Below are 72,089 nucleotides of genomic sequence, written 5' to 3' on the forward strand. Positions count from 1 at the left end.
CAGACTAAAGTTCTGGTTTATAGGTTCAAATTGATCATGACAGCTGGTGGGATTAACTAACAAAGCAAAAATTAAAAGACTGGAATTATAAGGAAAGCCTCAGTAAAAACCCATCTGGTTTACCTAAAGGAAAGGAAATCTACTGCTCTAGTCCACGTGTGCCTCGACGTACACAGAAATGTGACTGATACTTCGACAACCTCTGAATTGGTGAGGGTAATGATAGGCAATAAATGCAGTCCTTACAAGTGGTGCCTGTTGTATGAGGCAATAGTTCTGAAGGGATTAACGTTCATGTTACATTGCTTCCATGCCATTCTGCTATGTGGGTGGAGGCAAGGATCTTTATTCCAGGTTTTGGAGCTATACCTGCTGCATACAGTCAGCATAATTATGCCTGATTTGAATGTAGTGAAACTTACTGCTATCATTGCATTAAACTTTGTTGACTAAGAACTGTGTCTTTTCTTTAGATTTTCCAATGTGCTGCATTTTGTACTACTTATCACTAGATAGGCCCAAGTCAAAAAAGGACCGGCATAGTTAAAAATCCTGAAAACAGTATCGTATACTGGTAAATGTAACAAATTGTGCGAGGTACCTGCAGTGGTCATCTAGTGAAGGTTGGGGGGTGGGGGAGGGGTTTTGTCATGATTACTACATGAGGAAAAGAAATCCAGAAAGTTCTGAAGGGAAGAAAAACATTCAAACAATTGGATTTACCACTTTCAGAACATAACTGCTTTAAGAAGATACAGATTGTCAGTCAGCTGTTGAAAATGTAGTTACCAATAGAGAGAGAGAGACAGCAGCTAGCATGAAAGCAGCAAGAGGCAGGTTTATACTTCCAATGAAAAGTGTCATTCAGAAGCTGTTTAAAAATGTGGGCAAATTTTTGGACTGGGAGAATAGAGTAAAGGCAATCCACTTAGACAATTTATAGGTATTTGCGAAGGAGGGTCAAATTTATAGAAACATAGCAAAAGTGTCCAGCAGAAGTGCTAAAGGAAGGGAAAAAAAAATGAAGATTTAAAGGGACCAGGGCTGAATAATTTAGCTGAAATTTCATTGAAAAGGTGGAACTGCGAATTTTATCTAAAAATAGTAAAAATTACAGTGCTTGTTGGTTATGAAAATGAAAGGCAGGAAAACATCTATTTTTATCTGAGAATGAGTCAAAAAACTTGATTGGGGTTGCTAAAGATTGGAATGGCCTGAAAAAGGCTGAAAAACATAATTTGGGCCATTGAAAAAGGTGGAAAATCCCTGAAAAATGGAGGGAAAGCATGCAATACAGAGATACTATATTACAAAGAAACTGTTTTAAACAACTTGAGGGGCCAGTGATACATTTTAAATCTTCATTGAGGAATTTAATACAGAGTTAAGAGTGTGAAATAAAGAAAATACTGGAATGTATTTATGGTATGGAATCTGGCAAGTTCCTCTGTTGTTCTGTCTAAAATACCATTAATGGATACAAGCAAACACAAAGAATAATAAATTTAAAGCACTGTTAAAATATTGCATGTGTAAAACGCTTTTATAGTAATAAAACTAGTTACCATTTTAGAAAGAAGTAGAAAAAAGATAAATTACCTCCGGCAGATTCAAAGTAGAAGAATACATAATCATACATCCTGCAGGTGACAACCCACAAGAATCAAAATTGCCTGAAAATCAAACACTAGGTGCAGGTATAGGACAAGTTAAGGAGCAGCAGAAAAGCAGGTGCATAACCATCTCACCATCTCAGTATGATAGAGCAATCTTCTTTGGAAAAATAATTGAGGCTCATGGTGGAAATTTGTGATCCCAACGACTCAGGTTTCATAAAATTGTTTGTCATTGGACACCCTGTTAAATACAAGCTTGATACCATGTGCTGAGGTTGCTGTCCCAACAGGCCAGCTATCATGGCTGAAGAAGCAGAAATTACAGTCTGCAAAGGTGAGACTATGTGAACTGACTGCAAAGTAAACAGGCATGCTACAAGTTACACAGCATTGTAGGAAGGCAGTTGAAATGTTTACACTGTTCACACATGACAGTCTCCACTTTTGAACTGGACGCTCACCACAATCTCAACTTTCTCAAGACAGTAGAAGTTTGACTAACTTGCAGAGAGCAGCAGGTCTGGAAACAAAAAGCTGTCAATCGCTGATCCAGAAACAAACAGCTATTGACCACCCAGTTAAGGAACAATGGTTAGAAGATTTCATAAGGCTTCCTACACTCTGAACAAAAAAGACAAACAATACAAACTCTTGAGATTACAAATATTGGTGGGAAAGAAATGGTTTATGTGGTTGAAAAAAAAGAGTGACAAGTGAGCCAAAAGAAAATTTGACAAGAACAAAAGATTGACAAAGATGAGCTAGCATTTGCCATTATAACAGTGAAGTATGGTCAGACCAAAGGTTCAGCGAGTTGGCTAAGAACACACGCTTTGTACATTGACAGCATTTGACAATCATAGATGAATTATTTGTGTACTTCAGAAGACTAGATATCCCAAACTCTCTTTGGGAGTATATATATATTGAAAGAAAACATTGAGGCCAGTGAGGCTCTGTCAGATGTAGAACCTGGGCTTGTTAGGAAGTATGGTTACCCGTGACCTCAAAAGATATTGAAGATCTCATATCCAATTTGTGAAATCTACAATTATAGAGCATTGGCTGGTCTGAAAAATACTCCTGTCACCACTGAAGACCAATCAGAAGATAAATATCAGCAACACCTCTGAGAATCAATGACTACCAAGAACAAGAATGAACAGTGCAACCCACATAAACCCATTCAGAAATCTTTAACTGGTGTTGACTTCACCTCACGAAGGGACTATGCTCTGAAAGCTTGTGATTTCAAACAAACCTGTTGTACTATGACCTGGTGTTGTGCAACTTCTGACATTTGTCCAACACAGTCAGATGCCAGCACCTCCACATCATGTTGTTGTTTAGACAGCCAAGCTGTCTGCTAAAGTTGATTCACTTATCATTCATTGTCAGTCATAGAGAGAGTACTGAGTGAGCAGCATTTTTTTTCATGAATCTAACTGAATGTTTTAAAAAACTTCAACCAGTTAAACAACCACAAAGAATGACTATGGGCATCCAGCCTTATCAGCAACTTGAGAGAGATATGCTGTGTACAACTCTATGGGATCCAGGTGAATGTTTATACTTAAGAAAGAAAAAAATGGCCTGGTCTAAACATCTTGGACACTACAATATTCTAACATACTTCTGACCTGGACCATGTAGATGGTAGAAAGACTTTGAAAAGTCAGAAACTGGATCACCAATGCAGAATACCATGCTGCTCACCTAATCCCAAAGATATTGCTCGTGTGGATTTGATGTTGATAACATCATTGAATGATAATACTGTTAGATATCAAAGGGATGTGATTAGGCTCTCGCTTATTGAAGATGGTCAATGTCTGACATTTGTGTAGCCAAAATGTTACATGTTAAGTTTCAGTCCAAGCCAGAATATTGTCCTCATTTTGTGGCATGGCAACATAAACTGCTTTGTTTGTGAAGTTAGGAATGGAAATGAATATTGAGCAATTATCTGTGAACCTGCTCAGTTTTGACCTTATCGTGCAGGAAAGATATTGGTGAAGCAGCTGCAGATCATTGTACTATAGCATCGCTCTAAACATGTCCTGTGATTGGGTTAGGGTGACTGACGTCTAACAACAACAATCTTCCTTTGCACTAGGTATGCTTCAAGTCAGAAACAAGGTTTTCCCTGACCACCATGACCTTCAGTGCTCCTTTGTATGAAAATCTATCAAATGTTGTCTTGCTGTCAAGATCACTTATGCTTGCTTCATCACTGAAAATCATTTCTTTATCTGTGCTCTCATCATTGCTGAGCAGTTCTAAAAAATGCAAACAAAACATTAGTGAGAAGGTTAGTAATGAGAAACTGTTGATGATACCAGTGATGACGATTCCTTTCATCAGGTTACAAATGTTTGAGGGCAGACTAAGAAGATGATAATTGATTGGATGGGATTTGTCCTGTTTCTTTTACACAGGAAGTCTAAGGTCCTTCTCACACTGTTGAATAGATACCAGTTGTAACTCGAATGGAACAGCTTGTTTAGAATGCAGATAACAAAGTGTGGAGCTGGATGAACACAGCAGGCCAGGCAGCAACAGAGGAGCATGAAAGCTAACATTTCGTGTCTGGACACTTTTTCAGAAAACCTGAAACATCAGCTTTCCTGCTCTTCTGATGCTGCCTCGTCTGCTGTGTTCATCCAGCTGCACAACTTGTTATCTCAGACTCCAGCATCAGCAGTTCCTACTATCTCCTTGTTTAAAATGCAGCTAATTCTGGAGTACAAGTTTTCAACTGTACAGCCAGTATGCAATTGTCATCTATAAACTTTGTTGCATGCAATTTCTTGCAATCCAATCAACACTAACACCTATGACAATGGATACTTCATGATGAGGCCAGGATAAATTATCCACTCTGTGCTTCTGGCTAAGGAGAATAGTAATTTTTCAGATTTGCCATCAAGACTTGTCTAGATCTCTGAGCATCCTTCAATTGTTAGCTCTTTAGTTATCTACTGCCACCCCTAACCTGGTATATTGGGTTTGAGGACTTCAGAGCTTTGGCTTGAGTGATTTGTTGTAGGATTATCTCGTTCTGTCCATGCAGACTGTGTCCACTTTGTAACACACGTGTAGTTCTGTGTTACAGTTTCAAGAGGTCTAAACTGCATTTTCTGTGTTAAGTGATACTGTTCTTGGCAGTGCTATTTCTAGAATTAACTTTTATTGTCTTCACTGAGTATGAGTATATTATACAGCTTATTAGAGTGGTAGGTATAATAGTCTATTAAGTTACAGGTTGTGTTTGAACACAATTCTTAATGGCCACATTAATCATGGAGGTCCAGGTTTAATCATTACTACCTACTCTTCATCCATATCACTTCTCTCCTACCATTAGTAATTCCATTGTCTTTTCCTCTAGGATACATTGACCATCTGTTCCACTTGGTCTTTCTACACCCATTTTCCACAGTATAACACCCACCACTTTTCAAACTCCTGTCTATTCCAAAGAAGTGTCAGATCAGATTGAAATGCTAAATCTGATTGTCTCCCCACAGATGCTGCTGGCTTGCTGAGCTTCTCTAGTGCTTTTTTATGATGTGCTATTTCTGCTCTATATCTTACGCAGCACAATGGTATGTGAAGATTAGCCTATGTCTCCACACGGATCAGAGTCAGTATTAAGGAAGATGGCATGCTGGGTGAACTTACAATCTCCTGGATTTTGAATTCAAGTATGTAGTCATGTTAATGAAACTTGACGTTTAAATCTCTGAATTATTGAGCCTCAGTTACAAGTAATATCATTGTATTGTCTATGCAAATTTTACTCACAACTGCCAGTAAAGAGTGACTCACTCCTACTACGTATTTATTCTTTTTTTTGAAAAAAGTCCCCTTTTTGAGCAAAATTCAATAGAAATCCTTCTGCTGAAGAAAAGATGAATTCATCAAAGCTTTACATCTTGTACTCATCAGGACTTTTCACAAACAACATTGTGCAAGCTTGTTGCCGGAGTAAAGTGCACCAAATCCACACTGCAAGCTAAAGTCTGCCCTGATTGGATCATTTCTCGCTATACATAACATACATGCAAGAATGAACCTAAAGTCGTCACTTTTGATTCTCAAAAAATCCCAGTCTAGATTGCCCAGGAAGAGTAAAGCATCTCAAATGTTTGAACAACAGGTAAAACTGTTTGTTTCCTGAATGGTATTCACCACTAACAGGATTCTGCTAACAAGCCAAAAAGACATCCTACCTATTACATAAACGATTGAAGTGGAATATGAAATTCAGCCCTAGTGTGATGCTAGCTATATTGCATGTATGTCACAAAGACTGGTGGGTTGATTTAAACAGCATATCCCTTTGCCTTTTCACAACAATCAAGGTATTGAATGTACCCAAGTCAATACCCCAAGGTACCCAACCTGCCTTCATTTACAAAACTCAAAATGCAGTGTCCAACATTTGATGTGATTCTGCAATTGGGCTGTATTTTCTAAATAATCCTGAATGTGTGAAACATTGTACTGATAATCAATTTAAAATTGTCAGTTGGATTTACAGTGTAGCTAGTACATTGTGCCCTGTTTGAAAGGACATTTACAAATACAGTGTCTATATCAATTCAGCAAAATAGGTGACAGCCATTCTCGGTATCATTTCTCAGGGCAATTCCTTGACCAATTGGAGTCAACCTCGCCAGTTAAATTTAAACATAGCTTGTTTAAATTAACTGTCTTTCAATTAGCCATTGCATTCTCCATGACAATAATTCTCTCAATCAGAGTCTACTTTCCGAATAAAACAGCATTTGCCTCTCATACAGTATAAATGATGTTTTTGCTTGACGTTGGTGTTCTTGCAAATATTATTGCTGACTGCAAGATAAAAAGTTTTGACAAGTATGTCCTTTGTCAGCAGGAATCAAGCTTTGTATGACTAAACAAAATGCCTGTGTGTCCAGGGTTTTTTTGGTTGTTTATATTACAGGTTAATTAGTTTATATAGGAATCTGACTGAAGTTGCCTCATGCCCAGCTCAAAATTTAGTAACTGTGGATCGAGCTAGTTTAAAGTATGCCACTTTTAGCTTTCCTACACACAGGGCATCCTATTTATACCCTGCATAACGCATGTACACACTGCACTCCTCACTGCCTCAGGCCACTACTGAATCACTTACTCATCCAATTCACACTCCCACACAAAGTAGGGTTTTTGTTTAAATGAGAAATCAGCCTGTTAAATCTTCATTGCACTCCCTTCATAACCAGAACATCCTTCCTTACTTAAGAAGAATAAAGACTGCACACAATACTCCAGTTGTGGTCTCTCCAAAGCCCTGTACGTACATTTACAGCAAAACACCTCTGTTCCTATACTCAAATCCTCTTGCTATGAAGGCCAACATACCATTTACTTCCTTTACCATCTACAGCACCTGCATGCTTATTTTCAGCACTTTCAGTGTACAAGGACATGCAGATATCATTGTACCTGCCACTTTCTCAAGCAACCACCTTTAGGATAATAATTTGCCTTCCTGATTTTGCTGCTAAAGTGGATAACCTTACACTTATCCACATTATACTTCATCTGCCATGCATTTGTCAACTCACTCAACATGTCCAAATCACACTGAAGTATCTTTGCATTCTCCTCACAGTTTGCCCTTTTATCCAGCTATGTGTCAAATGCAAATCTGAAGATATTAAAATAACTTTTCACATTTGAACTGCTACTTCTGATCTGTGTGTCAAAAAAAACATAAATTTGCTTTCTTTCAGCTATCATTTCATACTTTCCCATCATCTCATCATTTGCCAGTTAACAAAGTACCCTAGCTGTCCAGGCATGTTCCTCAGTTAATCATTGGCAGACATGCCTTCAACTACCTATATTCTAAGTTCTGGAATTTGCTACCCAAAGATACCTCCTTCTACAGTCCTTTAAGAAACTCCTTATAACATACCACTTTGACCAAACGTATGGTTATATGTTGCACTGTAATTTTTTTGTGGCTCAGTGTGAATTTTTATTTGGCAATACCATACAACAACTTCCTTGGAGTACTGCTGAAGAGATAAACTGACAAAAAAAGGCAGGGTTTTCACAATGAGTCGCAGCTGTAGTGGAAGATGGAGCCTGCTGAGGTATAATAGAACCTAATATTCTTGAAGATACTTGTAGACTGGGAAACAGTAGTCTAATGGTAAAGCCAGTAATCCAGAACCCCAGGCTGACATCCTGGGCAAATAGGTTCAAATCTTATCATGGTGAAATTTGAATTTATAATAAAATTTTGATATAAAGGTATGTTAATGGAAAACATAAAACCACTGTCAATTGTTGTAAAAACAGTCTAAGGACAATGATATTCTTTTAGGGAAGGAAATTTGCCATGCTAACCTGTTCTGGACTACATGTGGCTACAATGATGTGGTTGATTCTTATCCTCTGAGTAATTAGGGACAGGCAATAAATGCCAACCTATCTAGTGATGCCAACATCTCATGAATGTGTGAAGCAGTTAGTTTAAGAAAAGTACGAAAAATATTTTCTCATAAGAAGAAAGTCTTATTTGATGAATTGTTGAAATAATAAAATGATCAATATTACCCCTTTTGTGTGGAATTTGCTAACCTCCACTGGTGATTTTTATCACAGATAGCAATGCTGAAGTAAAGAGAAGCAAAGATGGTGCCAACAGGAGACATTCAAATGCCAAATTTACAATTAAAGACAGACTGCCTAAAGTGGTGTCTCCAATGACGGCAGCCATATGTTAAAAGCTGAATATTTCAGAACTTGGAGCGCTGGGGTTGTTGTGAAATTAGTTGATTCCCTCCTTAGAAAAGTGTTGTGTGCCCTTGACTGGGTCCATTGCTACATCATTGACTAATTCAATTAAACGTTGAGTCATGAAGTGAGTATAATTGAGACAATCTGGCTGCGATGAAGGTTATGTGCCAAAGCCAAGTCACATTCTAAGTTCTCAAATAAAGCTACATAAATTGATAGATTTACCTCAAGATCCTTCACACCTACTTCTCTAAGAACATGTGCACAATCCTTGAGCTAATATGCAACTTCAGCGTCCATACAAATAGAGTCTAAGATATCTTTCTGCCACCTATTTAAACTATTAACTAAAGAGACAGCATAGTGGTTAAAACATTACTGTGCCAAAGTGCTATGACACAGATTGGTAAAATGTGGCTCTTATTCATATTTCCCTGCACCACAAGTTTCAAACATTCGCATATAATTGCCAAGTACCTTTCAGAATTTCTGAATCACATTCAACATGCCCTGTCGGGTTATAGCTCTCAGTAGATGCATTTTAATGATTGGCACTTCCTTACATTGCAACAGTGACTACATTTGAAAAAATATAATTGGGGCGGGCGTCAGTTAGCACCATTGGCTGGGTGGCTGGATTGCAATGCAGAATGATGTCAACAGTATGGGCTCAATTTCCGTACTGACTAACATCGCTATGAAGGCCCCACATTCTCAGTCACACTCCTTGCCCAAGGCACAGTGACCTGAGGTTAAACCCACCAAATGTTGCCTCTCTGTAATGTGTGCATGGTCCTCTAGAAATATGGTGACTCTCAATTGGGAATAATTTAGGGTGTTCCCAAACTGCCCATGTAAGCCTGACCATTTTCTCACCCCCCTCTCAGGTAGTGTTCAGAGGCACAGATGAAGAATCCCTTGCAATTATTGTCAATTGGTTACAAAACAGCATTGTTGAATCTAGGTGGAGCTTGGCAGGCCATCACTTTCATCCAAAGAATGTTCCACAGCATGTGGGAGTTCTAATTATAGGGGAGTAGGCAATATGGAATAACTGAAACAAAAGCACGGCAGAAATGATCAAGAAAAATCTGTTGTGGTTAAGGGAATATTCCAATAGGCTGCAAAACAGGCACTGTCATTCTGTTTAAATGTATTCCTTTTTACTATTTGTTTAAACTTTTATCCTTCCTTTTGCCTTTTAGAAAAAAAGATACTCTTGTTTTACCCAGTAAAGTCTGGCCTTCAGGAGTCACTACTTGCTGTTGGGATAGCTTTATATGTTAAACAGGATTCCAAGGCATAATTAGGACCACAACGATATTTTTACAGACACAAAATTGAAGTCTGCTTGTCAGCCAGGCTATGAACAGGATCCTGGTGGGATTGACAGAAGATTGAATTGACTGAAGGATTTAAAATAGCCACAAGTTGAACACAAACAGATCTGTTGCAACTGAGTGCGATTGAGAATTCTGGGTTGTGAATGATATGGCCCACCACAAGTATCAGATTTCTGATGTCCTGCCCTCCATTTTAACATGTCTCTGGTTTTTGACACTCATGAAGCTGTAGAGCAAGAGGGTAGTCTTTCAGTTCTGCTTTCCTGGGTGGACTGGAATGAATCAGAACCCAACACTGATATATGGGACATCTAAAAAGACAGGGGCTGGGGAGATTTTCTTGCAGAATGTCTTACTTATCCAAGAGGCTTGCAGGCAACGATCAATTGATTACAGGCATCTAGGCGCAGAACCAGCAATTACTTGCTGATTTTAATAAAATGTGTTAAATGCTCGATTAGTGGGGCATTCCATGGAAGTAACCGTGGTGAGCCTCCTCTATCTTAAACTTCAACCCATCATCCACTGCTTTATGAGGGTCAGAAAACAGAGATATGTTAAAATTGAGGGCAGAACATCAACAGCTGGGCGCTACAGCAACCATTGCAAGAGTTTTGTGTTCATCTATCCAGAAGCAGGCAGAGCCCATTTGCACCTACCCCCATGCTGTTGATGGCAGCAGTCAAAATAGGAGTTTAATCAATTGCTTATTTTTTCCAATGTGAGTGGCATGATTGAGTGCATTCTTTGCAAATGGGGCACTTCAGGATTGGCCAGGAGCTTTCATGACGCAAAAAAGAAGATCTCTTCTGTATCGCCTCTGCATAGAATTCTGAAAGCACTTGGAAAGTAGGATAGTGAAGATAATAGAACTACAACAGTAAAGAGGTGATCAAAAGCCCAGTGATATCCAATTGACAGGTTTCAACTCGAATATGATTGCATAAGACCCAGCAAGAAATCAATGCCAGGTTCCTAGGCAGCAGCTGTGAGTTACTTACTGTGCAACAGACAAATGTCTCCTGGGTTCTCTATTTGGCAGAGATTGGGTGGGAAGCAACAGGTAATTTCCTTGAACTGTGAACCTTGACATCCTTTCACAAAACCATTGTGCTTGAGCCGATCGGGAATAATAACATCTATATCAGCTGAAGGAGTGTTTTCAAAAACACAAGTGATTAACATTTCTATAAGCCGTTCAAACTGCAATTTTACATTGCTGAAACCAGCACAGGGATGACCTTCACCACATAAAGTTAAGAAAATGCCGTGGGCTGATCAAGATAACTCAGCCTTGATTGTTGAGCTTCAAAGGTTGTAGGCAGGCAGGACCATTACCTGCTGCCCGAAACATGCCTGTGAAATTTGGAGAGGGCAAAGAATGCACACCACCCTTGTGAAACCCATAACTTTCAGCACCCTTTCTCCCCTAGCACTCTACTCCTCTCACCATTGTATAAATGCTGCCCCCCCCCCCCCTTTACACTTCACATCAGCTCTGATGAAGTAGAAACTAGATGTTAACTTGCTTAGCCTCCATGGATGTTGCCTGACTTGCTGCGATTTCCAGCACTTTTTGTTTTCAGAGTAGATTCCAGAATCTGCAACATTTTGCTCCTAAACTCATTTTTTGTTGGGTGTTGGAGTGGGGTGAGGGACGTGGCAAAGCAGGACTGCGTCATATGTTTCTTTTTAAATCTCAGCAAGTGTTGGCTGGCAGACACCAGAAAGCTCAGTGTGGTTATGTTTCCAGATGTTGTATCTCTGGTGGGAAATTGTTCCTCTTCCCCACGTGTTAGAAATTTAATGGAAGGGCTGAGGCAAATCTGGTACTCGGCATTTACACATTTTCAATTGTATCTGCAGTTTGTCTACCCAATTTACAGCAATTTAATTGTAGAAAAGACAATTAACCCCCAAATAGCAACACCAACCACTGCCAGGCAAATTTATCTCCTTAGGACCCATTTGTCAGCTCAATGGTTTGAACATGGCCATGCTAAGAGTTGTTGTTGCTTATATAGGCTTACACCTCACATCAGATCCCCAACATCTAACAGACATTTGTAATAAATATAGGCTGACAGTTTATGAAGACAGTTTTAGCCTGTGTATGTGGAGCTGATAAAGGGGAGGTGTAGTGGGAGCAAAAATTGAATCATTTTGTGAACATGTTGAATTAGGAATTACATCATTATCAGTACCAAGTCCATTATTTAAATGAGAACACAGGTTGCTCTTAAAAGCAATAGTTCATAGGAGCTGTGCAGTAGTAGTAGTAAACGTGAATCACTAGTCATGTCAACTGGATGTTGTGGTAGCAGAAAGATAATACAATGGAGGGAGTTAGCACAGTAAAGTTTGTCAGCCGCTAAAACATGCCTGTTATGGTGCTTGTCAAGTGAAGTAAGCTATTTTTGTTGTCACCACCTTGTTCAGACCCGCACAAAGTGTGTAATGATGCCTCCAGGTATGACAATTTAAAAGGACCCCATCAAAGCCCTCGTTCATTATGAATAGCATAATTATAGTGGTGGAGCTTCTCTCAGTTACTGAGTAATGCTTACCACCATTCCCACTTTATCTGTTTAATATTACAACATCAACAACCTGCAGTTATATAACATGAAAATACACCTCTTGCACTTTGCATAATGTGGCTACAGCAGAGGCTCAACATCAAAAAGAATTGTTAGGAGGAATGGCCAAAACCTTCGCCAAGGAGAGCAAGTTTAAGCAATGTTATAAAGAAGGAAAGGATGCTGAGAGATGGAAGAATATCAGAATTTAAGCAAAGAAAGTGGGAATATATAACTGCTAAATGCATATTGAAGGAAAAAGAAATAAACTGTGTCAGATATTAGAATAATGGAACTCTGGGGGTGTGGGTGGTGAGGGTGAGGGTGGAATGGTGAGCTGGAATAGCACATGATGGTTACGAGGATATAGTGAATTCATGAAAAAGTTGAAAAACAAGAATACAAGAACTCATAACTTGAAATGCTGAGGTTTTGGCAGCCAGTCTGAGCAAGCAAGATTTGGCATGATACATGAGTAGAGTTATATCAACAGACAAACAAGGAACAAAAGTAGACCACTTGGATCTTTCAGCCTGCTCATGGCTGATCAGCTATGTTACTCTATGTTAGTGTATATCCCCAGAAATCTGTCATCCCCTTAATAATCTATAATCTAACTGCCTTTGCCTTCAAAACATTTAAAGATTCTGCATCCGCTCCATTTGAGGAAGGGAATTCTGAAGATTCTTAACCCACTGAGAGAAAATAAAAGTATTCTCACTTCCTCATGATTTTTGCACCAAAAGTGAAATTTTAGGTCAGGATGTTGAACAATTGAGCATTAGAGAAACTAGGTCTAATGTGGTTTAAGATCTTAAATAAAATGCAATCTTAAGTCTCTATAAAAGATTTCACATCACCATTTAGGAATAATACAGCACATGAGGGGCTTTTATCTTGTCATTCTTCTGCAACCATTTCAGATAACTATTCAATTCCCTTTTAGAACTCTCAATCAAATCTGCTTCTACCACATGTTCTCATGCAGTGCTTTACAGATTCTAACCACTTGTGTTACCTGTTTTTTTTGTCAATCACCTATAAACACTGTCCACTGGATCCTGACCCCTCTGCCAATGGCAGCAGTCTGTCTATCTACTCTGCACTAACACTTCATGATCTTTATTGCCTCTATAAAACCTCCTCTCAACCATCTCTTCTCTATGTACTTGGTTTCTTGGATAATCTGAAGTAGGAGTTGTTCTCCACGAAGCCACAGGCTGCTCCTCTTGTTTTCTGTTAGCTAGGACAAAATGGGATTTCCATCGAGATGTTTATTATCGTGACGGTTAGGCAGCTTTTTAAAAGCGCGTTCTTCCAAATCTCCTGCAGAAGCCACTTGATAAAAGAGGAAAAGGTAAACTACACTGCAGATGCAATTTAAATTTGTTTTCATATTGCCAGCAGTCCCATTAAATAGATTAGCATTGAAAAGAATAAACTCACACCCCAGCTACTTAATTTACACCAGTAAAATTAAGAAACAAAGGACTCTAAGGCCACTTGTTGTCTAATTTAGTTGTATTATAGCACCTTCTCAAATAATTAAATCATAACAAAGGTGTTGCCTGCTTTTTGGCAGGAACATTTGCTCTCTGAAGCTGTCCCGATTTGAAATTAGCAGCAAATGGAAAATAGGAGATCCAGAAGTGGGTCTGTACCCACTTGAAGCAAAACAGAAACTAAAACTGGTCATGAATATCCTTTACAGGGCCATAAGTCATCCATGATAATGCACAGGTTAGAATCCTTTGTTTCAGATATTTACACTCTTGAAGTTGCATTTAGTAATACCTAAGTGGAATACATGAGCAGATTTCATATTGGCACTTGTGTCTTCCTCCTGCATATCCTCAATGCATTGGGAACCCAGTGTTTCAATTACAGTTGGCAGGTTGACACAATATACATTTCCAGTCAGCTTTTAATAGAAGCATCGTAGCAATCTTCAGTGTTGTCACAATCTTTTTTCATGTAAACTTACAGCTTTAAAAAAAGTCCCATTTATCATAAATAATATTTAGAAAAAAAGGAAGATGTGAGAAATTATGTTTGAGACTCTTCTATTTTCTACATTCTGTGAATAAGTTCTTGGAAAAAGATTGCTAACTGGAACACATTTGGATGTGCATGTGCAGGAATTCAAATATTGCTAAATTTTCTCCAACAAGCACTGTTGGTTCCCTATAGAGATGTTTGAATGTACGTGGTGCCCATTGAGGACAAATCTGAAGAAAATGGCACCCAAAGGAAGGTAGCTGTTTTGTGATTTTTAGCACATAATAGGCAAAGTGGAAAAATATATTTAGTAATAGGTCACATTTTTTAAATAAAATCAAGAAGAACAAGACAGGATTTTTCAGAATCAGTTTGCACTGTGCATTTTAAAACAAACCACAACATCATTTTCAAAGTCATTTGGCTGTGCTCTCACGGGTAAACTGTTTCCTCCTTACGGAGATGACGATGAGTTGCTTCACACATTTGCTTTTTTTTCGAATAATACGGCTGCACTTACTTTGTTTACGTACACTGGAAGCACTTTAATAAAAAGCCAAATGGGAATTTAGACTGACAGCGCCATTTGTACATGGGTGTAAAGTTAAGATTTTTCATTCAAGTTGTTTAATCTAAATGTGTTCTACCCAAGCAGACCTTGGGCAGAATCCAATTCTGATTAATCCATTCTAAAGTCACCAGTGAGGCAAGTAGATCAGCACAAAACAACCTGCTGTCTATGTAAATCTATGGGAAGAATGAGTTACGGACACAAATATCTTTGGCAGGGTCAACCTGGATTTTTGTGCTAATGAATATTTAACATTTTATGAACTCGCATCTTATTTATTGATAGACGCTAACAGTGCATAATAAGGGATCAAATGTAATTCTTCTTCAAATGCATACTTGAATTTTGACAATTCACATCATCCTCAAAATGGTAACGTTAGTACTCCTAGGTTTCCAAAAAGAACCTGGTTAATGACTGACAGCTGAATTTAATTATTTTAGGCAAGGAAGTTAGTTAATTCACAAATACTTCATTTGGTATGATGTAGGGAATATAGGTAAATATTTTTCTGAGTGGAGTTGTCATTCTCAATCAGATACTTCTCAAAAGTAACTTACTTCCAATGTGTATGCATTTTTATATTTATTGAGAACAAGGCAAGTTAGTCATATTACTGAAATATATTGTGCTTGAACTGAAAACTGAATATTATTGCCCAAAAAACAGGAAGAATCTCCATTGAAGAGAGAAGGAGCCTGCCTTGGTGATTACCCCAGATCAGCATTAGCTTGAGAAATATTGCGGTCAGTTTGTTATTTGCTCTTGCACTTATCTTCCTTTCCATGCCAAGGTTAGTGCACCATATATGAAAGACTAGATTTGGGAGACTTGTCAATTTTCTGACAAATTCTATTATCAACTTTGGGTCATCTCCTGCACTTTGGCAGTGAATGGAAGTTGCACTATACATAAAATTTTTGATAATCTGGAGTAATTTCATATTAGTATGAGTTTCTTTTGGCAGTAATCACTGTACATTTTTTGACAGAGCCATGTACTTTTGGAAAATAAATAATCTTATACCAGCAAGAAAAGAAACAGAGAAGTATCATCATCTTTCAGTCATGTGTGTCAAAAATACAATTTAAAACGAACATTTAAAACTAAAATAATTCAGCAAAACCTGCACGAGGTATTTAATGAAGGGTATGTGTGGCCTTGCTTTCCCTAGCAGAAGCTTTTCCCAGATGGTCAGAGAAAACTTTTTATTATTTTCTTATATCAGAAAATGCAAAGCATCGCTGTTGGGTAAAGCTCCACATAAAAGGTAATTTCCCTATATCAAAATGAAAAACGGAAGTCAGTAAGGTAATGATTTAATTTATCGTTAGGAATAATTACTACCTAGCTGGAGGCTACAACTGCACTCATTTGAAAGAGAAAGCATTCAGACTGTATTTATCTGTTTAATTGTTCTGAATCATCAACAATTGCCCAATTGTGTATGTAAAACTGCATTAAAAATGCACTTTATCTTGAAAGGTTTACATATATTTTATTGTGGTCACATGAAATGTAGATAAATACTGATATAGTGGAAAGTTGTGAATGCTAAATGCAAGAATGGTTCTGTCGATCACTAAGGACACTTTTGAATTTTACCAAGCCGAAAGAACATCGGTAAAATTGTAACTCTCTCTTTTTAAAAAAAATTGAATCAATTTTTTATTATGTGATGCTGTGGCTGCAGCATTATATATTTATAACGTTTAAGAAATGGACTTTTGCACAGCACTGACACTGGCAGAATCTCTGCTGGATTTAATGTTGCCCACTGTGGTGGGAGTGGGAAGCATGGCAGCTAGGCCCATGCTATCAAAAGAGGCCCTGGGTCAAGCCAATCTCCCCTCAGTCAAGTTGAAGGGCAGATGAAGCTAATGCAGGGCTCCTGGGTGCCAACACCAGATGTCAGTGAGAACAAATTGACACCGATTATCCCAGAGATGGCTGCAGTTTAGTCACACCTCAGAGATTTAATGGGGAGTGGAGGTGAACCACACTCAGAAGATTAACTGTTGGGTATGTCAACAGCCTTGGCTCTGGGGTGGTGATGGCATTGATCTCCTGCAGTAAAGCATTTTATGCCTAATTACCTAACTACCCAACATCAGAAGTGTGGGGTTTAAGGAGAATGGATGGGGATAATTCACTGAAAGCCACCTTCTAGCTCGAGCCCCAGTGTGCACATCCTTATGTGTGAGTTGGATCCAAAGGCCTGTTTCCATGCTATATGACTCCAAGTGCTCCCCAGCTCGTGAGCCCCCTTATGGTCATCCCATAGTATTCCTGGGGTCCTGAGTGCAGCATCACTGACAATGACCACTCCCACTGGTCACCCTCTCATGGGATGTAGGATGCTGCAAGGTTTCCAGCGCTTGGATTTTCAATTATAGGGCAGTCCCAAAATTAGCCTACCCAGGACATGTGGGACATTTTATTCTGTCAAGCCTCTCCCATGGAGTAAACAGCGCTTCCCACTGAATCTCCAGTGGAGGATGAGACCTCCACTGGTTCCACAAAATCCAGTCCATGTCTGTGAACTTATCATCTTTATATGCCCTACAGCTATAAAACCTGGATGATAGTTCAAAGCCCAAAGGGATGCCATTTGACTGGTAGTAAGATGAACTGAAATCATTATAAATCCCTCCAGGATTTTATGTGAGGTCTGTCATCACTCAGTGTGTATACCTGGAGGTGTTAAGTTACCTGCTTGTTGAGCAAGCTGCCTTTTGTCTAAAGCTTGGCCCTTCAGGAGAGATCCATTAGCTGCCTGAACCAGTTTGATATAAATCTCCTGTGTTTTAGCTCAGACAAAATCACAAGTGCAAAGGCACATAGGTTTCACTTAGGTTTCCAGTTGATTGTATCAAACCAAAACTAGTTGCAAAGTACTTAGGAACATAGGAACATTTATCTCCATGAGTCTGCTTCATCATTCTAGATTGTGGCTGATCATACCTCAAATGGCATTTTCTGACACCACCCTATGTTGTTTAATGCCAGGAGAATGTAGAAATTCATTTTCTATAGTAACACATACAATATTCGTGCTTATAATGATTAAAGATAACATGTAAATTTATATGGTGCTTTATTTTGTTGAGATATCTGAAAATATTTGTTTCAACAAATTACTCTTCTGTAGGTAAGCGCCTCTAATGTAAATGTAGTTTCCAAAAATTTAAAAGGCAAGGAAATTACATGTTTTTATTTACTAAACTTTTCTCAATACCTTCAAATTTATAGTTTGATCATTTAGCATTTTTTCCCATGTTAATTAATTTTGCTATTTTTTTCCCATCATTGTTTTTAAAAGAGATGGGAAACACATTTTACCAAATTGATTTTAATTTACATTGTGGACCAAGCTGCATTTAGTGATAAAGGGTAACACTGGCTTTGAAGGTGGCCCTACACGCTAGCAAACCCCATTATGAGCCTCAAATTTCAAAGGAATTGTTTCACTCTTGCCCCATAATTCTGTGGACGAATAACTGCAGTTCACTTTCTGTGCCTGGTTTATAAAGGCCTGGCTCAGCTGGAGCAATAGTTGAGATGTTACAATTGGCTTGGAGGCAGGCCATAATGGGGTGGGGGGTGTAAAGGGTAATATAATTGCATCTGATAGGCTTCCTTGCGGAAAGTGTTGAGAACAGAAAAGTGTTTGGGTGTGATGACTTCCATTGCTGAGTAACCTATCAATAGTCACAGCCTTTTTTAAGAACATCTATTTAGATACTATGTTGACGGTTGTCTTGGATGGAATGACAAACTCTTAGTGCTTTAAAAATAAGAAATAAGAAACAGGTCTGAATGTGGTCCCTGCTGCAGAAATATCTATAGAAATGTAGACAATTGCTGTGTTCAATGGCAGGGGTTTAACTACTTAAAAGAAATCAACTGCAATGGTTTTGATAATATATTTTGCAATTGGATTTCATGTGTATTATACTACAGTAATGCTTGAAAACACACCTAACCCTGATGAGCACTAATATATGTCCGGTTAAAACCCTTTCTTGTACTTTAGATTTTTTTTTCTCAAATTACTGTAGTGTCGCAGCCGCGAAGACTATATTTTTCATTTCTTATAAATAGCCACAAGAAATGTATTAATTATCCTCACGGAATTTAATGCACCAAGTGCTTTAACCTTTCAGGTTTTAAACTCCTGCATAACAAGGCATATCCATGGTAGCAAATGTGATTTATGACACAAATGTTTAATTTGTGTTGTTTAAGACATTACTGAGCTATCTGCATACATTTAAATTCACCCGCAACACTTTTTTTTTCTGACTCCAGACAGTTATTTAATATTCAAGGATGATTTTGTCCACATACATTTTGGTTTGTGTCACCTCAAATTAAATTATTACTGTTTTCTCCCTTTGTAGCAGGCCCTAGGCTGTTATTTACAAGAATCAATGAAACGGTAATGAAAATCCATTTTTCATACTATCAGCTGTGTCTTACCTTTATTTAGTTAGCTTCATCTAACCAAGCTATTTTTTATATACAAATGTCAAGCCATGAAGAAATACAGTGGCACGAAAGAGTTAAAATTTAATGGGGAAAAAAAAATAAGTTTTGCCATTTCATTTAGACAAAGGACTTGTAATTAAGCTTTAGTTTAAGTAAGACCAAATAAATTTGCTAAAATATTACTCATACAAGAAATAATTTTCCATCCTCAGAACCAATACCTTGATAGGCTATACAGTGATCCTGATTTGGATTGTGACCTTTGAAAGCTCTCTCCAGCTTGATTAAAGATGTATTAAATTTGTTTAAATAAACCTTGTTGTAATGGCACATCATTTGTAAGAAGCTATTAGGGCCTGGAAATTGTGCTGCTGTATTTGCATTAAAATGTGCCCTGCTAAAATTGAGGATCACATTGAATGAGCTGCTATGCGAGGGTGACACTTTCATAATTTCTCCGGTGACAAAAGCAGATGAAACTTTATGCTGAGCTGTATGCGGGAGGAGGGGGAACTGCTTAACAACACCAGAGGTTTATAATTCAGTACTACGGGACCATGTTAACAGCTTTGTGTGCTCCTCTGATATCTATCTACTGTACAATATCTATTACATTACTAGAGTTGTGTTTGTATAACATTTCCCAGTAAAATAGACAACAACATTTATGATCCAAGATCCCAGAAATGCAGTATAGATCTATTCACCTCAAACAATTACTATATTTGCAAGATAATCCTAAATAAAATACATAGAGTGCAAAGTTACTTTCCCCCAACCCCCAATTTCTGGTAAGTTTATTTTCCCAATGAGATTTCCAGCGCTCCCATCTGACTCCATATCTTCTAAATTCAGTTGTAACATCACAACTGACTGGGTTGCCTCCGGTTTTAAAATGCTGCCATTGCTCGCGATTTAATCATCTGGAGAAGCTAGCTACTCGTGACCACTTTAGCACAGCCCTGGCTTGCAGTGCTTCCTTCAAGTCAACTATGAACATAAAAACATATGAACTAGAAGTAAAAATAGTATTTTCTGTCATTCAATAGGATAGTGGATGTCCTGGTTCCTCTTCATCCATCATGGCAACATGGTGGCTCAGTGGTTAGCACAGCTGCCTCTCAGTGCCAGGGACCCAGGTTAGATTTCCCCCTGTGTGGAATGTGTTGGTTTTTGCCATTTCTGCTTGGGTTTCCTCTGGGTGCTATTATTTCCTCCCACAGGTTATGAGGATTGGCCATGCTGGATTTGCAGGCCAGCTGGGTTAGCAATAGGAAATGCAGGATTATAGGGTGGGTCTGTGTAGGATGCTTTTTGGAATGTTGGTGTGGACTTAATGGGCCAAATGACCTGCTTCCACAATGTAAGGAATCTAAGGTTCTCCCAATAACCTTTTACCTCCTTTCTTGTCAAGGAAATACTCAAGGACTGTGCTTCCACTGCCATTTGAGGAAGAGAGTTAAAAAAACTCAAGGCTCTCTGAGACAGAGAGAAAATTTCCTAATCCCTATTATGAATGGGTGTTCCTTTGTGCTATAACTGCGATCTCTAGTACTAGACTTTATCTTCTAAGAGGAAATATCCTCTTTATATCTAACCCAACAGAACTCCTCAGGATCTCAAATTAATCATGTCACCTCCTACTCTTCTGAACGCCAGCTGATACAATCCTAGTCTATCAAATCTTTCATCATTTGACAATTTACCAATCCCAGGTATTAGTTGAGTAAAACTACTCTGGGTTGCTTTCAAAATATTTCTATTGTTCCTTAAATAAGGAGGCAAAAACTATATATAATACTGCAGATGTGAGATCACCAGTGTCCTGTACAACAGAAGAATAACCTTCCTCACAATAATTTATAACATTCTGTTACTTTTCCCGATTACTTTCTGTACCTGTGCATGAACCTTTTGCAATTCATACTCAAAGAAATCCAGATCTGTCCGCATGTCAGATCTATGCAGTTTCTCATCATTTAGAGCATACTTCTTTCTCACATATGGACAAATTCTTATTTTTACTCATAAAGCTCCATTTGACAAATCGTTTCCACTTAGCTTACCCCCATATGCAGCTGTCGCCTTCTCACCTCATCTTCTTGATTTACTGTCCCATCTATTTCTGTGTCCTCAGCAAATTTAGCAGCCATATCTTTGAACCCTTCATCCAAGCCATTCATCTAAGTTTTAACAGCTGAGGCTCGAACACTGATTCATACACACACCACTCGTTACATCTTACCAACAAGAAAATTACCCATTGATGCATACTGTCTGTTTCCTGTTGGCTAATCAAGCTTTAGTCCTTGCCAATACATTCTCCCATAAGACCATTAAATATAGGAACAGAAGTAGGTCATTCAGCCCATTAAGTCTGCTCTGCCATTCAATGAGAACATGGTTGATCTGATTATGATAATCTCCACTTTCTTGTCTTTCCTTCCTTGATACTATTATTGATTAAAAATCTGCCTATCTCAGCCCTGAATGTACTTAACAACCCAATCTCTACAACCCTCTGTGACAACGAATTCCATGGATTCTCTGAAAAAGAATCGGAAGGAGCCCTCTGAAAGTCCTTCCCATCTCTGTCTTAAATGTGTGATCCCTTATTCTAGATTAAATCCTCTGGTCCAAGACGCTCCCATAAGAGGAAACAACTTTCCCACATCTACCCTGTCAACCCCTGGGAATCATACATGTTTCAAAATGATTGCATGTTATTTCAATGAGTACAGGACCAATCTACTTAACCTTTCTTCCAAAGATAGTCCCTCTGTTCCTATTATCAGATGCGTAAACTTTCTCCAAAGCCAATATATCGCTCCTCAGATTAGGGGTTCCAAACTGTGTTCCAGCTGTGTTCTAAATACTGCCTTGTACAGTTAAGTGAGTGAAATCCACAGCATGAATGCTGTGTATTGTAATGATGAGTTTCTTTTTTGGGTTTGGACAACAAAAGAAAAAGTATACTGCTTTAAACAAAGGAAACTATAGATAGAATATATTGGAATTTTAAAAATAACTGATTTAACTCATTGTGATTAATATTTACAATGTTGCCTTCTTCAAAAAGATCAGCAGAACATGTGTGTGCATGTCCATACTTATGTGTGTGTGTGTGTGTGTGTGTGTGTGTGTGTGTGTGTGTGTGTGTGTGTGTGTGTCTCCTTTGGTTGTACAATTAAATAGTTTTGTGCACTCAAAAAATTACAGCATGGTATTGATCACAAGATTGGCACGTGGTTACAGACCTACATGTGAACAATACAGCAGAAAACATTTTGCTTGCAAAGTGAAAATACCTCAATCTCTTCCTCACTTCCTCCCTTGCACAGAGGTAACAGAAACACCCGCACCTCCCCCCCCCCACACCATAGCTATTCTCACTCATGATGTCCCTACAAGCTTTGAAAATTGTCCATTGACAATACTTAACAGCCCCCTAGGGAAGGGGTCATAATCTCAGGATAATTTATTATTTAGGACTAAGATGAGAAGAAATTTCTTGAGATTTTCAGAATTTCCTCTGACTAGGGATGTTCAATTAGGAAGCATATCCAAGGTGAAGGTTGAAGATTTTAGGACACTAAAAGAATCTAGGGATATGTAAATAAGTCAGGAAAGTGGAGTTGATGCAGAAATTCAACTGTGATTTTATTAAATAGTGAACAGACCCAAGAGGCCCCAAATAATATTCTTATTTTCTTCAGGCCATAATATTGACATCTCTTTTAAATTTGGGCAGCATGGTGGCGCAGTGGTTAGCTCTACAACCTGCCAGTGACAGAGGCCCAAGTTTGATTCTAGCCTCAGGCAACTGTCTGTGTGGAGTTTGCTCATTCTCCCCATGACTGTGTGGGTTTATTCCAAATGCTCTGGTTTCCTCCCACAGTCCAAAGATGTGCAGGCTAGGTGGATTGGCCATGCTAAATTACCTGTAGTATCTAGGGATGTACAACTAGGTGAGTTAGCAATGGGAAATGTAGGTTTACAGGCATAGGATAGGTCTGGGTGGGATGCTTTTTGGGCAGTCAGTGTGGACTAGATGGGCTGAATGGTCTGCTTCCTCACTGTAGGGAATCTATAATTAGCATTCCTGCTAGATTATCAAGGAATGAGCAGCCTGTTATTTTTTCAAGCGATTACAAATAGTTCTGAAGAAAGGTCGCTGGGCCCAAAATGTTAACTTTGTTTTCTCTCCACAGATGCTGCCAGATCTGCTGAGTTTTTGTAGCATTTTTTGTTTTTGTTCCTGACTGCTAGCATCTGCAGTTCTTTGTGTCTTTTTTTAAATCCTAAATGATATGTCTGGCCTGTTTTTAACGTAAGAAATAAGATTCTAGATTAAATTGATGGCTATGAAATCATTTTACCCTTGCTGTAGTTTGGTCAAGCTGAGTTCAGGTTTTAGATTTTCTGCTGTAAAATGAGTGATTTCTTTGTTGGTCAGGAAATCTGAACTTGAATATACAAAACCTTGGAGTTGAGCCCGACTTTCAATTACACTGCTTCCTGCAGTTACTCTATTTTGGATTGAGCTTTCAGTCTGATGGACTGGAGTCAATTCAGACCAAAGTAAATGGAAACTGTAAACCAAACTTTTTTTTCACCTTATCCTATAACAACCTTTTGATGTTACAAACTCTATATTTATGAACATGGACACTTTGATTTTTATTTAACTCCCAAATGTGATTGAAGAAGACAAAATAAAACGAAGAGTGCCTTGAAAGAGATTACACTGAACCAGATAGTACTCCTCCTGAAATATAGTGTCTAAGAAAGGTATCTCTGGAAGCTCATATTGAAGCAGGCTGTCCCAGCCTGTCTAAATATTCCTTAATTTACTGACACTTGCCCTTTTAGAAGCAGGCATTCGGATGGATAAAACAACGTTGCCACTTTATGCAAAGGACAGTGGTGAAAAGAAATATTCAGTTTGTTTCATGCTTTACTTTTTATTGTCTCTCACATCATTTCAGCTGTGTGCATGACACCAAGTGAATCATTTCAGGGGAATCTGACAGTTACACAATCTCACCATCATGTGATTTTTAAAAAAACAAAATAACAATCTGGGACTAGACCGTGTGATTGAAAGAAGAAGATACCACAAGACGTATGTCCGATTGTGTCGACTCACAGCTATACTATTTTGAAATGCGATTATTAGCCTTTCATTCTGAAATACATCAATGAATCAAATATTCCTGTAATTACCTTTCTCTAAACCCAGTAGCCAGCATTCCATAGCTAAATACATGGCATAAATCCGAGTAGAAACAGGGACAATTCAGTGAATTCTAAACTGATCTTATTTGCATTAGGTGATTAGAATGATCTTGTTGACCTGTACTTCATTTGGCCTATGTATGACTCACAAGTGCATTACTAACCAGGGAAAAAGGTTCGTAGTCACCGATGGCGATGAATATATATCGACTAATAGCTCACATGAACCCTGAAGAAAGACTTTATTTGATCTACTTGTGAATCTCCTGCAGCCCATGCAATCCATAGCTTGTCAATAACACCCTCACAATAACAACAACCTTTGAAGTTATTTAGTTCATAGAAGATGAACAAATATGATCCCTATAGGCATCTGCAACTGTATTTTATATTAGCCTAATTTGTACATCTAGAATAACTATCTAAGGCCCACACATTGAAACAGGACCAAACACTGACTCTTTTCCAGAGGTGGGCCTATACCTTAACCAGTTCACATCACACGTGTACTAGAGTTGACCAGAAGACACACTTAGGCCATATAACAGCACAGGAAACATCTTGTCAGCTTTTATACAATTTGTATGCTGTTAGAGTATATTTACACTTAATTTTTTGCCACTTCAAATGCCTTTAATCATTGTAACAAAGTTCAACAGGTTTTGAAAGAAAATAAAATGATTCCATAACAAATTATTTATCTTTTTGCAGCAATAATCTATTTCACTCATATTATCTTTTTGAATGGCAGTGGATAATATGTCTGCGCTCACAAATTGCATAGAAAACATTTGTATGCCACTGCTGTATTGACCTGTGGTCAATTTAGAGGATATATAATGTGAACTAAACAAATTAATGGCGGTGTTTCCTCCAAGGCACCTGTTAGGGAGCGAATGGGCAGTGAGTGGCTATTAGGTTGGGGGAAGCAGTGGTGACAGGAATTGGAAACTCCTGAGTTCTTTAAGCATCACGTCCTTATGATGCACACGGGGTAGTGACATGGGAAACAGCGATCACAAACCATATCACCACAGCTTGGAAAATTAATTATCCAAAGTGGAAGCAATGATCAGGATAGATTTTCACTGCAATGTCCAGATATCCAAATGGCATGTCAGTTGGGTGCCCAGTACCTAAACGCTGTTTTCTTCCATCTGCTAAGAGGGAGACGATGTAGATACGTAAGGAACAGCAGCAGGAGTATGTCATTCAGCACCTCAAGCTTGCCCTGCCATTCAATAAGATTATGGCTGATCTACAGTAAGCATTAACTTCTCCTGTTTTGCAGGTCCTCATAGCCCTCTGCACTTTGATATTTCAAAAATCTTTTTGCCTCTTTTTAAAATACTTTGTGATCTAGCCTCCACAAGTCTATGGGTAGAGGATTCCACATAATCATTAGTCTTTGGGAGAAGAAATTCCTTTGCTTCCCTGTTTTCAATGAGTCTCCTCTTATTCTGTAAGTGTGTCCCCTAAAGACTATCCCTCATTCTTCTAAACTCTAATGAACACAGGCTTAATCTCTTTAATTGGCCCCATTATTCCATGAATCTGTCTAGTGAATCTCTTTTCAGCTACTTCCAAAACCAATATATCCTCTCTTAAATACGGATACAGAAACTAAATACATTACTCCAGGTATAGTACAAACTGCCAATGCTGGAGAATCTGAGATAACAAGGTGTGGAACTGGGTGAACACAACAGGCCAAGCAGCGTCAGAGGAGTAGGAAAGCTGACGTTTCAGGCCTAGACCCTTAATCAGAAATGGGATCTAGGCCCGAAACATCAGCTTTCCTGCTTTTAAGATGTTGCTTGGCCTGCTGTGTTCATCCAGCTCCACACCTTGTTATTTCAGGCATAGACCCTTCTTCAAAAATGGGAGAGGGGAAGGAGATTCTTAAATAAATAGGGAGAGAAGGGGAGGCAGATGGAAGATGGATAAAGGAGAAGATAGGTGGAGAGGAGACAGACAGGTCAAAAGAAGCAGGAGTGGAGCCAGTAAGGGTGAGCGTAGATGGGGAGTTAGGGACTGGATAGGTCAGTACAGGGAGGCTGGACAGGTCAAGAGGGTGAGACGAGGCTAGTAGGTAGGAGATGGGGGTGGCGCCTGAGGTGGGAGGACGGAATCAGTGGGACGAAGGACAGGTTAGGGAGGCAGGGACAAGCTGGCCTGGTTTTGGGATGCTTTTGGGGGAGGGGAGAATTTGAAGCTTGTGAAGTCCACATTGATACCATTGGGCTGCAGGGTTCCCAAGCAAAATATGAGGTGTTGTTCCTGCCACCATCAGGCGGTGTCATTGTGGCACTGCAGGAGGCCCGGGATGGACACATCGTCTAAGAAGTGGAAGGGGGAGTTGAAATGGTTTGCCTCAGCTTTCCTGCTCTTCTGATGCTGTTTGGCCTTGCTGTGTTCATCCAGCTCTACACCTTATTATCTCACAATACTCCAGATGCTGACTCAGCAACATCTGTACTTTTGTGACCATACTTCCCTAATTTTTAAACTCTGCTCCCATAGTGATAAAGGCCAAATTTTCATTTGCATTCTTAATTAATTGTTGCACCTGCGTTCTAACATTTGTATTTCATACACAAGAACACTCAGATCTCTCTCTCTTACAGTTTTTGGAGTGACTCTTCAATTAATAGTATGTCTTTTGATTCTTTCTACTGAAGTGCAAGAGGGATGAGTAATATAAAAGAAAAAAAAAGTGTGAAACGAGACTCCAAGCCTGTCTTCTCTAGAATTTTGTGTGATCTGATCACAATATTCAAAATATTAGCAGGAAAAGACAAGGTAGATGAAGATAAAATATTTCTACAGGTTGGAGATTCTAAAACTAGGGGGCATGGTATAAGAATTAGCTTCAGGCCATGCATCAGAGATGTTAGGAACCAATTCTTTACGTAAAGGGTGGTAAATGTTTAGAATTAACTTATACAAATGGCAATTGATGCTGGATCAGTTTTTAATTAAATCTCAGATAAATAATTTTCTGTTAATCAAAGGTATCAAGAGATATGGGACAACGGATTAGATCAACCATGATCTTCTTGAATTGTGCAACAGGCTTGAGGTGCTGAATAATCTACAATTATTCCTAAATAATTTTTAAACCAAAATCCAAACCTAAACTCTCATGCCTGGTAGTTCTTGGGCGGCTTCATCCACTCAACCTGAAGTTTGACGATAATCAGTTCACGAGTGCGCTCATAGATTTTTTTTCGGTTTCCTCTCTAACACATTCAGCTTCTCAAAATGTGAAATGATTGTTTATTATATAAATTTGTCTCTCATTTTCTCCCCTCACACAGTGCAACAAGTTCACGTACAGTGGGTCAGTGGCTGACAAATATCTCTTCCTGGGATAACAAGGTGTAGAGCTGGATAAATACAGCAGGCCAAGCAGCATCAGAGGAGCAGGAAAGCCTACGTTTCAGGCCTAGACCCTTGTCAGGCCCGAAAAGTCAGCTTTCCTGCTCCTCTGATGCTGCTGGGCCTGCTGCGTTCATCCAGCTCTACACCTTGTCATCTCAGATTCTCCAGCGTCTGCAGTTCCTTCTATCTCATCCTGGGGATCATTTTTCAAAGGTGATGAGGGACATGTTGAATTATGACAGCTAAACTCAATCTTGTTGTCACCTGATGTCTGCTTTTTCAAGCATTAGACTCTGTTGTGATTGATTATGACAATAATTCAGTATTCATAATCTTAACCATTAAATGAAGAAAAGATGAAGAGTAGAAGCCTTGACTGGGCTTTCTGCTCTTATGCCAGGGAATTGAAACATTGTTATTATTTCTGTCTGAGAACAGCGATGTGGGTAGCTCAATGATTCGACCCTGAGATTTTCCCAGTCTGTATTGTTTAGCTGCAGGAGCTGCACAGGCTTTCGGTGCTTTTCCTCTCTGAGTCAAATTAGGAAAGAGGGTGTGGCAAGGTGGGAACTGTGGTGGGTTGAGGGAGGGAGCATTGAAGATATTTTTATATTAGCCTATTCATTCTTGCATGAGTTATCAGTTCCTCCATTCTGTTCGTGTAGCTTTGAAATTCCACAATTCTCCACTTTTTTCAGCCGCTGTATTCTAAAGAGAACAGTTTTGGCTATACCAGTAACAGGATATTGTCATGATAATGTTTTATTACTTTAGAGCAAAATCTAGGTTGAGACTCTAGCCCAATACTGAAAGAATACGGTATGGTTGTAGCTGCCAGCCTTCAGATGAAACATGAAATCAAAGTTAAAGCAAAAATTATCATAACATTCAAGGCTATGAGCCAAAGGCTGGAAATTAGGACAAGACAAGATTTAGTGTCGTTTTTATGTCAGAGCACACTGCATGGGCCAAATGGCCTCTTCTGCACTGTTTGATTCTATGACAAATCTATGCCTACTTTTGCAGGTGCAGATAAAAGATCCCATGACATTATTTTAAAGAACAAAGAAAATTACAACACAAGAAAAGCCCTCCAGGCCTGCGCTGATCCAGATCCTCTATCTAAACCTGTCACCTATTTTCAAAGGATCTGTATCCCTCTGCTCCCTGCCCATTCATGTATCTATCTAGATACATCTTAAATGACGCTGTCTTGCCCACCTCTACCATCTCCGTTGGCAAGGTGTTCCAGGCACCCACCACCGTCTGCATAAAGAACTTTCCACACATATCTCCCTTGTACTTTTCTCCTCTCACCTGGAAATTGTGACCTCTAGTAATTGAGTCCCCCACTCTAGGAAAAAACTTCTTGCTATCCACTCTGTCTATTCCTCTCACAATTTTGTAGACCTCAGTCAGGACCCCTCCTCAATCTCCGTCTTGCTAATGTAAATAATCCCAATCTACTCAACCTTTCTTCATAACTAGTGCCCTCCATACCAGGCAACATCTGGGTGAACCTCCTCTGCACCCTCTCCAAAGCATCCACATCCTTTTGGTGATGTGGCGACCAGAACTGTACGCAGTATTCCAAATGTGGTCGAACTAAAGTCCTATACAACTGCAACATGACCTGCCAACTCTTGTATTCAATACCCGTCCGATGAACGAACGCATGCCGTATGCCTTCGTGATCACTCTATCAACCTGCGTTGCCACCTTCAGGGCACAATGGACCTGAACACCCAGATCCCTCTGTGCATCAATTTTCCCCAGGGCTTTTCTATTTACCATATAGCTCGGCCTTGAATTGGATCTTCCAAAATGCATCGCCTCACATTTGCCTGGATTGAACTCCATCTGCCATTTCTGCACCTAACTCTCCAGTCTGTCTATATTCTGCTGCATTCTCTGACAGTCCCCTTCACTATCTGCTACTCCACCAATCTTAGTGTCATCTGCAAACTTGCTAATCAGACCACCCACACCTTCCTCCAAATCATTTACATATATCGCAAACAACAGTGGCCCCAACATGGATCCCTGTGGAACACCAATGGTTACCATTATCCATTTTGAGAAACTCCCTTCCACTACAACTCTCCGTCTCCTGTTGCCCAGCCAGTTCTCTATCCATCTAGCTAGTACACCGTGGACCCCATATGACTTCACTTTCTCCATCAGCCTACCATGGGGATCCTTGTCAAATGCCTGGCTGAAGTCCATGTATATGTCATCTACAGCCCTTCCCTCATCTATCAACTTTGTCACTTCTTCAAATAATCCTATCAAGTTGGTAAGATATGATCTTCCACGCACAAAACCATGTTGCCTATTGTTAATAAACCTATTTTCTTCCAAATGTAAACAGATCCTATCCCTCAGTATCTTCTCCAGCAGCTTCCCCACCACTGACATCAGGCTCACTGGTCTATAATTACCTGGATTATCCTTGCTGCCCTTTTTAAACAAGGGGACAACATGAGCAATTCTCCAGTCCTCCAGGACCTCACCAGTGCTCAAGGATGCTGCAAAGATATCTGTTAAGGCCCCAGCTATTTCCTCTCTCACTTCCCTCAGTAATCTGGGATAGATCCCATCCAGGCCGGGGGACTTGTCCACCCTAATGCCTTTTAGAATACCCTATGCTTCCCCACTCCTTATATCGACTTTACCTAGAGTAATCAAACATTTATCCCTAACCTCAACATCCATCATGTCCCTCTCCTCAGTGAATACTGACGCAAAGTACTCATTAAGAATCTCACTCATTTTCTCTGACATTTTCTCCTCGCATAACTTCCCTTCCTTGTCCTTGAGTGGGCCAACCCTTTCTCTAGTTACCCCTTTGCTCCTTACGTATGAGTAAAAGGCTTTGGGATTTTCCTTAACCCTGTTTGCTAAAGATGTTTCATGACCCCTTTCAGCTCTCTTAATTCTTTGTTTCAGATTGGTTCTACTTTCCTGATATTCTTCCAAAGCTTCATCTGTTTTCAGTCGCCTTGACCTTATATACAAGATAATAAAGTGTGAAGCTGGATGAACACAGCAGGCCAAGCAGCACCTCAGGAGCACAAAAGCTGACGTTTTGGGCCTAGACCGTTCATCAGAGAGGGGAATGGGGTGAGTGTTCTGGAATAAATAGGGAGAGAGGGGGAGGCGGACCGAAGATGGAGAGAAAAGAAGATAGGTGGAGAGGAGAGTATAGGTGGGGAGGTAGGGAGGGGATAGGTCAGCCCAGGGAAGACGGACAGGTCAAGGAGGTGGGATGAGATTAGTAGGCTAACCTCATCCCATCTCCTTGCCCTGTCCATCTTCCCTGGACTGACCTATCCCCTCCCTACCTCCCCACCTATACTCTCCTCTCCACCTATCTTCTTTTCTCCCCATCTTCGGTCCGCCTCCCCCTCTCTCCCTATTTATTCCAGAGACCTCACCCCATCCCTCTTTCTGATGAAGGGTCTAGGCCCAAAACGCCAACTTCTGTGCTCCTGAGATGCTGCTTGGCCTGCTGTGTTCATCCAGCCTCACACTTAATTATCTTGGATTCTCCAGCATCTGTAGTTCCCATTATCTTTGACCTTATATACACTTCCTTTTTCCTCTTTGCCAGTCGCACAACTTCACCTGCCATCCACGGCTCCCTAATCTTGTCCTCTCTATCCCTCACTTTCACAGGGAGATATCTGCCCTGCACTCTAATCAACTGTAATCTGTAACCGTAAAACTGAACTCTAATCACGCAGAAGTACAAGGTTGTACTTACTGATGTCTTAGGTAATATTTGTCTCTCTATCAACATCTTTAAACCAAATTATCTGTCATTAACACAATATTGTTTATGTGTTCTGTTGCCTGTCTGCATGTTTCCTGCCTTACAGCAGTGGCTACACTTCAAAAGTAATTGATTGCCTGTAAAAGTACTGTGAGATGTCCTGAGGTTGTGTAAGGTGTTATATAAATGTAAATTTTTTGTTTATTTCTTGCAGTACAATTAAAACTAGCCAATAAAACAATAATCTTATTATATTCTTTTTTTAATTTTAAGTCAATTTTTCACTGCCAGATGGATGGTTAAGTAGCCAGAAGATCCACTTGATGCTGGGTTCAGTCAGGGGACGCCCAAAGCCAAGATCAAATTGAGTCGAATTGCTCAGTTGGAAGTCACCATCTCTCTTTTCATGCAACTGAAAACTGTGAGACAAAAATGTGTTAATAGCTGCATGGCGCACATTAGATCTTCAGTGCTTCCACATGAGTTGAAACAGTATAAGATGCAGGCTAGTAGCTTGTACAGATTTAAGTACGTTAAAAGTCTTAAAAGGCAAGTAAATGTGTGTTCTAAAGGTGAATGAGCTGAAAGAAACCTTATGAAACACACTGATTTTTTTTTGGTGGGTCTGTCCAGATGAGTAATCATGCTGTCATTAGAAACTACATACAGCTGCAATGAAAAACTGCTTTCAAAAGAAAAGTTATTAGATCTACTTGGAAACTAATGATGTAATATTGGGTTGTTCTTGCAAACACTTTCAGAAATCACAGCAAAAAGCCTCAATGTTTTGTTAATTTCTTTCTTTTCATAAACAACTCTAGCAACTGTTCTTCACTGTGGAATTACTTCTTGAGCTTTGGCAATCACCAGCATTGCAACTGCCTGTTCTCAGACACACATTTATTCTCCATAAGAAGATACGATGGTAGCCATGCTTAAAATCTACAGCTAGATGTTCCCACATATGTTAGCAATTGGGTGGATGAATAGCAGATTTACCATCAGAACATGTGAACGCCCTCTGAAAAGCAAGACTCATCCCAAAGGTAGGTTGCACGCAGTTTCCAGCTCACAAACTATTACTCAGTTAAAGAAACATAGAATAGACCTTTCACCTATTTCCACTCAAAGACTGAGAAAAACTTACTGGCTGCTTTTAAAGGGTCCATGTGCAGTCAGCAAGATTCCCTATCAGGTGAATATCTGTTAGATATTGTCTTATTGTCCCTCTCATGATTGCTAAATATTGTGCTGTGCCCTAGCTGAATGACTCTAAGATCCTTGAACTAGGATCCAGCTTGTCACTTTACGTTAATGCAGAGCTAAGCCAGAACCAGAAAAAATTTATGGTTAGCTCAATTTCCTCTAGGCTTGCCTATCTTGATGTTAAGAGATAATTATTGTAAAATAAGCTTTCTACGATTACACAAAGGGCAAGTCTTTAAGCTGTGGTTTTAATTTTGGGAAGTTAGGAATGAATTAATAAAATATGATTAAATGTGACTCTTGCTGAACATAAGACACATTTTGTCAAAGCTTTTCATCTCATATACTTCAGGATATCTTGCAAGAATGCAAATTCACAGGGAAAATTAATACATTGTATGAGAGAAGGATGCTGATTGGTTGGCAAGTGGACTCTGATTAGCAGAAACACCATCGAGAATGCATCCATTAATGCTCATTGACAGTTAACATTCAGGCTTTGTTAAATTTTAAACCGGGCAGACTGATTTCAGTTGATCATGGTATTGGAGACAGAAAGGACAGCAGATGCTAAAAGCTGGAATCAAAAAATGTTGATCTCAAAAAGCACAGGAGGTCAGAGAGCATCCAGAAAAGTCAACGTTTTGGGTTGAACCCTTCTTTGGGACTCTGATCACGTCATTGCTTCCAGAAATGAACCAGTGAATGGTTGTCACCTCGAGCATGAACATGTACATACACAGCAGTTGTTTCAACCCAGCAAAATAGTTGGCAACCATTTGCTGATTTATTTCTCAGGGCAATACCCTGATCAAATCAAAGTTAGCCTGCCTAAGATTTAACAATGGTGGTTGTTAATTGACAAACAGCATTAATGGGTGCATTCACTATTGCAACACCTCTACCAATCAAAGTCCACTTGTTAACTAATCAGTACTCTTCTCTCATGCAGCACAAATGTTGGTTTTCTCCCTAATTTATATTCTTGTGAAATATCCTGAAGAATACAAGATGGAAAGCTTAGACAAAGTGTCCTTTCTTACCAAAATATTAGGATATGGATTACCGAATCAAGGCTTGAGTTATAATTCTGTCTGAGTGATTATTATTGAACATGACACAGATGATAGCAGTAAGAACATGGTGGCAAATGAACTAAGAAGTATTCGAATATTGAGATACTTCTCTCAGTCATTGTCTCAACATGAAAACATTTCTTGTTGCATCAGGTTAGGACTAAACCATGAAAACTTTGAAGTTTTCATGTACTGAGCTGATAAGGCATTTGCCAAAATTACCTGTTTACATAATTCCCACAAAATGATGTTGGCTTTTCCAGCAGCAGCTCTGTTACAGAGATTAATTTATTGTTAATAATCTAGGATGATCAAACTGAATTTTATCAAACTAAATCCATTCCTTGTACATATCTTTCATTTTACTTGCGAAGATCTGATATAAAATAAGACTAGCCACACTTATAGTGTTAGGTACAATGATGTTGTATAATTCACGCATGATTGACAAAACCTCCCTACACCTAGCCAATCATGGCACAGATATGACTATAGACAGTGAAAGTGACAGAGAATAAAATTTTTGTTACTTACTACAGTTAGAGAGACACATATCCCCTTTTCTCTGTTTACCAATGAAAACCACTTCACAATCTCAGAAGCTAGTGGACAGTCATTTCAACATTTTCTTTTTCATTACTGTCTCCAAAACAAAAGTAGTAAACACCAAGTAAGACTGAGAAATGAACTTCCTGTAATGAAACGGATACCCCCAAACATGGACAAAAACAACTTTCCTGTTGGAGTGTTGCAATTTGCCCTTTGACTAAACAGCTTGTTTTTTATTCATATTACTCGATGTAGCTGTGCGCTTTATCAATGTTTCAAATAGATACCATGTCTGATTGAACAATTGCTTCAGAATTTATTGAGCTTCCAAGATATTCAGTTGATTTATGTATGGAGTTGAGTCTTACATACCAGAACATTTTGAGATTCAATCTATGTTTGTGGTGAGTTAGATGATCCCACCTAACACAGCATCAACATCACTGCAAGTGGCATCAGTGTTGCTAAGCTAAGAGAGGGGGATAATCAGGATTCTTGCTCCTGATTGCCCCGGAATGTGCTTAACAGTGAATGACAGTTGGCTAAACTGAAGTAGTGCCATTGAGTTGTCATAAAGGGACTGTAGCCTCTGCATATACAGAATAAGGAATGTTACCTACAATAAGAAACACAGAAAGAAAATGGAGGAGTTTGAGAATAGCAGTTGAAATAAAAGAAATATACATTCAATGGCCATGTGGAAGTAAAGTCAATTGATTTCTACCATCCTCTGAAGTGGCATTGTATTTGGAACGCAACATCTTGCTATGGCATTAAAGTAATATTGCACATAGTGCCATCAATGTACCTCCAGGAGTTGAAATAAATATAGCAGTCTGTTAAAACATTCAAATTGTCAGCAAGGAACAGTCCTTCAATGCTCCACTAATGCTTATATACACTTTATCCCATTTTCCTGTCACACTAGTCAAATATAAGCTTTCATAGTGCCCTCTAAATGGGCAACATAATCAAAAGTCTCCACAAAGCTACAGTGGCAGTCATTGGGAAATATATGACTGACTTATTTTTGCAGTGATTTTAATGGTTGAATGACTACATTGGTGTGAAACACTATTATTGTCTCTTCAGATTTATTGTTATTTCTTTGAATGGCCAAATTAAAAGTTATGACTGTGCTGTACTTTGCCTATTCTGCTTCAAGTATAAAATTGCTAGCCTTTGCTGTCTTCACAAGCATTTGCTATTTTGATTTTAGCAAGCATTCATCTCAAAATGTAAGTTTCCACTCACAAGAAGTCCCCAATGTATCCTGACAGCGTATCAGATTCTACATCCGCATGTTGAAATCATGATTCACTGATTTACCACCCACTCTCTCTAATTCTTTGCCAACACCTCAAAATTACTTGGATTTCTTAGTGACCTCTAAGTTTTCTTTCCTTGTACGTTCTACGCGCAATGAAAACTGAGGCTTGGTGTCAGCTCGATGCCTCCTCTTAATAGTACAATATTTCCTTATACTCTGTGCTTCCTTGCACAAAAAGGCTTAGTCTGTAAGCAAGGGCCCTTTACTTTTTTAAAAAAGAAATTTCACAACAAAGCTCTTACTGGCACAGCCAATGTTCGTAAAATCGCCGTCAATGTCTTTGACTCATACATTACAATCAAGTGACAGTAATGCTTTGTTCAGGAACTTTGTGCGGTTCAGAATTTGGGAGTCTAATATGACCTCAGTGAATAATATTTACCAGAAGGTAATCCTTTTTGAAGCAGTCAGCAGTGGTGGTGAGAAATGCAGCCTTGATGACTACCTACCACTTCCAGATGTTAGCAAATCAAAAGACCATCACATGGTCACTGAGGTTTAGTTTTAGCTGCTGGTAACCTATCCAGGCCCTGCTGATAATCCATTTTCAAATTGTTGTGAAAGAGCAACTGACAAAATAGCACCTGACATTTTGCCCATTCTCCTGTGTCATTTGCTGATTCATAGACCACATGCAGAACGAGTAGTTTAGTCTTGATTAACTAACCTTGCTGTGTTGGAGATGGCAGACAGAAATCCTGAATTCCTTTCAGGCTGCGCAGGGCATGGAAGATATGGTACACGGCACTAATAGCAAAAAATATTAACACAATAGAGATATATAGTCCAGAGTTATTAACTTTCTGCTGTCTGAGCCTAAATCTGTGATATGCTAAAGACACAATGGTAATCGAACATCGAAAAGTGCAGCGCAGTACCGGCCCTTCGGCCCATGATGTTGTGCCGTGGAATAATCCTAATCCAAAAATAACATAACCTAACCTACATTGCCCTCAATTCACTGCTGTCCATGTGCATGTCCAGCAGTCGCTTAAATGTCACAAATGACTCCGCTCCCACGACTACCACTGGTAAACTATTCCATGCGCTCACAACTCTCTGGGTGAAGAGCCTCCCTCTGACATCTCCTCTATACCTTCCTCCTAACACTTTAAAACTATGACCCCTTGTGGCAGTCAATCCTACCCTGGGGAAAAGTCTCTGGCTATCGACTCTACCCATGCCTCTCATTATCTTGTACACCTCAATCAGGTCACCTCTCTTCCTCCTTCTCTCCAGACAGAAAAGTCCGAGCACAGTCAACCTCTCCTCGTAAAACAAGCGCTCCAGTCCAGGCAGCATCCTGGTAAACCTGCTTTGCACCCTTTCCAAAGCATCCACATCTTTCCAATAATAGGGTGACCAGAACTGGACACAATATTCCAAGTGTGGCCTGACCAGGGTTTTGTACAGCTGCAGCATAACCTCGCAGCTCTTAAACTCGATCCCCCTGTTAATGAAAGCCAAAACACCATATGCTTTCTTAACAACCATATCCACCTGGGTGGCAACTTTGAGGGAGCTATGCACTTGAACACCAAGGTCCCGCTGTTCCTCCACACTGCTAAGTATCCTGCCTTTAATCCTATATTCAGCATTTAAGTTCGACCTTCCAAAATGCATCGCTTTGCATTTATCCAGGTTGAACCCCATCTGCCATTTCTCAGCCCAGCTCTGCATACTATCAATGTCTCGCTGAAGCCTGCAATATCCCTTGATGCTATCAACGGCACCTCCAACCTTTGTGTCATCAGCAAACATACTAACCCACCCCTCAACCTCCTCATCCAAGTCATGGTGATGACTAATGCATTTTTTAAAGAAGAACTACAACTGTCATTTTTAAGTATTAAAATAGCTATTTGACTTTTTTTATATAAAAAATGCTGCTCACAAGATAACCTGTCGTTATAAGTAACATTATATTGAAGTCCAGTATAATTAAAGATTGATGTCACATAACCCACTCCCATTAAAATTGCACAAGTGAGATTTGAAGCAGTGGAAAACTTTGAATTGAGATGTTGTTTTTGCGAGCAAATATGTCCTTTTATCCAAAGGGTGCAATTCCCTTTCTTGTTAAAAAAAACAGGAGAATGCTTATGTTTTCCTATAATTAGCCATTGACTAATGAAATTAAATCCCGCAATTTTTATTAAAAGACTCATTAATTATGAAGAAAAGCAGACATTCTCCTGTTTTTTTTTTGTTCAAAGAGGAAGTCCAAGTTATTATCCAAGCCACAGCAAGTACAATTAAATTCCATTTTCACTACATGGGATTACTGAATTACAATTGAAAAGAAGCTGGATTGGGGTAGCAATTGGAATTTGTTATGCCTGTTTAATGCTGTCACTCGCGCTAATTCTGCTGGTATGGATATGGCTCAGCAAGAGGACTTCACCAGAAAAGTAATTAAGCCACTCCTCCACCCATCATTTTTGATTCACTCTATTAGAATTTAGCTGAGGACCATTGTTGGGAATAAGAATATTCAAAATCACATCAGTTGAGGTGGGCAAGCTGTCTCTATACATGCAGTTGGTGTGGATAACCAAAATATTAAAATGCAACCAAGGACCAATTTTGTTTTGGGCGAGGAGTCTTCTGCTGTGTTTGTAAACAGATGAAAACAATTTAGGCCCTGTTGCATCTACATATACATGCTCATTAAAGTGGAGGAAGCAGAAGGTATCGTTACCCTGCAATAAGTTATGTATACTGAACTTGTTCAGTTTTATTGACTCTTACTGTCAAGGAATAGGTTGGTCAGTGCCATTTTACTGCGAGAGGTGTGCTGGGAGAAGCAGGTACTGAAAATTCTCAGTCAGGAGGAAAAATTCTAAAAGAGGTATAAACCAGCCATGTCTCACCAAAAAGTTAGGGTGAGTATGACTGGGATATATTCAGAATCCAGTAAAGAAGGACTAAAAGGATAATAAAGAGAGGAAAAAGTAATCTACAAAGACAAATAAGTGAGGAATATAAAAATTGACAATAAAAGTTTCTTTAAATACTTAAAAAAGGAGACACCAGTCAATGTGAACATCGGCCCCTTAGAAAATGAATCTGGGGGTGATAGTCATAGAGAATAAGGAAATGGCAGAGCAATTAAACAGGTGATTTTTATCAGTCTTTCTGGTGAATGGTATTTTGAACACCCTATTAATACTAAAGAATACAGAGCAGGAATTAAGTGCCATCACCATCACCACATTTCTCCAGTGATTTTTGTTTTTGTTTCTGTTTTCTAGCATCCATAGTTCTTTGGTTTATTTTATCAACTGGCGCCAATGGGACCAGGAGTGTGTCAGTTGATCAAATATTCTGGATAATTGAGGTACACATAATTGCAACAAACCCTGACAAAGCAAAGCTTCGAGACATCAATATCCCTCAAAAAATCTATGTTAAAATTAATGTATCTCCTAAAGTCAATGTAAAAATGCACAGAAAGTAGAAGAAATGTAATGCAGGGAGTACACACATCACTGTTAAACTTTATTTATTGCATATATATACAGACATCATGAGGTATATCAGTTTTGCTGGTTTATTAAGAGTGCCAGTTGATAAGGTACGAATTAAAACAATGTTTGCTGTGTTACATGAACTAATGGGGACAGAGGCGACTAAGTCTTCTAGCTTGAATCCTAAGGTCCTAAAGAAAGTAGCTATACAGATAGTGAATGAGTTGTTTGAAATTTTTCAAAATTCCTTGGACTCCAGAGAAATACTCCAGGATTTGAAAACTGCCAATGCGACACTCTCATTCAAAAAGGGAGAGAGGCAAAAGACTATAGTCAAATTAGCCTAAAATCTATTATGGAAAAAGTTAGAATCGATTATTAAGGAAGTAATAACAGCATATTTGGAAAATCATAATCTAGCCTAGCAAAGTCAGCATGGCTTCATGGAAGGGAAATTATGTCAGATTAATTTATTAGAGTTTTATTTTAATGAAGTGTCAGTCAGATTGGATCAAGGGGAACCCGTAGTTGTGCTGCATTCACACTTCCAAAGACATTCAAAACAGTACTTCACAAAATGTTAATGCAATATGATAAGAGACTATGAGAGATAATGGGAACTGCAGATGCTGGAGAATCCAAGATAATAAAATGTGAGGCTGGATGAACACAGCAGGCCAAGCAGCATCTCAGGAGCACAAAAGCTGACGTTTCGGGCCTAGACCCTTCATCAGAGAGGGGGATGGGGTGAGGGTTCTGGAATAAATAGGGAGAGAGGGGGAGGCGGACCGAAGATGGAGAGAAAAGAAGATAGGTGGAGAGAGTATAGGTGGGGAGGTAGGGAGGGGATAGGTCAGTCCAAGGAAGACGGACAGGTCAAGGAGGTGGGATGAGGTTAGTAGGTAGATGGGGGTGCGGCTTGGGGTGGGAGGAAGGGATGGGTGAGAGGAAGAACAGGTTAGGGAGGCAGAGACAGGTTGGACTGGTTTTGGGATGCAGTGGGTGGAGGGGAAGAGCTGGGCTGGTTGTGTGGTGCAGTGGGGGGAGGGGACGAACTGGGCTGGTTTAGGGATGTGGTTGGGGAAGGGGAGATTTTGAAGCTGGTGAAGTCCACATTGATACCATTAGGCTGCAGGGTTCCCAGGCGGAATATGAGTTGCTGTTCCTGCAACCTTCGGGTGGCATCATTGTGGCACTGCAGGAGGCCCAGGATGGACATGTCATCTAAAGAATGGGAGGGGGAGTGGAAATGGTTTGCGACTGGGAGGTGCAGTTGTTTGTTGCGAACTGAGCAGAGGTGTTCTGCAAAGCGGTCCCCAAGCCTCCGCTTGGTTTCCCCAATGTAGAGGAAGCCACACCGGGTACAGTGGATGCAGTATACCACATTGGCAGATGTGCAAGTGAACCTCTGCTTAATGTGGAATGTCATCTTGGGGCCTGGGATAGGGGTGAGGGAGGAGGTGTGGGGGCAAGTGTAGCATTTCCTGCGGTTGCAGGGGAAGGTGCCAGGTGTGGTGGGGTTGGAGGGCAGTGTGGAGCGATCAAGGGAGTCACGGAGAGAGTGGTCTCCCCGGAAAGCAGACAGGGGTGGGGATGGAAAAATGTCTTGGGTGGTGGGGTTGGATTGTAGATGGCGGAAGTGTCAGAAAATGATGCGTTGTATCCAGAAGTTGGTGGGGTGGTGTGTGAGAATGAGGGGGATCCTCTTTGGGCGGTTGTGGCGGGGGCGGGGTGTGAGGGATGTGTTGTGGGAAATACGGGAGACGCGGTCAAGGGCGTTCTCGATCACTGTGGGGGGAAAGTTGCGGTCCTTGAAGAACTTGGACATCTGGGATGTGCGGGAGTGGAATGTCTTGTCATGGGAGCAGATGCGGCGGAGGCAGAGGAATTGGAAATAGGGGATAGAATTTTTGCAGGGGGGTGGGTGGGAGGAGGTGTATTCTAGGTAGCTGTGGGAGTTGGTGGGCTTGAAGAGACTATGATGTTAGAGGTAGTATGTATGCATGGATAGATAATTGGGTCATGGTTAGGAAACATGAGGAGTGAGGATAATGGATTCTTTCTCAGGTTGGCAACCTGTAACTAGTGGACTACCACAGGACTACAACTCTTTATTATTTATGTTAGTCACTTTGAGGAAGGAAGCGAATGTAATGTAGCCAAATTTGCAGATGACGCAAAACTAGTTCGATAGACAACTTGCAAGAGGGATACAGATCAGAGAACTATTACATTAAATAAGTGGCAAGAAGTTCGCAAATGGAGTGTAATGTAGCAAAATGAGACATTCTTCATTTTGGAAGAAAGAACAAAAGAAGACAGTATTATTTAAATGTAAAAAGACTGCTGAAAGCTGAAACATAAAGTAATTTGGGGCTAGCTGTGTACAAAACACAGAAGACTAACACACAGTTGCATTAGAGAGTTAGGAAGACTAACAGACAGGTGGTCCTTAGTTCAAGGTGTGTGTTGGAGTACAAGGATAGGGAACTCTTGCTGCGATTGTACAAGGTGCTGGTGAGACCATACCTGGAGTTGTGAGAACAGTTTTTGCCCTCTTTTTTTAGGAAAGTGATTACTTCCTTGGAGGCAGCTCAGAAACAATCCACTAGGATGATCACTGATATGAAGGGATTGTCCTTTGAGAAAAGATTAAACAGGTTGGCACTCTGATCCACCGGAGTTTAGAAGAATGGGAGATAATCACATTGAAACATATAGGGGTCTTAAGATTAGAGTAGATTCCCTACAGTGTGGAAACAGGCCCTTTGGCCCAACAAGTCCACACTGCACCTTGTAGCATCCCACCCAGACCCATCCCCCTATAACCTACATACCCTTGAACACTACACGCAATTTAGCATGGCCAATCCACCTAGCCTGCACATCTTTGGACTGTGGGAGGAAACCAGAGCACCTGGAGGAAACCCGCGCAGACATGGGGAGAATGTGCAAACTCCGCACAGACAGTCATCTGAGGCTAGAGTTGAACCTGGGTCTCTGGTGCTGTGAGGCTGCAGTGCTAACCACTGAGCCACCGTGCTATTTTCCCTTCATGGAAGAATCTTGGACTAGAGGGCATAGTCTCAGAATAAAGGAGAGCCAATTTAAAACTAAGGCAAAGAGAAATTTATTATCTCCAAAGGTTGAGAGTCTTTGGAACTCCTTGCTAGAGGGAGCTGTGGGGTGGAATCCTTGCATAGATTTCAGGCTGAGATAGATAGATTTTTGATCAGTCAAGTAAACAAGGGACATGTTAAAAAGGCAGGACAGTGAATGAGAGACAATTTCAGATCAACTACAATCTTACGAATGGTATACATAGGCATGAGGTGCCAACTGCCCTACTTCTGATAATGTTTTTGAAGGGCTAACTGAACTCAAAATAGTAAGTCTGCTTTGTCTTCACAAATGCTACTAGACCTGCCAAGTTTTTCCGACGATATTTTTGTTTCTATTTTCTAGCATCTACAGTTCTTTGATTTACTTTGGTGGCCTACTCCCGTGCTTGTTTCTTATGGTTTTCTTCTGGAATTTTTTTGCTGCAGACCACAGTGAATATTAGAACATAGGACATAGAACATAGAACAGTACAGCACAGAACAGGCCCTTCAGCCCACGATGTTGTGCCGACCATTGATCCTCATGTATGCACCCTCAAATTTCTGTGACCATATGCATGTCCAGCAGTCTCTTAAATGTCCCCAATGACCTTGCTTCCACAACTGCTGCTGGCAAACGCATTCCATGCTCTCACAACTCTCTGTATAAAGAACCCGCCTCTGACATCCCCTCTATACTTTCCTCCAACCAGCTTAAAACTATGACCCCTCGTGTTAGCCATTTCTGCCCTGGGAAATAGTCTCTGGCTATCAACTCTATCTATGCCTCTCATTATCTTGTATACCTCAATTAGGTGCCCTCTCCTCCTCCTTTTCTCCAATGAAAAAAGTCCGAGCTCAGTCAACCTCTCTTCATAAGATAAGCCCTCCAGTCCAGGCAGCATCCTGGTAAACCTCCTCTGAACCGTCTCCAAAGCATCCACATCTTTCCTATAATAGGGCGACCAGAACTGGACACAGTATTCCAAGTGCGGTCTAACCAAAGTTTTATAGAGCTGCAACAAGATCTCACGACTCTTAAACTCAATCCCCCTGTTAATGAAAGCCAAAACACCATATGCTTTCTTAACAACCCTGTCCACTTGGGTGGCCATTTTAAGGGATCTGTGTATCTGCACACCAAGATCCCTCTGTTCCTCCACGCTGCCAAGAATCCTATATTAGATTTGTATATTACCGATTTTCTTTTTCAACTTGCCATTGAATGTTTGCTACAGTACACAAAGATGGAATGAAGCAAGTTAAATTTGCTTATGCTTCTATTTTATATACTTTATTTAATTTCAAGTTCATTTCATTAGAATATCCTGTTTGCTCTCTCCGTACAATAACTATGGAATATTGTAGGGCCATATAGGGTTAACAAAATGAATCAGATCTGAATTTATATTGACATCAAAAGAATACAGACATATAAAAATATTTCTTGAAAGGAGAAGAAATGACACCCTTTGCTCAATGGATTCTGTATTTTATCAGTGACATTCTCAATATTCTGCTTTGAAAGTGAGTAATGACCATCATTTCTATATGTATGTTGTTCCCCTTCGTACAATGTAACACTGGCAGAAATATTGGACTAAAAATCAAAGTTCCTTTCAGAATGCTGATTAGGTACCAAATTGGTAATCATTTTACAACCTGAAACAAAAACAGAAATTGCTGAAGAAACTCAGCAGGTCTGGCAGCATCTGTGGACAGAAAGCAGAGTTAACATTTCGAGCCCAGTGACCTTTTGTCTCTGAATGCAAAGGGAACAGTGTGACGACAGTGTTCAGCATAAAGAGAACAACATAAAACGGTGCAAAGTGTGAAGACCACAGCGTGAGGACAACGTACAATGTGAACAGTTTTGATGCATTGCCGGTGCAGATTGTGAAGCTTTTTAGTGTGCAGACAAGGCAGTGCATGAAGAGTACAGTGAGTGTGGTGCAGATATGAAGTATAGATTGTGGGAACAGTGCAGAGTGTGATGAGTACATTGTTATGAGTAGAGAGTGTCAACAGATCAGATTTTGATGAATACAGTGTGAATATATAGCACAGGACAAGCTCATTTTATGGACACTGCAGAAATTTGAACGGTGGAGATTGGCATAGTTCTTCATGAGGAGTTAAACTTCTGTCACTTTTTGTTTTATCAGGATTATAATCAGCACATCCTTTGAAATGAACAATAACTGAAATATGATAATTTTTTTTCATAATTTGCTCAGAATGACCCTTGCTATGTTCTCATCGTTTCAAATGAAATTTCAAATCCCATGTTTATGAGTGATGTGTGGACCCCAACTTTATTTAAATTTTCCCACTTACACAACAGAAGCTTTTTAATGGTGACGTGTAAAATGTGTCTTTATCTTATCATTCATATTAAGTAACATTTAAGTATACAGAAAAATAATTGGTGTCGAGTCAAATCTTCCTTTTAAGTGCATGTTTCTTATCAACAGGATGCCTATTAACTTGCCTGCAATGTCCTGGATATCACAAAGTTTAGTGAACTCCACATTTACCCAGAATGGTGATGTATGGCCCTGCTTTCAGTACGTTATACTGTCTTCTCTGACATGTACATGACACAGAACAGAATTATATCCCATTTCCTCACTGCTGTATTGGCTAAATGACAAGGCAAACATTAAGCCTCAAACTTCAAACTTGCCACTTGTTTGATCAAACTGACAGCCTCACTGAGTCCACTGGACAGACTTTCAAAAGCATTTTATCACAGCTGCCCAGCTACTTTGTCAGGTGACTTTTGGGGGATGGGGGGGTGGTGTAGTGTGGGTGGATGAGAAAAAGTAGCAAAGATGGTCATTGCCCTAATGTTCCTGTTAAATTCAATCATCTTGCTTCCTGACAGCAAGTAAGATATGAAAAGTATTCACGTACTGAGACCCTAATGAAAAAAACAAGAAAACTGCCTTTTGGAAAGAAAAAAAGCACCAGAGTCTAACCTTTGACCTTTGCCATGTAAGATCCCAGGTGCCTGCAATGCTTACACTGCTCTCTAGTCCTGGAAAAATACAGATACAAAAATACACAAAATAACAACTTCTTTCACACCCTTTAGTGTCATAAAAAGCAAAATATCACTTTTGTTTTAAATGAACATTAAATTGATGTCAGAAGGATGTGGAGTTTTATTGCATTTCCAGTGGACTACGAAGAACTCTCATAAATATCTGCTAAGAAAATCTAGCAACTACTTAAAAACAAAAGCCTTGAGGACTGTAATTAGTTCAAGAATGCAGCCAAAGTAAACACCACAAAAATGAATAAGGCAACTTTCTTTTATGTCTCGATTTCCTCACTTTCCTGTTGAGATTTACTTTGGTTTTTCAAATTCTTAGGCGGAGATACTTCTGCCAGAGTTTTTTTTTGAGTGTGTGCATGTTATTGGCCTGCTTGGAAAATTTGGAGCTTTGGAGGGGGAAGGGATAGTGTTTTTAATGTTTTAGCAGAAAGTAATATGATTTCCCACACAAGTAACTGAATACTTCATCATAGCAAAAAGGTGTCCACAATTTATTTACTTTAGTCGAAGTAGATTTTCCTCATGGTTAGTTGTGGTCTAGCACTAAGAGACACACCTAAACTGCAAGGCTCCCCAGTGGCCTATGTTAGCTGTTCATATATTGTGGTACTTGGACCTAAACCAAGGATTAGGTGTTCCCATGCTGCTTTTGGCCCACATTGCTGAGGATGTCATGGGAATAGTTTGTGCACTTTTCCTACAGGCAACATATCAACAGGGTATATAACCACCGGGAGACAAGAGTTGCACAGAGGTATACATTAAAATAAGTAGAACATGCAACCAGAGAGATGTAGGAGGAGACAAGGGAATGGTGTTAGTAAGCAGGGAACAATGAACTCATTGTAAACTCTTAGGCTGATAGATGTCAGATTAGAGCGCCATCTACTGGTCAGTAGTGTCATACAGGCACCTTCAACTGAATCTCCAGCAGTGAGTGGGATTATATTCGTAAAAGCTAATGGTTCTGATACACAGTATTTCAGTAATGTTGTACACAGTGAGGGAGTCAGATTTAACTATTACCACGCTGTTCGTGGGGTGAGAAGTAAGGGTAAAACGGGTGTGGAGAAAGTGAGAAGAGTTGTTTGTGCCCAAAGTAACCAAATTTTAACAGGCCAGGAAACAAATCTGGAAACATTTGCAGAATCTTCAAAAGTGTTTTCTTTGCTAATAGAAGCCACTGAGAATAATCTGTAATTCATCTATAAACTAACAACAATCTTCAGAGAGAAAAAAACAAGGCTGGAACTGTGCTTGCTGATCTAGTTTCAAGTTGCCACTTGTGTTCTGGACAAAAAACAATGGTACATTCTTTGCATCACCGGCTAAACCTTGGATTTAACATTCTGCTGATTGAGATTTAAAACAAAATGCTTCAGTATTGTATCTCTGTAGTGTAGGTTTGTTCAGATACATTTGATACTGTAATTTTGGCATTGAGTAATTGCTTATAATCTCAATCAATGTTAAAAGTGAAACGGAATGACCCTCCAGGCATGGTATGTTAACATACTAGCTAACAGTGCCAGGCAATGGCTCTCAACCGTAACACTTGCTCAGCGAAGTCCTTAACTCAGCCAGGCTGTCTGGGAAAGTGCCAAGAGGAGGTGAGTTTCTTTATACGAAGCAGGACCAGAAGCTGAGTCATTTGTATTGCTCTTAAGTGCCTCTTAGTGGCTAGATATTTGAATGGCTGACCTATAGGCCCTTCAGTTGGGCAGTAGTAGGTGAAAATCTGAAAGGACCATTGAGGGAATAGATTTAAAGTGGGGAATAAAAAGAAAGGAAAGTGACTTATTTGCAGGATGTAACTGCACTTTGATTTTGCTGGCTTCACTTGCGCTGTTGAGGATAATCGTTGATGCCCAAACCAAATGTTTCATGACAGAATGGCCACATTGCAGGGCTAGTCATTGTAGGTCAGTCTCACTCACATTGCTCTCAGCATGGAAACTTAATAGAGGTGTTAAAATTTATGAGGCAGTTAGGCAGTTCCTCCTGGCTGGAAAGTTGGTAGCCAAAGGGTATAATTTGAAGATAATTAGATAAACAATGGAATGGGAATGAGGGAAGAGATATTTATTTTGCAGAGTGAGTTGCTATGATCTGGAATGCATTGCTAGATAGACGCTGAAAGCAGAAGTAACAGCAGCTTTCAAGAGGGAACTGCACATATACTTCAAATGGTAAAAAAAATCATGGCTATGGAGAAAGCTTATGGGAATGGGATGAGTTGGACTTCCTGAACTATGATATGATTCTTTTCTATGAAGCTGCACAATTCTTGGAAGATTGCATGCATGGATTTTCAAAGTAGAGTCAGAAACCTGACATTGGAACAATTCTGGGTCTTGACACCAGGTTTTAATTGCTTTGGTCAGGGCACAGGAGTGTAAAATATAAATGCCCCAATTGGCCAGGAGACGAGTTCGGCACCCAATTCATGGCACTGATTGCTTCCAGGAGATAGGATCCGCCTACCTGATACCAGCAACAAATGGGGCCTTCCTGAGTGTGGTAGGTAACTCCTTAGAGAGGCAGCAGTGGAGGAAAGACACAGAGTTTGACCTGGTACATGCTGGCCCACGAAGGGACAGGTTTCAAAAAAACAAAAATAACTTTCAGGTATCCCTGCAGTGAATCCAGTAACTGGGCGCTAACATACATTGGATACTTTGGGTTCAGAAATTATTCTGACCTTGTTGCCCCTCTGTCAAACAGGCCTGCTGTTGTGTTCCTAAAGGAGTGTCTTTTTTTTATTCACTTGTGGGGAGTGGGCATCACTGGCTAGGCCAGCATTTATTGCCTGGCCTTAGACCACCTTGAGAAAGTGTTGTGAGTTAGCTTATTGAATCTTTGTAGTCCAGAGTTTCTTCTTTGAGACATTGTCATAATTGGTAAACCCTGCCCGAGTCATTTTGGAGGACTGTTGAGAGTAAGCCATATTACTGTGGGTCTGGAATCACATGCACGCCAGACTGGGTCATAGTAGCGACAAATGGGGCCTTTCCTAAAGGACATTAGTGAACCAGATTGACTTTTCCAAAAGTCAGCAATGGTTTCATGGTCATCATTGGACTTTTACTTACAGTTATCATAGAATCCCTACAGTGCAGATTGAGGCCATTTAGCCGATCAAACCACATCTTTCCAACCCTCTGAACAGCATCCCACTCAGACCCACACCTCTTCACCCATCCTATCATCATAACATCACATTTACTCTGGCTTATCCACCTAGACTGCACCTCCCTGTACACTGTGAGACAATTTAGCTTGGCTAATCCACCAAACTTGTGCCACCTTTGGGCTGCAGGAGGAAACCAGAGCATCCAGCATAAACCCATGCAGGCATGGGAAAAATGTGGGAACTCTACATAGACAGTCATCCAAGGCTGCACTCAAACCTGGGTCCCTATCACTTTGCGGCAGCAGTGCTAACCACTGTGCCATCATTATTATTTATTTTATAAATGATATTGAATTTCAATTATTCAATTTATTGAATATTCAATACTACCTGAATTCAAATGTCACATATACCATTATGGATCGAAACCTCAGCCCCCAGAACATTACTAGAATTTTTGGTCTAGTGGTAATACCACTGAGCTTCCCATAAATTAGGATAAGCTGGTAGCAAGCAATCTCCTCATTCCCCAAAACCCTACCAGCTCTTTGAAAATTGTACACTGTCCCAGAAAAAACTTGGATTTCCAGAGATGATCTGGGCTGTGATTTTCAAATGAAACCAACACTGTGCCATGAGCCCAAGTAGTACTTGAAATTCCAACTTTGCATCTGCTTAGAAAGTGTGAAACAAGCTTTAAGACTAAATAACATATAAGAACATCAAGCAAACCTGTCTGGAGAAATTCCCTCTCACTTTCTCCATTGTTGAGATATGAAGTCAAGCATTGAGAAGATTACGGCTTCATGCTCAAACCTTGCCTCATTCAGCACTGTAACGAATAACTTTGTTCTGGAGCTGGGTGCGTTCAACAATGTAAGTGCTGGCATTGCCAGACCGAATGTGGTCGGTAAAGTGGTTAACATCACAGTATCATTAAACAAAAATTAGGCCTAGGACGAAGAGCTCAGTCTGCAGGATTCCATATGAATCCCATTCATGTGAAGTGTTCCTTCACATGGAATTCATCCTGAAGGGATCATTCCCTTTAATTTCCTTCCTGCCAAATCCAAGTAAAACAACAAAAGTTTATAAACAATGAAAATTCCAACGGCTTGACATCAGTGATGCGTGACTACCACAGAGATACAAATATTTACCCTAAGACCTGGCACAGCAACCTATACCAATGTCTTCAATCATACATTTTTGCTGATTGTGTTATACTTTCCTAATGCATCGGCAGACAACGCAGCATTTCACTTATTTTTGCTTCTCTTCTTGAAAATGAAACACACATCTCACAGATTTCACTGGGGCCAAGCTCCCTGCCGTCGTACCTTAGTACCAAATAAACTGATGATAAAGACAAAAAGGCATCAGGATGTTTCCCCTTCGTAACAACTGCAGTCTGGATGGAGAAAAATATGTGAACTGTATGGCTTGAAAAATCAAACAAAATTACCTCCTTAGCTTGAGAGTCTTATGATTTACATTACTCGTTATATTTATACTAGAACAACATGAAAAGCAGCATTTGCATCTCTGGATGACCTATTTAACTTGATTGGACATTTCATTTGAAGCTTTTTAAACATGCAGTAGAATACAAGTTGGAGCTAAAGCTAATGTAAAACAGATATAAGTCAGATTCCATTCTGAGTACTCTCGCCTAGTTTGTTCACTAAGACCCAAGACTGAATTTCAAGTCAGAGAAATGCTAAATGTTGCTTTATAATGTTAAAGACTTTCTGTGAAGGTATGAATTTGCTGCAGGAGGTGAAAAAGCCCTTGAGTGCTTGGTCAGCTCATATCACAGCTACTTCAGGGTTGTTGAGTCTTTTGTATGCTGGAAACAGGAACTCCACCACTTTCCAAAATAAAGTCATCCCAAGGAAGGTGTTCAGCAATGGAGCTTGGTCTGTGAAATGAGTCTGGTTAAAACTAGAACCTTGTTGTTAGGCCTGAGTGAGGGAATGGGTGAAGGTGGGTGGAGATTGAAGGGAGACAAGTTAAAGAGAAGAAACACACAAACAAATTTGCATCTTGTGATTTAAGCTAACCCTGCCAATCTAGAGTATTTCAAATTGAGAATGTCTTGCACATTTACATGCTCATTCTTCTTATTGATATCAGAACCATGTGATGAGTTACTGTATCATGATTTATATGAATCTCATGATATCACCCTATCCCACAACCTTCTCTGTACTTGGCCAATATTAATTCAGTAGTTTACTTTTAATTGCTTATATTGCCTTTGTAATCATTAACATTATTATTAACATCATTGTTCCTTTTATCATCACTTTTATCATCATCCCTTCCAATTACAAACTGCCATCCCCTCACCAAAAGTCCAAACATCATACTTCAAGATGATTTGGAGCTTTGACCACGGCTTCTGTCACTTTGTCACTTAATTTGAATTTCTGGCCTGGCTTTAAACTTTAACAGAGTTTTCACCCCATTTTTAGGTTGTACTATCTCTGTTTCTTTCTACAACAACTGGGGAATTGAATCCAGATTAAAAGTGAGGTGTTGCATTTGGGCAGGACAGAAAATACAAGGAAATCCATAATGAATGGTAGGTCTGTGGAAAGCCCTGAGGATCAGATAACCCTTGATATGCTTGTACACTGGTCCCTTCTTGTGTGCACTTCTGATCACCATACGACCAGAATGATGTGGATGCTTTGGAGAAGGTATGGAAGAAGGCTACCAGGATATTGCCTGGTATTGGGGATTTTAACTATGAAGAAAGGTTGGCTAGACCAGGGTTGTTCTCACTGGAATGCCAGAGTTTGAGAGGTAACCTGACAGAAGTTTATAAGAGATAATGGGAACTGCAGATGCTGGAGATTCCAAGATAATAAAATGTGAGGCTGGATGAACACAGCAGGCCAAGCAGCATCTCAGGAGCACAAAAGCTGACGTTTCGGGCCTAGACCCTTCATCAGAGAGGGGGATGGGGGGAGGGAACTGGAATAAATAGGGAGAGAGGGGGAGGCGGACCAAAGATGGAGAGTAAAGAAGATAGGTGGAGAGGGTGTAGGTGGGGAGGTAGGGAGGGGATAGGTCAGTCCAGGGAAGACGGACAGGTCAAGGAGGTGGGATGAGGTTAGTAGGTAGCTGGGGGTGCGGCTTGGGGTGGGAGGAAGGGATGGGTGAGAGGAAGAACAGGTTAGGGAGGCAGAGACAGGTTGGACTGGTTTTGGGATGCAGTGGGTGGGGGGGAAGAGCTGGGCTGGTTGTGTGGTGCAGTGGGGGGAGGGGATGAACTGGGCTGGTTTAGGGATGCAGTGGGGGAAGGGGAGATTTTGAAACTGGTGAAGTCCACATTGATACCATATGGCTGCAGGGTTCCCAGGCGGAATATGAGTTGCTGTTCCTGCAACCTTCGGGTGGCATCATTGTGGCAGTGCAGGAGGCCCATGATGGACATGTCATCAAGAGAATGGGAGGGGGAGTGGAAATGGTTTGCGACTGGGAGGTGCAGTTGTTTGTTGCGAACTGAGCGGAGGTGTTCTGCAAAGCGGTCCCCAAGCCTCCGCTTGGTTTCCCCAATGTAGAGAAAGCCGCACCGGGTACAGTGGATGCAGTATACCACATTGGCAGATGTGCAGGTGAACCTCTGCTTAATGTGGAATGTCATCTTGGGGCCTGGGATGGGGGTGAGGGAGGAGGTGTGGGGACAAGTGTAGCATTTCCTGCGGTTGCAGGGGAAGGTGCCGGGTGTGGTGGGGTTGGAGGGCAGTGTGGAGCGAACAAGGGAGTCACGGAGAGAGTGGTCTCTCCGGAAAGCAGACAGGGGTGGGGATGGAAAAATGTCTTGGGTGGTGGGGTCGGATTGTAAATGGCGGAAGTGTCGGAGGATAATGCGTTGTATCCGGAGGTTGGTAGGGTGGTGTGTGAGAACGAGGGGGATCCTCTTGGGGCGGTTGTGGCGGGGGCGGGGTGTGAGGGATGTGTCGCGGGAAATGCGGGAGACGCGGTCAAGGGCGTTCTCAATCACCGCGGGGGGGAAGTTGCGGTCCTTAAAGAACTTGGACATCTGGGATGTGCGGGAGTGGAATGTCTTATCGTGGGAGCAGATGCGGCGGAGGCGGAGGAATTGGGAATAGGGGATGGAATTTTTGCAGGAGGGTGGGTGGGAGGAGGTGTATTCTAGGTAGCTGTGGGAGTCGGTGGGCTTGAAATGGACATCAGTTACAAGCTGGTTGCCTGAGATGGAGACTGAGAGGTCCAGGAAGGTGAGGGATGTGCTGGAGATGGCCCAGGTGAACTGAAGGTTGGGGTGGAAGGTGTTGGTGAAGTGGATGAACTGTTCGAGCTCCTCTGGGGAGCAAGAGGCGGCGCCGATACAGTCATCAATGTACCGGAGGAAGAGGTGGGGTTTGGGGCCTGTGTAGGTGCGGAAGATGGACTGTTCATAAGATTTTGAATGCCGTGGATAGAGTGGAAGGTATGAAACTTTTTCTCAGGGTGGAGGGGTCATTCTCTCAGGGAAACAGGCTCAAGGTATGAGGCAGGAATATTAAAAGAGATGCGCAAGGCAAGTTTTTCACACAAAGGGTGGTGAGTGCCTGGAACATGCTGGAAGTTTACAAGGATGTTGCCTGGGCTGCATAGCATCAGCTATCAAGAGTGATTGGTCAGGCTGGGGCTGTTTTCCTTAGAGCAGAGGAGATTGAGAGGGGACGTGATTGAAATGTGTAAAATTATGAGGGGCATGGATAGAGTAGCCAGGAAGAAACTTTACCCCTTGGTAGTGTGATCAATGAGCAAGGGCATTGATTGAAAGTACAGGCCAGAATGTTTAGAAGAGACGGAAGGAGAACTTTTTCATCAAGCGAATGGTGGCAGTCTGGAACTCACCAACTGTAAATATCTACGTGAACATTTGCAATGCCAAGATATATGATGCTATGGGTCAAGTATTAGAAGATGGGATTAGAATAATTAGGGCATTTTTTGTGATCAGTAAGGACAAGACGGACTGAAGGGCTTTTTACTGCGCTATGGCTCTCTATGAATTTTCACCAGTTGTTTTACGTTCTGGTGGTATTGAGAAGTTATGTTTAGCTTGAGTTGCATTCTGAAGGTAATCTCTATTTAACCTCCTTCCCATTAGCAATTCTGTTGGCATATTATAGAGTCATAGACTCATTGTGATGTACAGCACGGAAAAAGACCCTTCAGTCCAATTTGTCCATGCTGACAAGATGTCCTAAATAAATCTGGTTCCATTTGCCAACATTTGGTGCATATCCCTCTAAACACTTCCTATGCATATACGCATCCAGATGCCTTTCAAACTTTGTAGTTGTTCCAGCCTCCACCACTTTCTCTGGAAGCTCATTCCATACACACTTTGTATGAAAAATTTGCCCCTTCGGTCCCTTTTAAATCTTTCCCTTCTCATTTTAAACTCTAGTTTGACTCCCCCACCCTGGGGAAAATACCTTATCAATTTACCCTATCCCTGGCCCTCATGATTTTATAAATCTGTATAAGGTCAACCATCAGCTGCTGACACCCCAGGGAAAATAGCCCCAACCTATTTAGCGTCTCCCAATAGCCCAAATACTCTAACCCTGGCAACGTTCTTGTAAATCTTCTCTGAACCCTTTCAAGTTTCATAACAGTTTTCCTATAACAGAGAGACCAGAATTGCACGCAGTAATCCAAAAGTGGCCTAACCAATGAACTGTACAGCTACAACAAGGTCTTCCAACTCCTAAACTCAATTCACTGACCAATTACAGCAAGCATACCAAATGCCTTCTTCACTATTCCGTCTACCTGCGACTCCACTATCAAGGAACTATGAACCTGCACTCCAAGAATTCCTTGTTCAGCAATGCCAGGGCCCTACCATTAACCGTATAAGAACTGAAAGAACTATGAATGCTGTAAATCAGGAACAAAAACAGAATTGGTGGAAAAGCTCAGCAGGTCCAGCAGCACATGTGAAGGTAAAATTGAGTTAATGTTTTGGGTTTGGTGACTCTTTGTCAGTTCTGAGGCCAGATGCTGCCAGACCTGCTGAGCTTACCCAGCAACTTTGTTTTTGTTCCTGTATTAAATGTATAAATCCTGCCCTGGTTTGCCATTCCAAAATGCAACACCACACACTTATTTAAATTAAACTCCATCTGCCACTCCTTGCCCCATTGGCCCATCTGATCAAGATCTCATTATACCCTAAGGTAGCCTTCCTCGCTGTCCACTACACCAGCAATTCTGGTGTCATCTGCAAACTTACTAACCATACCTCCAACATCCGATCCAAATCATTTATTTAAATGATAAAAAGCAGCGGACCCAGCACTGATCCTTGACGCACACTACCCTAGATAGAGTCGCTCCTTAACTTAGTAGAGCTAATTCCCAGATTGGTTCTAATGCACTGAGACTTGCCATTCTTGACCATTCTTTCTCCTTCTGTGTTTGACTGAGAATGGAGTGGAGAAATTGTGAACTGGTTAATACTTAACTCTAAATTAATTTCCTGAAATCCCAATTCACTAATTGAGGCCCCATTGCCTGAAACTAATTCTTTCAGGAAACCATGGCCAGATAATCATAGTTAAAATGTTCGTGGGAGGTGCACGTGGGGACCCTGCAGAATTCCTATTTTACCAGACTCTGAAATAATTGCCTGGGAAATTGAAAATTTTACTTGGCGATTCTGCCCCTACACCTGGCATTTTTCAAGAATATCCATTTAAGTCAGAAAAGTTTGACTGTAGTGTTCAGCTACAGTTAAGTAAACAGTTACTTTCTAACCCTGGATCCCACACTCCGCCCTTCCTCTGGCACTATATTGACAATCCTTTCTACCCCTGGAACATGAACCTACAGCCACTGGAGCAAACAACCTCCACTGAACCTAAAATACTCTTCAGAATCCAACACCCTTTCCCCATTCGCTGTTCCCTATTCTCCCTTCCCCTTATTTGGTTATTCACCCCTTCCCTATTGCAGCCTCATCCCACCTTCTCTGGACCAAAAACCTTCACCCCATGCCCATGGGTCAGATTCCCTCTTTACTGTACTCTGAAATGGACATACCCCCAGCTGCCTGATCTGAAAACATCCAACTCTCTGTCCCGTACAGAGCCCAACTCCACTCCCCACCCTAAGCTCCCTGTCAAACCTGTTACCTCCCACCCACTTCTAACTACCTCAAGCAATCCGTCCTGGTCTCTTTGGCACTTAATGTCCTGGCACACTACTTATATGGCACCCTAGCGACCTTTGCATTCTACCAACCTAGCACCATTCCCCCTAGCCATTTGACACCTGGAACACCATTTACCTGGCAACCTACCCTCTACCAATGGCACCTACCATCGACACTTAACATCATATTTACATAGTTACCCTTTTGCACAATGTGCACATTTTGTCAATGTGGCTGACTGTGATGCTGGAGATTTTAATTACAGGATACAATGAATCATTGCTGTGAAAAAGAGTTTGTGGTTTGCATTCACCCTATCGTTCCGTGCCACGGAGACCTCTCAAAATGCAAGTAAGGTTTTGCATTTTTGAAGGAGCCCTGATTAATATCTCTTGATGGAAATGTGGAGTTCTTTCATAAGTAAATCTGTGCGTGAAGCCTACTCCTCAGAAAATGCAGGCCAGCATATCACAAAGGCCCTTTTCCAATGCTCTGATCATTGAATCTGCTGTGCTTGAATGAAATCTTGCCACTTCAATCCAGCTTGAACAGTAGTCAACAAGGAAATATAACATGTGCCCTTTAAAATCAGACAAATCCATTGCTAGCCTTTCCCATGACTTTTCTCATAAGCTCAATCAAATCATTGACTTTGTAGATACTTGGCTGTCTATGGTATATCTTTTGCATGACATTATGTAAAGCCTGTATGCCTTTCAAAATGCCAGCCCACTATGTGGATTACTGAGTTCTTGTATTGTACTTCCGGATATCGATGACACCCATAGAACTCCTGTAGGCTTTATTTTCACATCAGCTTTAGGTATAACCATTTTATCATCATACATAAGGAAGTCTTCCACAAATAACAAGTCTTGTTTTTGCTCACAGTAGCTTTTCAGTTTTTGCCAAACAGATTATATTTCATTGGCCTTGCAGAGAATTTCCTGACCTTTGTGCAGCTCCAGCTTTGTACAGTATGAGTTTGCCCTCAATTGCTGGTAAATTGTTGGCTATAACTGTCGTGTTACTAAAGACTTATGGTCTATTTCACCTGAAAGCTTCAGTCCCATAAGATAATCTGTGAAACTTTCACATCCTCGTGTAACCATTATTGTTTACCCTCTATTGTTGCATACCTCTATTCAATCTCCATCAAAATTATTTTTGGAGAAAAAGGCCACTCTTAATATTCCATGAGTTTGGACTTGAATAAGAACTGTTTCTAGTCCTGTGGATGATGCATCAATGGCTACAAAAGCAAATAAGTCTAGACTGTAATGCACTAAATCATTAGTAGAAAGTAATTTCTCTTTAGTCCTTTCAAACGCTGATTCTGTTCTTGTTTATAATATCCATGATGGCCTTTCTAAAAAGTTTTCTTATGGGTTAAATAATATTCTTTAAATTATAGATAAAACTTTCCACTTGATAAATGTTGCCTAATAAGCAACGCATTTTAAGACTGGAAATACACTGATAGCCTTGAATCCCCTGTGAGACCTTTTCTTGGATAAGTTGTCTTAGAAGTATAATCAACAATCTACAAATTGACATTTCCAATTTCTTGTAAGACTTGCATTCTATAGTATCTTTTACACATCGTGGATCCTCTGTTCCTTTTGCATTTTAGTATGTACCAAAAAGTCAGCTCCATGTTTTCCTTCCAGAATTCTAGACATACCCTTTGGAAAATTTCCAGTGCAAAGGAGATCCTGAATAGTGGATGGTGGAATCAATACCACCCTGATGATGTAATAGATGTATTGAATAATCTTGACTGGACTAAGTATATCTGCCAGAATGCACTGTTGCCATCCAGTTTTGTGAAAAACTTGCTGCCAATTTTCTAAAACTATTATCAACAAACAAAAATAGGATAGCTTTCCCCTTTCACTCCTTTGCTTTAATTGAGGAAACTTCACATACAATCTTAGTTTTCTATTTATCTTGGGAACAGTTACTTGTTCTGAGTACCGTTGTGTCAGTTCTGTCACTGCCAATATGGATCTGCTTTCAAACATGAGCTCTAATTCAGATTTTACTTTATCAAAGGATAAATAATTTTCTCGGGTGTGTAAAGCAGTTGGTTTAATATCTTCAAAGCTTGATAGAGATGGAGAACATGCATCTCCCATGTTTAATGGAATCTTGTATTTGGCATTGGAGTTTCTGATGCAGTTTCACCCTCACCACCATAGCCCCACCCAACACCACCACCAACAAACTGTTTCACCCCCCCCCCCCCCCCCCCCCCGCCAACAGGTCAGGGAAGATTACATTTATGGGAACTGAGAAAGTTTGGTATCCAATGAAACTGTGGACTGTTTCTTTAAGCCTGTCTTCTGAGTTTGGTATGCTGTTTATCCCAGACCATTGGATGATGGATAATATGGAGCTGTCCTTTTATGATAAATACCATTCAACCTTACAAAGTACTCAAATTCCCTGCTGGTAAACAATGGCCCATTACTGTGACCATCATTTCTGGGGGTCCATGTGTTGCAAAAGATGCTATAGTTTTTTCTATCATTGTCCACGTGTTTGATGAATGAACTCTATGCATGTTCAGCCACTTTGCATGAGCTTCGATAATGACCAAGAACAATGAGCCTATGGAAGGACCTACAAAGTCGACATGTAACTGGGTCCATGATTTACCTGTCTATTTCGACAAATGTAGGGAAGTTGCTGGCAATAATTTCTGTCCTCCCTGGCACTTTGGGCACTGCCCTGCCAGTACAACTATGCCTGCATCCAATCCTCACCACCAGATATAAGTTCTTGCCAACATCTTCATTTTGAAAGCCCCAGATGAGCCTGTTTGAGGTCAGCCAGTATCTGGCAACGAGTTTTACCCGGAGCAATCACTTTTGCTCTCCATAATAATATGCCATTCCGTATTGTAATCGGGTTTTGCTGGGTCCAAAAAGATTTCAGTTCTGGTTCAGCTCTGATGAAGGGTCTAGGCCCGAAACGTCAGCTTTTGTGCTCCTGAGATGCTGCTTGGCCTGCTGTGTTCATCCAGCCTCACATTTTATTATCTTGGAATCTCCAGCATCTGCAGTTCCCATTATCTCAGTTCTGGTTGTGATGGCCTTTTGGTTTCCCCCATCACCACCAGCTCTTTCAGGTTTGCCAGGATTGGATCTATGCCCAAAGTTTGTCATTGTCAGCTATGATTGGAAGCATGTCCATAAAATTTAAAACCATTACAAACTCTTCCAGTGGCGATAACACCAATGATGTATCCGCCAGTGGGAGATGGCTGAATGCATTCACATTTGCCAGTTGGCTTCCTGGACCATGTTCCAACCTGAAATTATACATACTTAGTGTGAGAGCTCAGCACTGAATTCGGCCTGAATCTATGGGTGGGCCTGTCTTGTCTTCTTTAAATAGACCTAGCAGGAGTTTGTGTCCATTATTATTACAAATTTATGTCTGTAAAGATATTGGTTGAACTTCCTGACTCCATGTTTGACAGCCAAACTTACCTTTTCTATCTCCACGGACATACACTCTGCATTAGCCAAAGTTCTGGATGCATACACGATTGGGCGCTCCTCTCTATTGAGCCACCTATGAACTAATACATCCCTGATGTCGTACATAGAACAGAGTATGTAGAGCCTTACAGCGCAGTTCAGGCCCTTTGGCCCTCGACGTTGCCCCGACCTGTGAAACCAATCTGAAGCCCATCTAACTTACAATATTCCATTATCATCCATATGTTTATCCAAAGACCATTTAAATGCCCTTAAAGTTGGTGAGTCTACTATTGTTGCAGGCCAGGCATTTCACACCCATACTACTCTCTGAGTAAAGAACCTACCTCTGACATCTGTCTTGTATCTATCACCACTCAACTTAAAGCTATGCCCCCTCATGCAGGCCATCACCGTCCGAGTTAAAAGGCTCTCACTGTCCCAGGGTGGCATTGCATGTCAGTACTAGATCTCATGCCCAGTTTCGTGGAGAACAGCACCCTGCCAGCTTTGCATTTCAATCTTCTTTGCGAGGAATTGGCTATTTATCCAGGTGAGAAAAGCGATTTACTGTTTGTTTTAAATCCCCACAAAGGTAGACTGACTCGTTGGGTTTCATAATTGGTATAACTGGTGCTGCCCATTCCGCAAGCTGGACTGGTTTGATGATTTTCAGCCTCTTGATTTCTGCCCCTACCTTTGCCTGTAAGGCAAACAGCGCTGCCAGGCCTTGCAGAATTGTGGAAATGCTTCCTGGTCAACCTGCAAGGTGACCTTGGATCATTTAATAGTTCCTGGATTTTCTGAAAAACGTCTGTGTATTTAATTGAGTCTTAGCTCAGGCAGATATTTTCTAATTACAAAATGTTGAGCCAGTCGAGGTGAATCTTTCTCAACCAATTTCACCCCATCAAGCTTGGGTAACTGAACCAGCTGCTTTTCATAAGAGATAGAAACTGAAGTTGTACCTTAATCTGTAAAGGCTCCCTAGTGTAGGTTCTCACTCTAGCACAAATTTAAGAGTTGGAGTCCAACATGAATCTTATCAAAGAGTGGCTCTGCAACCACTGAAGTGGCTGCATTAGTAGTAACCTCCATTAGAACTGGGTGACCGCTTTAACCAGGCCTTTATTTTGATTGGTTCTGATTTGGATGTTGCTCAGCAATTTAATTGTTCCAAACCTGATGTAGGGGGACTTTCCAGACTATGCACTGTCATGGATATTGGCCTATGGGTTCTGTGCTCAATTTAGGTCAAGTGAGACTCTTTTGCTGTCTCAAGCATACTGGCAGCAACTGCAATGGCTTGCTGGGCTGGATCCTGAAGAACAATTTAACCATTTGGCTAAGGCTTGGCTTTGTTTTGGGTTGACCTGGAGTTTCTCAGTTCTGGATTTGTCCTGAATGAGGTTGTGCAATTACTTTTGCTGAAGTAGTGTTCCCCAAACTCAGTCAGACTGACAAGTGTGTCCACTTCCATTGGAAATCGTATGCTCCGCTCGCCACATTTTCCATGACGAAGCCAGTTGTAGTGCCTGTTTGAAGTCCAGTTGGGCTTCAGCTAGTAGGCACTTTTGCATGATTACAAAGTGGGTTTTTTTTTCTGGAAAATGACATTGGGGCACATGAAAAGCGATGAGTTATTCCCCTGACAGCTTGTGAACCCATAGCTCTTTTGGTTATTAGGACTCTAAATTTGCCTGAGGCACCAGAAAAAAATAACTTTCAGAAGTTAACGTTTAATTAAGGAATATTATGACCCCAAGCCTCCTCTAACTCTGAGACATTATTGGTTTTACTTGGCAACTCAGGTCCCAGAGAATCTGCATCAGGGTTTTTGACTACAGTAAGATGACTGACAGAGAAAAGCAACTTTGATTTAATCCTTAATGATGCAGTATGAAGGTCTTGCAAGGCTAGAAATGTGAGAGGTTTCTGGGAAGGAAACAGAGAGAGTGAGGGAAGATTTTACAGTTGTACAATTTTTAAAATTTCAACAATATTCTTTATTCATGAAAAAAATCTTTGCATACATACATAGTCACAAAAGCAGTTCAAATCTGTACGGTCTTTACACATGGAAAACCAAAAAATTCAAGGAACTTCTTACTCATACAAGGCCATAGTTATATACATTTGAGGGACTGGGATGGTCCGATAACTCAAAGGACCCCTGTTGCGCTTTGGCAGAGAGACTTTAGATGGTGGTCCTTCCCCACTGTCCGTTGGCAGTAGCTGCCCCAAGCTTCAATGAGTCCCTCAATACGTAGTCCTGGAATTTCGAATGTGCCACTCTGCAACACTCAGTCATGGTCAACTCCTTTGTCTGGAAGATCAACAAGTCTCAGGCAGCCTATTTCCCGCAACTCATCCTTCACACCCCATCTCCACAATAACTGCCAAAAGAGAATCCCCCTCATCCTCACATACCACCCCACCAACCTCCGGATACAACGCATCATCCTCCGACACTTCCGCCATCTACAATCCGACCCCACCACCCAAGATATTGAAATTGATTCAACCTTCAGAGAGAAATCTGAGGCTGATCCTGTTATTTTAAGGTGAACAAAAAGTGCAGAACAACATTTTGAAAAGGAGTCTACAATAATGCTCACCACGCGCTAAAGGGAAACAAAAAACATGCAAAAAAATCTGTCTACTAATCCAGGTTCTTAAAGGGGAGGAGTCCATTAAACAAAAAAAAAATCTGCAGATGTTAGAAATCAGAAGGAAAACAAAAACAGAAATAGAAATCACTAGAAAAGCTGAGAAGCCTGGCAGCATCTACGGAGAGAAATCAGAGTTAATGTTTTAGGCCCAGTGACCCTTCTTCAGACCCTTCAGAGTGCATTTTTTTTTGTTAGTATCTGATTGCACCTGGGTTATGTTGTGCTCACCTAAAAGAATATTGATATGTTTGCTGTCTCACTTCACAGATTTGTACTTTTTTTACTTCTAGGTTTTGCTAAATGGTGGAAGATATATAGTGAGAGTCAGCAAATGCTCTCACATTGCAACAAAGAGTAATTTCCACCGCATGGCATGTTTGATACTGAGGAGATGTTTAATTATATGGGAAAGTGATGGCTGGGGTCCCCTTTATAATACCGCATCCAGCCCAACTCAGTCAATAGCGGAAAGAACATTGGAGGGATATTCGACCCCACTACCAATTTAGGTGGGCATTTAATAGCTATTTAAAGGCCTCACCCCAGCATCACAAGTCCCATGATGGATAGAGGGCTTGCCATGTGAGGAGCATGACAAGTAAAGCTGTGTACTGCCATTTTGGAGAGCTGCTGGCCTCTGGTTATCTTGCCAGGCAGGATGACCACCCAAGATCCTTGATCCCAGGTGAAGGCAGAGGGTGTGGTGTCAAGTGCCTGCGTGGAACAAGATGTGATGGGCTTTCCCATAAAGAAGTGACACAGACTCTCATTCGTGTTGCAGTAGGCAGCAGTGCCCCTCATTAGTTACACATGATTGTGCCATCCTGGCATGATTAAGTGTACTGAGCCCACACTATAAGTTTTCAATCTCAGCTGGGCGGCAGGGAAGAACTATTGAATTTAAACTAGTTGATTCCTTCTAAACTTGAAATTATATTGCTGTGAGTGTATGTGAGCGCCTGTAACAAATTTTGTTGTCGTTCTTTCTTAGAAAAAGAACAATAAAAATACGTAGAAGGTTCCTTTTCCTGGACTGGTTTTCTATATAAACCATTAAGACTCCAATCCTCCTTGTTATATGGCCTGGCCTGTGGCATACTCAACCAGTGAAAAAAATGTACAATGGAAACTTAATTGAAAGAACATCTCCAGTTTTGAACATCTGTTCGAGTATTCAATATTCAAGAGGTTAATTTAACATAGGAAAACACTAGAGGTGGAACTAATATGTCTGCTTGCACAAAATGTCATAAATATTTATTTGATTCTTGATCCAATTTATTAGTTCTGTTAAAATGAGAATAGGATTATTGTTTCCTGTCAACAACTGTGACAGACAGGTACTTAGGTAATTTATTAGTTCAATAAATATACCAAATCAGATAAAATATTAAAGCTCATGTCAAACAGTTTGACATGGTAACAATAGAATATCTTGTTGCATAGCATTTAATATCAAAAAAGAGCAGTAATAGTGACTTTAATTATTATACTGAAGCAGTAAACAATACAATATAGATCGACGACTTCACTCATTTTAATCTCTTGAAATAAAAGTTCGACAAACCTTTTAGACTTACCTTTCCTCACAGTGTCCCAGTAAAACTACAGCATTTCAATGAAATGCTTACAACTGATAAGATTTATTTCTCACAAAATTAATTTTACGAGCATTTTGACTGTTCTATCCGTGCAGTCATGAGTTAAAACTATACATAAGGCACACTGGGAATTCCATTTTCGTGGTCTACTTGTATCTTTATGTATATTAATTGTATATGTTGCACAGTAAGTGGGCTGTTTAAAACTAAGAACTATATCCCAAAAGCATGTTTATAGTTGCAGAGGTCAGTGAATCCGAGTATAAATTGTTGATTGAAATCAGTTGTTCTGATCCAGAAAATGGAGAGAAGCAATTACGTTTATTTAACATTAAATCACGAACAATGTCCCAAAGTACCTTACAACTATTCAACTACTTTTGAAGTCTTTATTGTTGAAATGGCAGAAATGTAGCAACCAATTCACACTTTGCACAATCCCACATCAGCAATGTGATAATGACCAGATCGTCTATTTTTGTGATAATGGGAACTGCAGATGCTGGAGAATCCAAGCTAATAAAATGTGAGGCTGGATGAACACAGCAGGCCAAGCAGCATCTCAGGAGCACAAAAGCTGACGTTTCAGGCCTAGACCCTTCATCAGAGAGGGGGATGGGGTGAGGGTTCTGGAATAAATAGGGAGAGAGGGGGAGGCGGACCGAAGATGGAGAGAAAAGAAGATAGGTGGAGAGGAGAGTATAGGTGGGGAGGTAGGGAGGGGATAGGTCAGTCCATGGAAGACGGACAAGTCAAGGACGTGGGATGAGGTTAGTAGGTAGGAGATGGAGGTGCGGCTTGGGGTGGGAGGAAGGGATGGGTGAGAGGAAGAACAGGTTAGGGAAGCGGAGACAGGCTGGGCTGGTTTTGGGATGCAGTGGGTGGAGGGGAAGAGCTGGGCTGGTTTTGGGATGTGGTGGGGGAAGGGGAGATTTTGAAGCTGGTGAAGTCCACATTGATACCATTGGGCTGCAGGGTTCCCAAGCGGAATACGAGTTGCTGTTCCTGCAACCTCCGGGTGGCATCATTGTGGCACTGCAGGAGGCCCATGATGGACATGTCATCTAAAGAATGGGAGGGGGAGTGGAAATGGTTTGCGACTGGGAGGTGCAGTTGTTTATGGCGAACCGAGCGGAGGTGTTCTGCAAAGCGGTCCCCAAGCCTCCGCTTGGTTTCCCCAATGTAGAGGAAGCCACACCGGGTACAGTGGATGCCGTATACCACATTGGTAGATGTGCAGGTGAACCTCTGCTTAATATGGAAAGTCAATTTGGGGCCTGGGATACCAAACCCGCAGACAAGGGTGGCGCAGTGGTAGTATGGTGCACTGACCTCTACATCGCCAAGGCCAAACGCCAACTCTCCGACACCACCTCCTACCGCCCCCCTCGATCATGACCCCACATTCGAGCACCAAACCATCATCGCCAACACCATTCATGACCTCATCACCTCAGGGGACCTCCCACCCACAGCCTCCAACCTCATTGTTCCCCAACCCCGCACGGCCCGTTTCTGTCTCCTTCCCAAAATCCACAAACCTGCCTGCCCTGGTCCACGCATTGTCTCAGCCTGTTCCTGCCCCACTGAACTCATCTCCACTTATCTGGACTCCATTTTCTCCCCTTCGGTCCAGGAACTCCCTACCTACGTCCGTGACACCACCCACGCCCTCCACCTCCTCCAGGACTTCCAATTCCCTGGCCCCCAACAACTCATTTTCACCATGGACGTCCAGTCCCTATACACCTGTATTCCGCATGCAGATGGCCTCAAGGCCCTCCACTTCTTCCTGTCCCGCAGGCCCGACCAGTCCCCCGCCACACACACCCTCATCCGCCTAGCCGAACTTGTCCTCACCCTCAACAACTTCTCTTTCGATCCCTCCCACTTCCTACAGACTAAGGGGGTGGCCATGGGCACCCGCATGGGCCCCAGCTATGCCTGCCTCTTTGTAGGTGACGTGGAACAGTCCCTCTTCCACACCTACATAGGCCCCAAGCCCCACCTCTTCCTCCGTTACATTGATGACTGTATCGGCGCCGCCTCTTGCTCCCCAGAGGAGCTCGAACAATTCATCCACTTCACCAACACCTTCCACCCCAACCTTCAGTTCACCTGGACCATCTCCAGCACATCCCTCACGTACCTGGACCTCTCAGTCTCCATCTCAGGCAACCAGCTTGTAACTGATGTCCATTTCAAGTCCACCGACTCCCACAGCTACCTAGAATACACCTCCTCCCACCAACCCTCCTGCAAAAATTCCATCCCCTATTCCCAATTCCTCCGCTTCCGCCGGATCTGCTCCCACGATGAGACATTCCACTCCCACACATCCCAGATGTCCAAGTTCTTCAAGGACCGCAACTTTCCCCCCACAGTGGTCGAGAAAGCCCTTGACCACGTCTTCCGCATTTACCGCAACACAACCCTCACACCCCGCCCCCGCCACAACCGCCCCAAGAGGATTCCCCCTCGTTCTCACACACCACACCACCAACCTCCGGATACAACGCATCATCCTCCGACACTTCTGCCATCTACAATCCGACCCCACCACCCAAGACATTTTTCCATCCCCACCCTTGTCTGCTTTCCGGAGAGACCACGTTCTCCGTGACTCCCTTGTTCGCTCCACACTGCCCTCCAACCTCACCACACCCGGCACCTTCCCCTGCAACTGCAGGAAATGTTACCAGTGCCCCCGCACCTCCTCCCTCACCCCTATCTCAGGCCCCAAGATGACATTCCACATTAAGCAGAGGTTCACCTGCACATCTGCCAATGTGGTATACTGCATCCTCTGTACCCGGTGTGGCTTCCTCTACATTGGGGAAACCAAGCGGAGGCTTGGGGACCGCTTTGCAGAACACCTCCACTCAGTTCGCAATAAACAACTGCACCTCCCAGTCGTAAACCATTTCCACTCTCCCTCCCATTCTTTAGACGACATGTCCATCATGGGCCTCCTGCAGTGCCACAATGATGCCACCCGAAGGTTGCAGGAACAGCAACTCGTATTCCGCTTGGGAACCCTGCAGCCCAATGGTATCAATGTGGACTTCACCAGCTTCAAAATCTCCCCTTCCCCCACCGCATCCCAAAACCAGCCCAGTTTGTCCCCTCCCCCCACTGCACCACACAACCAGCCTAGCTCTTCCCCTCCACCCACTGCATCCCAAAACCGGTCCAACCTGTCTCTGCCTCCCTAACCTGTTCTTCCTCTCACCCATCCCTTCCTCCCACCCCAAGCCGCACCTCCATCTCCTACCTACTAACATCATCCCACCTCCTTGACCTGTCCGTCTTCCCTGGACTGACCTATCCCCTCCCTACCTCCTCACCTATACTCTCCTCTCCACCTATCTTCTTTTCTCTCCATCTTCGGACCGCCTCCCCCTCTCTCCCTATTTATTCCAGAACCCTCACCCCATCCCCCTCTCTGATGAAGGGTCTAGGCCCGAAACATCAGCTTTTGTGCTCCTGAGATGCTGCTGGGCCTGCTGTGCTCATCCAGCCTCACATTTTATTATCGTCTATTTTTGTGACATTTTCTGAGGAACAGGTGTTGGCCAGGATGTAAGAATTCCTTTCATATTCATTGCAATAGTACCATGGGATCTTTTACATCCACTCAAGAAGGCAGATGGTGGCCTCAGTTTAATATCTCATCTGAAAACAGAACCTCTGGAAGTGTAATCTTCGCTCAGTTATGTGTTGAGTTCTTGACATAGTTTTTCTGCATTCTCCTGAATAAACAACCCAACCTCTTTGATTCAAAGGAAAAATGCTTGGTATAACTTCACAGAGGCCAGTAACTCATCACCAAGTCGCCCTCTATTTACACATGGAAAGTCCTTGGCTCTGATCCAGCCCTGATCAGGGAGAGCAGGATGTCTGACACTCTCGTCTTTATCTGTCAGCCAAAGCTCCCTGATTGGGCCAGATAAACAGTCCCAATCAGGGAACTCATTGTATAAAATCTACCTGGCTGATTTCATTATAATGACTGCGAGTTAATGAATGAATCGTATTATCTTACACTGTGAACACAATCTGTATTATTGTTGTGGAGAAGGAGAAGGAATGAGATAGAATAGCAAAGAAGTTTGTAGAAGGTTTTCTTATTATTGTTGCTGCATCAGCTAGGAACCAGAGGAAAATGTCACAACTCTTGCAGCTTCACAACCCCAACACCATGGAGTTATGGTATACTCGTGTTTACAGTCAAAACAATTGGAACATAACTTTAAATTTTATGACATGAGTATTTTTAACCAACAGAATAAACAAGCATTTAAGCAGTTACTATTTCTCATTATTGACATCATTCCAGCTTTCCACGTAGACGATTCATGAAAATTTCAGATTCTATTGCCAGTGCTTGTCAAAGAGAGAGGTGGTGGGAATGTAAGAAAATTAATTGGCCATTTAATTGGTCATTCTCAAGACCATAAGACATTGGAGTAAAAGTAGGCCATTCAGACCATCAAGTCTGCTCTACTATTCAATGAAATTGTGGCTGATCTGATCATCTTTAACTCCACTTTCCTGCTTTTTCATCATAACCTTTGATCTGCTTCTGGATTAAAAATCTGTCAATCTCAATGTTAAACATATTTATTGAACTAGCTTCAACAGGCTTTGGTACTAAAGGATCCCACTGATACACAACCCTCTGAGAGAGGGACTTTCCCCTACAGTTTGTCATTCAATGTCATCAGGATGAACTGCACGCAAATACAATTACATATCTCAGTTATTATTTAACAAAAGTCTATTTGTCTCAGCCTTGAAAACATCAACCATCCTTTTAGAACAAATAATTTAACTTTACCACCACCCCTTTGTGAATTATTGATTTCAGACTTATGCGGCCAGCTTTCAGTTTAAGATTATGTTCTCTCTTTCCTCATTCCCCTATCAGTGGAAACGAGTTACCTGTGAGATTCCTGTTTTGACTTTGTACAGACTTCAAAACATTAAGGCCAGGTCAGATATCTACAATGATTAGTCAATCCATAATCATTTATTCATTGCTTTTGTTTAACATTGTTTCTTTTACCCAGATATCTCTTATTAATTCTGATTCTTATTCGAGATAAAATGTAATATAGATTCAATTGGAGCTGAGTGAAGATGGTAGTGTTGGGCGTTTACACTGTGTTGAAAGTGGAATAGTTCTGTGAAACATAAGTGGCAATTAACATATCAATCCTCTCATCCATGAAAAATATTCAACCAAACAGGCTTTAAAGCTCAATTGTGCACCATTTGGGCTAACGTTCACACAACAGAACCTAATGATGGCTGTCAGCAAAATGAGCTCCAAAACATGAGATTGCAAGTTCAAAAGAAGTCAAATATTCGTAGAAGGATTGCTCTTGTCTATTTGTGAAAGCATTAAAAAAACACTATGTTCGTGATCTTACTTAACTGAGCAATCAAAGAAGTGTAGTCTTAGAAATATCTGGCAAGATGCATGAATTCCAAGACAAAATTGGGCCTGCACCAAGCACATAAGCTGTTTCCCACACGTGTATGTCCTAATTTCTAAAATATCTATGCTCTAACAGTTCACAGCACTGTCAGATCCTCTTGATTATATTAGAGCCTTGTCGCCAATATCTATTATTTTATATATTACTTAGCCCAATCAACCAGAAATAATGCCACTGTGAAGCTATGATAACATTTGGTATCAAATTAAAAAGCGCTACAAGGATACAGTGCTTTAGTTTAGCCAGGAATTGCTGCAGATAAAGAATTTATCTAATTTACTCTAAAATTAATGCCAAAATCATTTTTGTGATTTATTGATAAATGAGCTATTGGTATTTCAGTTTTAGGGTCAAACTGTTCTCCAAGCTTTAAAATGAAATAAGTTGTTTAGTGTAGTATTTGAATAAAAAGTTCCAAATTTTCTCACAACTTATTTACTATACATCATTCACACAAAGCCATTCAAAAGCAAAGATGTAGATTTAAACAAGAATTAAATATTTGTTTAGATTCACAATATTATCCCAACCAAGTAAGCAAAAAATTGAAATTCTGTCTCTAAATGTTGCATAGAGATGTTTGGTCAATGCATTTTGTCACCTAAAAATATGCACAGATATCACATTTTACTGCAGTGTAATGACAAAATGATTGCATTCTCACACTCTCAGAATTTTGCAGGCTGTATCACTATCAGTGAGCAGTTAAGAGTCTGTAGTCTAAAGGAGGCTTCCTTTTCCAGCTGTATGTGCAACTTTACTAGGCATATAAAATACTTCTTGTGTTCCCTAATGCTTTCTTGTGTTGAGGTCTGCTGCAATTTTACTGCTCCCACAATGATAAGGGCGCCAACTGGCGCCTGCTAGATTTCATTCTGTGCAAACAAGTACAGTGAATCCAATTCTTTTACTGCTTTGTCTCCAAGGTAAAGTTGTGTGGAATAAACAAGGTAACATTATCAATAAACATGTCACTGAAATACAATTTGGCAAGTACACTCTTTACAGTTTCAAAACAAAAATGGCTTGGGTGAAACACTAAATCTTGAAGTCCTATGTATAAATCATGTCAAGTATTGTAATTTCCCATCCCCTCCCAAATACTAACTGGAATTTAACACTAATTAAGTTTTTCTTATTTGGTTCACAAATTTCTTCACTGTTATTAAAGGATTACATATCACTCTTTATCGTAAGACATTGGTGTGTCTCACTTTGCATTATTATCTTCTGCAACTGTCATCATTGACATATTAACATGATATTTGATTAACTTACAATGCAAATGTTATTCTGCCACTGTGATGTACTTCTTTACTGAAATCTGTCATTTCTTCTAGAGAAAAGGTAAGAGCATTTGAATTAAATGTAGTGTGTGCAATGACGATTAGGATCTGATCATCTACCAGTTCAATTTATTAACACGACTACCTGCCGCGGATCCCGATGATGAAGACTGTGCAGTAAGTTAGTGTTAGAGCCACCAAACTTACATTGAATTGTACAGTACATGATAGTCCTTCAATACAGAAAATACGTTGGCTTGGATTTTATGTGACTATTGATGGCAAGAATATCAGTTATAGTTGTGAATAATGATAACAACCTCTGGCATTTGCCCATTTGCAGTTAAACACAGAAAATTTTGACAGGGGTTTCTTTTCGGGAAATGATGCTCCCTCAAAGGGTGTGGTGTAGTAGACCATATCCACTACTGAAATCAATACGACCCTGTGTGGTTGCTGAATTTATCCACCAGCTCTCCGCAAAACATGTCACTAAAAGTTAAGGTTGCTGCATTGAAGAGTAAATGCAGGTTTAGTGGCATGAGAACTGATAATTTCTACTGAACAGTTAGTCTTAGCTTGAGACCTTAATTTATCTCATTCATTACTAAGTGAATGTGAGTTGAAGATTTCAAACAAATAAAAACCACTTTAAAATAAAAACGTTTTCCCCGTGTTTCTTACATCTCATTTGTCATTTTCAAATTTTATTCCACTTTCTGTGCATGACTTAAATCTAATTTATGCTTCTTCATTCTGGCCCTGTATGTTTAAATGAGGAGTTTTCAACTGATTCATCGAACGCATGTGCTGTTACTTGCTATGACTACAAGTGACACAGAATCCCTGTAGAGGCTGCTAAATTGGATAAGATACCTGATTAGAGTCAGTCTCTTCCATAAAAAAAAACACGAAGTTTGAGAGTGATTATCAATGAACAGCAATTGTCATTCGAGCATGACTAGGAAGTCCAATGTTTTCAAATGGAACTTTTAAAGATGGTATATTGTTTGGATGACATATTTTGCAGATAGAGCCAAAGGTAACAATGAATGAACAAAATGGAAATATAGAAAATTGGAACAGGAGTAGGACATTCAACTCTGAGTCTACCCCATCATTGTTTATGATCATTGCTGATTATCCAGCTCAATAACTTGTTCCTGCATTTCCCCCACACACTTTGATCCCTTTAGCCCCAAGTGTTTTGTCTAACTCCTTCCTGAAATCATACGAATGAAGAGTAAGAACCAAGAGAACTGAAGATGCTGTAAATCAGGAACAAAAACAAAGCTTCTGGAAATGCTCTGGCAGCACCTGTGGAGGAGAAAACAGAGTTAACGTTTCGGGTCTGGTGATCCTTCCTCAGAACTTTCTGTATATGATTTAAATCTAATTTATTCTTCCTGATTCTCCTCCACAAATGAAGAGTAGTCTGTCTAACATCAATGAATGGGAAATTTCCAGAGACAATAATTTGGGACTAAAATTAACAGTTATATGGACTTGTGCAGGTTCATTAGTGGAAGCCAGCATGGATTTTCTAGGGGAAAATCATTTTTAATTAACTTGCTTGAGGTTTTTGAAGAGGTTACAGGGATGATTGATGAGAACAATAGTGCTGATGTGTAATACATGAATTTCC

The sequence above is a fragment of the Stegostoma tigrinum genome, chromosome 7 (genome assembly GCF_030684315.1).
Source record: "Stegostoma tigrinum isolate sSteTig4 chromosome 7, sSteTig4.hap1, whole genome shotgun sequence".
NCBI lineage: Eukaryota > Metazoa > Chordata > Chondrichthyes > Orectolobiformes > Stegostomatidae > Stegostoma > Stegostoma tigrinum.